The 71694-nt window shown below is 43.2% G+C and overlaps 2 protein-coding genes and 1 long non-coding RNA gene across 7 annotated transcripts; all 3 read left to right on the top strand.

Moving 5' to 3' along the window:
• Positions 1–13536: 13536 nt before the first annotated feature.
• Positions 13537–36156, top strand: LOC139550333 (nuclear receptor ROR-beta-like). Of its 2 annotated transcripts, XM_071361169.1 has the most exons (10): positions 13538–13956; positions 14680–14778; positions 23665–23750; positions 23953–24094; positions 25770–26285; positions 31690–31817; positions 31918–32050; positions 32650–32757; positions 32898–33121; positions 33895–36156. In XM_071361169.1, the coding sequence occupies exons 4-10, from the start codon at positions 23986–23988 to the stop codon at positions 34057–34059; spliced, it is 1383 nt and encodes a 460-aa protein (XP_071217270.1). In that variant the 5' UTR covers positions 13538–13956; positions 14680–14778; positions 23665–23750; positions 23953–23985; the 3' UTR covers positions 34060–36156. The 2 variants fall into 2 exon arrangements, with proteins under 2 accessions (XP_071217269.1, XP_071217270.1); XM_071361168.1 differs by lacking the exon at positions 14680–14778 and having other exon boundaries at positions 13537–13956.
• A 1837-nt stretch (positions 36157–37993) lies between these two features.
• On the top strand, positions 37994–60174 carry LOC139550331 (endophilin-A2-like). 4 transcript variants are annotated; one of them, XM_071361166.1, is made up of 10 exons: positions 38023–38400; positions 45564–45705; positions 51519–51587; positions 51715–51931; positions 52109–52242; positions 52357–52515; positions 53906–54009; positions 54171–54301; positions 54428–54481; positions 55597–60174. In XM_071361166.1, the coding sequence occupies exons 3-10, from the start codon at positions 51519–51521 to the stop codon at positions 55779–55781; spliced, it is 1053 nt and encodes a 350-aa protein (XP_071217267.1). In that variant the 5' UTR covers positions 38023–38400; positions 45564–45705; the 3' UTR covers positions 55782–60174. The 4 variants fall into 4 exon arrangements, with proteins under 4 accessions (XP_071217266.1, XP_071217265.1, XP_071217268.1 ...); XM_071361165.1 differs by lacking the exon at positions 45564–45705 and having other exon boundaries at positions 37994–38400; positions 54428–54475; XM_071361164.1 differs by lacking the exon at positions 45564–45705 and having other exon boundaries at positions 37994–38400.
• A 385-nt stretch (positions 60175–60559) lies between these two features.
• LOC139550332 (uncharacterized) lies at positions 60560–68391 on the top strand. Its single transcript, XR_011670005.1, has 4 exons — positions 60560–63907; positions 64049–64164; positions 65795–65851; positions 65946–68391. It is a non-coding gene; the product is annotated as an uncharacterized lncRNA (long non-coding RNA).
• Positions 68392–71694: the final 3303 nt, after the last annotated feature.

Below are 71694 nucleotides of genomic sequence, written 5' to 3'. Positions count from 1 at the left end.
GAGAGAGTGGTGCATTTAGGAAGTGAGGGGAAGAGTGGATTTAGTTAGAAAGGGATGAGAGGAGTGCAGTAGAGGATTGAGATTATTGGATGATGGTGTGCCTTGGCTAGTACAATACAGTGGAGATTAGGATTATTACAGGGTTATTATGACAGGGTGTGTTGCTGCAGGATTTTAGGAGTTTATAATGACGTAACAACAATCACAATAGGCATCATCACACTGTAGCAGATGGCAGTTTGTTGTTACTTAATCTCTAAACCAAAGATTCTCTCTTTCCCCAACAGCATAAGAACAAACGTATCAATGGCATTCAGTAAGACTTTCAAATCAAATGTTGTTTTATTTTTCACATGCTTGGTAAACAACAGGTGTAGACTAACAGTGAAATGCTTACTTACGGGCCCTTTTCCAAATATGCAGAGTTAAAGATAAATATAAGAGACAAATTAAAGTAAAGATAAAAAATATCAAATTAAAGTAAAGATAAAAAATCAATTGGAAATAGAAATAGCGACATGAGGAATACAAATAACATGGCTATATACAGGAAGTAGAACAAAACATGGCTATATACAGCAAGTAGAACATAAAATGGCTATTGACAGGGAGTAGAAAATAACATGGCTATATACAGGAAGAAAAAAGAAGCAAAAACATTTGGTGTTCGCCAAAAGGCATGTGGTAGACTCCCCAAACATATGGAAGAAGGTACTCTGGTCAGATGAGATTAAAATGGAGCTTTTTGGCCATCAAAACGCTATGTTTTCAACGCTACCTGTTTCAGTCTGTTTCAGTCTTCCAGAGATCCACCTTTTGCAGCAATTACAGCTGCACGTCTCTTGGGGTATAAGCTTGGCACATCTAGCCACTGGGATTTTTGCCCATTCTTCAAGGCAAAACTGCTCCAGCTCCTTCAAATTGGATGGGTTCCGCTGGTGTACAGCAATCTTTAAGTCATACCACAGATTCTCAATTGGATTGAGGTCTGGGCTTTGACTAGGTGAACCTCCGCCCCAGTCTCAAATCTCTGGAAGACTGAAACAGGTTTCCCTCAAGAATTTCCCTGTATTTAGCGCCATCCATCATTCCTTAAATTCTGATCAGTTTCCCAGTCCCTGCCAATGAAAAGCATCTCCACAGCATGATGCTGCCACCACCATGCTTCACTGTGGGGATGGTGTTCTCGGCGTGATGAGAGGTGTTGGGTTTGCGCCAGACATAGCGTTTTCCTTGATGGCCAAAACGCTCAATTTTAGTCTCATCTGACCAGAGTACCTTCTTCTATATGTTTGGGAAGTCTTCCACATGCCTTTTGGCGAACACAAAATGTGTTTGCTTATTTTTTACTATAAGGAATGGCTTTTTTTCTGGCCACTCCCATAAAGCCCAGCTCTGTGGGGTGTACAGCTTAACGTGGTCTCATGGACAGATACTCCAATCCTGCTGTGGAGCTTTGCAGCTCCTTCAGGGATTTCTTTGGTCTCTTTGTTGCCTCTGATTAATGCCCTCCTTGCCTGGTCCATGAGTTTTGGTGGGCGTCCTTCTCTTGGCAGGTTTGTTGTAATACCATATTCTTTCCATTTTTTAATAATGGATTTAATGGTGCTCCGTGGGATGTTCAAAGTTTCAGATATGTTTTATAATCCAACCATGATCTGTACTTCTCCACAACTTTGTCCCTGACCTGTTTGGAGAGCTCCTTGGTCTTCATGGTGCCGCTTGCTTTGTGGTGCCCCTTGCTTAGTGGTGTTGCAGACTCTGGGGTGTATATATACTGAGAACATTTGACAGATCATGTGACACTTAGATTGCACACAGGTGGACTTGATTTAACTAATTACGTGACTTCTGAAGGTAATTGGTTGCACCAGATCTTATTTAGGGGCTTCATAGCAAAGGGGGTGTATTCATATGTTTTTTATTTTTAGAATTCTTTTAAACAACTTATTTTTTTCATTCCACTTAACCAATTTGGACTATTTTGTGTATGTCCATTACATGAAATCCACATAAAAATCTATTTAAATTACAGGTTGTAATGCAACAAAATAGGAAAAACGCCAAGGGGGATGAATACTTTTGCAAGGCACTGTATAGAGTGAGCAATCAACAACTTGAAGGTGTCCAGGTGAGTCCAATGAGTGCAGATGTGCGTAATGATGGTGACAGGTGTGTGTAATGAAGGGCAGGCATGAATAGTACCCCCCCACCCCAGGGGCGCGACCCGGCGTCCCACCTGGGCGAGCCTGGTGGGCCTTCCGAAGCATGGGCGCTGGACTAGCCAGCTGAGGCATGGGAGCCCGAAAAGCCAGCTGAGGCTTGGGAGCCCGACAATCCGACTGAGGCGTGAAAGTCTGATTATCCCTCTGAAGCGTGGGAGTCTGACGATCCGGCTGAGGCGTGGGAGTCTGATGAGTCGGCTGAGGCATGACGTGGGATGGGAGCCTGCCGAGCCAACCGAGGCAAAGAAACCTCTCGAGCCAGCTAAGGTGTGGAAGCCGGATGAGGCAGCTGAGGCACCCCCGGTTCCATCGGCGGCGGAACCCAGACCTGACGTCACCACCAAAAAACAAATACAAGAACTCCTTGATACTTCAAATAGTGGTGTCAGCATTCTGTGAGGACCGACGCTGGAGACGATAAGCAAGTACAGGGAGTGACATTTAATGGAACAACGGACATATAACAAAACAAGAACAGCGTCTGGACACACGGGGAACAAAACTGAGGAACAGACAGATATAGAGGGAGCAATCAACATCGTAAAGGAGTCCAGGTGAGTCCAATGAGCGCAGATGGGCGTAATGATGGTGACAGGTGTAATGAAGGGCAGCCTGGCACCCTGGAGCGCCAAAGGGGGGGAGTGGGAGCAGGCGTGACATATAGGTTGCATTTACAATGGTGTTTGTTCTTCACTGGTTGCCATTTTCTTGAGGCAACAGGTCACAAATCTTGCTGCTGTGATTGCACACGGTGGTATTTCACCCAATCGACATGGGAGCTTATCAAAATTGGATTTGTTTTCAAATTCTTTGTGGGTCTGTGTAATCTGAGGGAAATATGTGTCTCTAATATGGTCATACATTTGGCAGTTAGGAAGTGCAGCTCGGTTTCCGCCCATTTTGTGGGCAGTGTGCACATAGCCTGTCTTCTCTTGAGAGCCAGGTCTGTCTTCGGCGGCCTTTCTCAATAGCAAGGCTATGTTCACTGAGTCTGTACATAGTCAAGGACTTCCTTAATTGTGTGTCAGTGACAGTGCTCTGTTTTTTTGTTAATTCCTTCCAATGTGTCAAGTAATTATCTTTTGTTTTCTCATGATTTGGTTGGGTCTAATTGTGTTGCTGTCCTGGAACCCTGTGGGATCTGTTTGTGTTTGTGAACAGAGCCCCAGGACCAGCTTGCTTAGGGGACTCTTCTCCAGGTTCATCTCTCTGTAGGTGATGGGTTTGTTATGGAAGGTTTGGAAATTGCTTCCTTATACAGTATGTGGTTGTAGAATTTAACGGCTCTTTTCTGGATGTTGATAATTAGCTGGTATCGGCCTAATTTTGCTCTGCATGCATTATTTTGTGTTTTACGTTATACACAGAGGATATTTTTGCAGAATTCTGCATGCAGAATCTCAATTTGGTGTTTGTCCCACCTCACAACCATAAAGGATAATGGGTTCTATAACTGATTAGAGTATTTTTCGGAAAATCCTAATTGGTATGTCAAATTTTATGTTCCTTTTGATGGCATAGAAGGCCATTCCTGCCTTGTCTCTCAGATCATTCATAGCTTTGTGGAAGTTACCTGTGGGCGCTGATATTTAGGCCGAGGTATGTATATTTTTTTGTGTGGTCTAGGGAAACGGTGTCTAGATGGAATTTGTATTTGTGGTCCTTGCAACTGGACCTTTTTTGGAACACCATTATTTTTGTCTTACTGAGATTTGTTGTCAGGGCCCAGGTTTGACAAAATCTGTGCAGAAGATCTAGGTGCTGCTGTAGGCCCTCCTTGATTGGTGACAGAAGCACCAGATCATCAGCAAACAGTAGACGTTCAGATTCGAGTAAGGGTGAGGCCGGGTGCGGCAGACTGTTCTAGTGCCCCTGCCAATTCGTTGATATATATGTTGAACAGGGTAGGGCTTAAGCTGCATCCTTGTCTCATCCCCCGGCCCTGTGGAAAGAAATGTGTGTGTTTTTTGCCAATTTTAACCGCACACTTGTTGTTTGTGTACATGGATTTAATAATGTTGTATGTTCTTTTTTCTCTCTCTCTCTCGCTCTCCTCCTCCTCACTCTCGCTCCCCTCTCGCTCTCCTCATGTCTCTCTCCCCTCTCCCCTCTCTCTCTCCTCCTCTTTCTTTCTCCCCTCTCTATCTCTCTTCCTCCCCTCTCTCTCTCTCCTCCTCTTTCTCTCTCCCCTCTCTATCTCTCCTCCTCCTCTCTCTCCCCCCTCTCTCTATCTCCTCCTTCTCTTTCTCACTCCTCTTTCCCTCTCCCGCACTCTCTCCCTTTTCACTCGCTCTCCCCCCTCTCTCTCCCCCCTCACTCTCTCTCTCTCTGGCTGTTTGATTGTCTGTCTTACCGTCAGTCTCTCCCTGTGGCTTTGATTTTCTCTCTCTACAGTATCGACCTGTGTAACTATCTATTAATAGGACTGTTTTTTTTGTTGTCAATATACATTTTATTTCATCAATATATTTGTCACTCAGTGGAGGGTGGCGTCAACTGAGACACACCGCTGTATCTAGGTCAGTTGAGACACAGCCCACTCTCCCCTTTCTGTGCCTCTTACCCTCCCTTTCCTTTTCCCCTTCTTTCCCCTCTTTCTCTCCCTCTCTCCCCATTTTCTCAGTTCGCTGACTCTGACACAATGCAGACCTGCTGCAGAGTCACGATTCTTCATTTTCCTCTCTTTCTTTACTTGCTCAATCACAATAATGTAAACTAATATTTTATTTAGTTCAGTTAACCATGCTGCAACTGACGACGTAGACTTTTCAAAACAATCTTCTATAAAATGCACATTTAGAACCCTTTCGAAAAGCGTTAGTCATTTACATCCAAACTTCTCCTGTATTTCCAGTCTATTTTTGTAAAGTAAAAAAATTACATCATCTCCTCCCATCATCCATATTACATAATGGTGTGTTGGGGTTTGCTGTTTCTGGACAGATTCAGAGAGCGAGAGGGGAGAGAGAGAGAGAGGGGGGAGAGAGAGAGAGAGACAGGGGGAGAGAGAGAGCAAAAAGAGAGAGAGTCGAAGGGAAGGTCAAATGCAAACCTCAGAAAGTTTGTCAATCACTCCTATTGTGTTTGGCCCATATTCCTTTAGGAGACTCCTTGTGTGTTGTGGCCGCATACCCTTGAAATTCACCACTCAAAGGCCATAATGGCAGATATTGAGAAAACAGTTGGAAGCGCATCTAAAACAATACTGCTTATTGACACATGTAGATGTTGGTGTAATCGATTGAACGTACTCAGTTATCTAACAGATAAATATTGATCATAACATATTACGTAAGCACTGGGTGTCATTTCCTCTCACGACCACTAGGTGTCTCTATTTCCCCCCCTGTTACAGCCAAACGAGCTGCACTGTCAATCAGTCTATATATCCATCTAAATAAGATTCCAAGCAGAAATAAAAGGGGCCTTTATCAATAATCTGTGAATATACAATGTATGCAAGCATACAGAGTATATAGTGAACATGTGGTATATTCTGATTGTGAATGTGATGTTTGGAGAGAAATAGAATATCCGTCACACTGTCACACAGATTTAAACGTGGTATTGGAGGGATTGATGAAAGATAATAGTGAATGGATTAGACTGTGGACACACAACTGAAAAATTGAAAGTGAAGCTTCAGCAAGTTGAAAGTTTCAGCAAAGAAGATGGAGCGATTTAAAGAGCTGTGAGGGACGAGGAGTCCATTTTCTGTCTCTGTGACAAAAAAAAGACAAAATGGCATACAGAAAACTACTGCAGGAGAGCAGATTAAAGAGGGAAAGATGGAGAGATGAGAATATAAAATAATAGAGTCTGTATGTTGTGTTTTGTGATACTCTGAGGGGGTGGAATGGGGGAAACATCAGATGTCGGTCATCACTCAGCAGGAGAGAGAGAGAGAGAGAGAGAGAGAGAGAGAGAGAGAGAGAGAGAGAGAGAGAGAGAGATATGAAGTGGATAGAAGGATGCCCATTCTGTTGATGGTGGCAGGTAGCCTAGCAGTTAAGAGCATTGGGCCAGTAACCGAAAGGTTACCCCTGAGCTGACTAAGTTGCTGTTGAGCAAGGCACTTAACCCTAAGTCGAACTGGAAAGAGCGTCTGCTAAAATGACAACATTTCACTAAACAATCCTACCACCCACTTCCTCTGAACAGAACAGAGGTGTGTGTTATGTATCTGTATGTGTTACGTGTGTGTTACGTGTGTGTGTATCAATGCCTATCTGTAGGTGGGTCAGGAGAATCACATGGCAGAGCATGCTGACTCCCAGCAGATAAACACACTGTCTAGTCTCCATGGTGAGCTCGCTATATCTTTCCTATGAATTCACGATTGTCTTTCATCCATCCATTTGTCATGTAATTTATAAGTTAGCACTATCAGCTTTTCCAACTCCCATCTACTGTATTCAATATTAATCGACACATCATACATTCGACTTATATTATGTGGGGGTGTGACTGTGAATGTTTTTTCCATATGTTCCTCTCAATGTGGTGTTTGCCTTTGCATGTACCCACACACCAGCTTTATTCAATAACAATGTAGAAGGGAGAGTGAGAGAGACAGAGGGAGGAGACAGACAGACAGACAGACAGACAGACAGACAGACAGACAGAGAGAGAGAGAGAGAGAGAGAGAGAGAGAGAGAGAGAGAGAGAGAGAGAGAGAGAGAGAGAGAGAGTGAGAGTGTGAGTGTGAGAGTGAGAGTGAGAGAGTGAGCACAGTGAGCAGTCTGGCTATAGAGACCGGTCATCACAGGCAAACCTGGCTGCCCAGAGAGGACAGGCTGTGCTCACTCTGCTCCAAGGGAGAGGTAGAGACAGGGCTGCATTTCCTATTACACTGTGACAAATACTCAGAATCTTTCTTTCCCAAAATTATCATTCAGTACAAAGAATTTGAAACGGTAAAAGATGAAGAAAAAATCACATATTTAATGGGTGAAAATCCAAAATGTGCAGTTTTGGCAGCCAAATATATGTCCTCCTGCCACAACCTGAGGGACAGCCAGTGAAAACTGTTTTGGCTTCCCTACCATGTCATGTGGCTTCTCAGTCAGGTTGAGCCTGGTCTACAACTATTGCTTTCATGTATTATTATTATTATTAATATTGTTGGAGCTGCTGTTAATGGTAATCCCATTTCCACTAAACTATTATTATTGCTGTTGGTCCCACCATTTTTGTTGTATGTATACTTTGACAACGGAAGTAATTTAACTTGCCATGTTAAAAAAAGTATATTGAATTAAAATTGAATTGAGAGATAGACAGAGAGAGAGCTGGAGAAGGAGAGAGACAGAAAGAGAAAGAGAGAGAAATGGGAGAGAGAGGGGGAGAGAGAGAGAAAGAGAGAGAAAGGGGGAGAGAGAGAGAGGAGAGAGAGAGAGACTTTTTACCAAATTATCGTACGACAGACCACGTATTCACCCTGCACACCCTAATTGACAAACAAACAAACCAAAACAAAGGCAGTCTTCTCGTGCTTTGTTGATTTCAAAAAAGCTTTTGACTCAATTTGGCATGAGGGTCACTATACAAATTGATGGAAAGTGGTGTTGGGATAAAAAACATACAACATTATGAAATCCATGTACACAAACAACAAGTGTGCGGTTAAAATTGGCAAAAAACACACACATTTCTTTCCACAGGGCTGTGGGGTGAGACAGGGATGCAGCTTAAGCCCCACCCTCTACAGCAGCACCTAGATCTTCTGCACAGATTTTGTCAGACCTGGGCCCTGACAGTAAATCTCAATAAGACAAAAATAATGGTGTTCAAAAAAGGTCCAGTTGCCAGGACCACAAATACAAATTCCATCTAGAGAAAACAAAAAGATAATTACTTGTCACATTGGAAATAATTAACACAAAATCAGAGCAAACTAGAATGCTATTTGGCCCTAAACAGAGATTACACAGTGGCAGAATACCTGAGCATAGCCTTGCTATTGAGAAAGGCCGCTGTAGGCATACATGGCTCTCAAGAGAAGACAGGCTATGTGTATACTGCCCACAAAATGAGGTGGAATCTGAGCTGCACTTCCTAACCTCCTTCCAAATGTATGACCATATTAGAGACACATATTTCCCTCAGATTACACAGATCCACAAAGAATTCGAAAACAAACTAAATTTTGATCTACTGGGTGAAATACCACCGTGTGCCATCACAGCAGCATGATTTGTGAAAAGGGCAACCAGTGAAGAACAAACACCATTGTAAATACAACCCATATTTATGTTTAAATATGTTTATTTATTTTCCCTTTTGTACTTTAACTATTTGCACATCATTACAACACTGTATATAGACATAATACGACATGAAATGTCTTTATTCTTTTGGAACTTCTATGAGTGTAATGTTTACTGTTAATTTTAATTGTTTATTTCACTTTTGTTTATTATCTTCTTCACTTGCTTTGGTAATGTAAACATTTGTTTCCCATGCCAATGAAGCCCTTAAATTGAAATTGAATTGAGAGATAGAGATAGAGAGAGGGCGAGAGAGAGGGAGACGGAGCGACGGAGAGAGAGAGAGAGCGGGGGAAAGGCAGAGAGACAGAGAGAAACTGTCTCCATGTTATCGTTTCAAGGTAGTCTGGACAGAGGGGAGAAAATAAGGGTGTGTTGTTCTATATGGTGTTGCCTTGTTCACGTCTGACTAGAGGGCTGTAGGTTACCTGCTTGAAGGGGGTTCATTACCATATAAATGCTGTAAAACTATAGAATACATTGGTTACCACAATCTAGGGACTAGATTGGGCTCCCGAGTGACACTGCGTTCTAAGGCACTGCATCTCAGTGCAAGGGGCGTCACTACAGACCCTGGTTCGTATCCAGGCTGTATCACATCCGGCCGTGATTGGGAGTCCCATAGGGTGGTGCACAATTGGCCCAGCGTCGTCCAGGTTTGGCTGGGGTAGGCCGTCATTGTAAATAAGAATTTGTCTTTGAAAGACTTGCCTAGTTAAATAAAGGTTAAAGAAAAAGTAAAAATGATAGGCCTACTTACTCCGTTGTACACTATAACTAGTTGTACAATGTGTTGTTATGGATATTTACTGTGTAGTTAGTTACATGTTAGTTACAATTTAATCTAACTGCATGGTATCTGTGCAATTTGGAGACAGAAAGCAACCATAACAGTAGTTATTTGTGTGAAATAATAATGAAGCAATCACTGCAAGGCCTTAGTTTGGATAGGTAAGCACAGTACCAACTCTCGAGTCCAATGATCAAAACCTTGTCGTTTGTCATATAATGTTTGTAATAAAAAAAAATATTTTCAGGAGAGTAGCAGTGTGGGGACATTGTGTTCTCTAGCTGTGTGTGTGTGTGTGTGTGTGTGTGTGTGTGTGTGTGTGTGTGTGTGTGTGTGTGTGTGTGTGTGTGTGTGTGTGTGTGTGTGTGTGTGTGTGTGTGTGTGTGTGTGTGTGTGTGTGTGTGTGTGTGTGTGTGTGTGTGTGTGTGTTATATTGAGGAGAGTTTGTGTTCCTACTGAACTCAACCACATCCATCTGATAAATCTTTACAATGGAACACTGAGTCACTGAGGAAAGAGAGAGGAAAAGAGGAAAGAGAGGAGGGATATATGAAAGAGAAGGAGGACAAGAGGAGAAGGACTGCAGAGTAAGAGCAGCTGAGGAAAGGAAGGAGGAGTGGAGTGCGTAAATTAGAGATGAAGAAGAGAAAAAATGGGAGAGGGATTAACAGAATGAGAAAGAACTGGGAGAGGGATTAACAGAATGAAAGAGAAGTGGGAGAGGGATTAACAGAATGAGAGAGAAGTGGGAGAGGGATTAACAGAATTAGAGAGAAGTGGGAGAGGGATTAACAGAATTAGAGAGAAGTGGGAGAGGGATTAACAGAATGAGAGAGAAGTGGGAGAGGGATTAACAGAATGAGAGAGAAGTGGGAGAGGGATTAACAGAATGAGAGAGAAGTGGGAGAGGGATTAACAGAATGAGAGAGAAGTGGGAGAGGGATTAACAGAATGAAAGAGAAGTGGGAGAGGGATTAACAGAATGAGAGAGAAGTGGGAGAGGGATTAACAGAATTAGAGAGAAGTGGGAGAGGGATTAACAGAATTAGAGAGAAGTGGGAGAGGGATTAACAGAATGAAAGAGAAGTGGGAGAGAGATTAACAGAATGAGAGAGAAGTGGGAGAGAGATTAACAGAATGAGAGAGAAGTGGGAGAGAGATTAACAGAATGAGAGAGAAGTGGGAGAGAGATTAACAGAATGAGAGAGAAGTGGGAGAGAGATTAACAGAATGAGAGAGAAGTGGGAGAGAGATTAACAGACTGAGAGAGAAGTGGGAGAGAGATTAACAGAATGAGAGAGAAGTGGGAGAGATGGATGGGATGGCAGGATCCTGACATAATCTCTGTGCAATATACAGTTCTGTTTGTGTGCGCGTGTGTGCGTGTGTGCTCAAACCAGTTCAAAACATTGCACCTTCCATTCCTTAAAGAATGTTCACCTACTTTTCACCACCCAATTCAAAACTCTTTCCCATTTGTCTAATGCAGCATCAGTGAAATTTCAATAAAATTGTTTGTCTCCTGGGATATGGAGAGGTCACTAAAAAAGAGAATATGAAAAACTCCAGACCCCTAAAATGGGATGTGATCATGAGCCCTTAGCAGTTCTATCGCTGTTATTCATTCATTCTCTATAGATATAGTTCTGATATAGGCCATTGTCTACACATGATTTCATTCCTGATTTAAACTGATGGACAGACAGACAGAGCGACAAACAGACAGACAGAGCGACAGACAGAGCGACCGAGCTCTCTCTTCTCTGTCTCCATACAGTATCAAGCTATGCATCACTCAGTACTGGCATCACTAAGTACTGGCATCACTCAGTACTGGCATCACTCATCTGTTTATGTGATATCTGTTTTCCCTGTGACTGTCTGTCTGTCTGTTTGTCGGTCGCTCTGTCTGTCTGTTTGTCGCTCTGTCTGTCTGTCGCTCTGTCTATTTGTCTGTCTGTCTGTCGCAATGTCCATCTGTCTATCTGTCGCTCTGTCCATCTGTTTCTCTGTCGCTCTGCCTGTCTGTTTGTCACTCTGCGTGTCGGTCTGTCTCTCTGTCTGTCGCTATGTCCATCTGTCTGTCTGTCTCCCTGTCTATCGCTCTGTCCCTATGTATGTCTGTTTGTTTGTCTGTTGCTCTGTCCGTCTGTTTATCTGTCTGTCTGTTGCTCTGTCTGTTTGTCGGTCTGTCACTCTGTCTGTCTGTCTGTTTATCAGTCTGTCTGTCGCTCTGTCTGTCAAATACGTCAGTGTCTGTTCTGTTTGGGTTATTTTGCAGCTGCTGATAATCTTCAAATAACACTCCCCCCCTCTCTCTCTCCCTCCCCCTCTCTCTCTCTGTCCTTCTGGTTCACTCTCTCTATCTCTCTCTCTCTCTGTATCTCTCTCTCTCTCTGTCCTTCTGGTTCACTCTCTCTATCTCTCTCTCTCTCTGTCCTTCTGGTTCACTCTCTCTATCTCTCTGTCCTTCTGGTTCACTCTCTCTCTCTCTGTCCTTCTGGTTCACTCTCCCTCTCTCTCTGTCCTTCTGGTTCACTCTCTCTATCTCTCTGTCCTTCTGGTTCACTCTCTCTCTCTCTGTCCTTCTGGTTCACTCTCCCTCTCTCTCTGTCCTTCTGGTTCACTCTCTCTATCTCTCTGTCCTTCTGGTTCACTCTCTCTCTCTCTCTGTCCTTCTGGTTCACTCTCCCTCTCTCTCTGTCCTTCTGGTTCACTCTCTCTCTCTCTCTGTCCTTCTGGTTCACTCTCCCTCTCTCTGTCCTTCTGGTTCACTCTCTCTCTCTCTGTCCTTCTGGTTCACTCTCTCTCTCTCTGTCCTTCTGGTTCACTCTCTCTATCTCTCTGTCCTTCTGGTTCACTCTCTCTCTCTGTCCTTCTGGTTCACTCTCTCTATCTCTCTCTCTCTCTGTCCTTCTGGTTCACTCTCCCTCTCTCTCTTTCTGTCCTTCTGGTTCCCCCCCCTCTCTCTCTCTCTGTCCTTCTGGTTCTCTCTCTCTCTCTCTCTCTCTCTCTCTCTCTCTCTCTCTCTCTCTCTCTCTCTCTCTCTCTCTCTCTCTCTCTCTCTCTCTCTTGCTCTCTCTCTCTCTCTCTCTCTCTCTGTCCTTCTGGTTCACTCTCTCTCATTTTCTATATTTTCTCTCTCTTTGCATATTTCTCCCTGTTTATTTCACTCTCTTTCTCTCCTTTTCAACAGACTAGAAAAACCTGTCTGCTTGCATGCCTCCCAGCCATGTTGGAGACATCTCCCTCCCTCCCGCCCTCCCCCTCTAACTGAGTTGTTATGTGGTTATGTAAGTCTTCAGAACAGTGTGTCACCACGGTTGTCAAGGGAGACAGAGAACAGAGGGGCTATGGAAGAGGGTCAGGAGAGAAGGGAGAGAGAGAGAATGAGAGCTGGAGGATAGAGAGAAACGAATTAAAGATACAGATGAGTGAAGTGAAAGAGAGATGTATGATTATGCTATAAAAGTTGGAACAATACACATGATGTAATATCAGTAACTGAAATGAAACATCTAAAGGAGATAGAAGACAGAAAGAGGAGATAAGGACAAGAGTTGCATAGAAAAGAAGACCAGAGATATTAAATAAACATGAAACAATCATTTTTTTAAACACAGAAGGGGTACATAGAGGAAGGAAATAAAGGGATGAAGCTGGAGGAAGGAAATAGAGGGGAGGTGGAAATGAACTAACTGTGGGTGTAGGGAAAACAGAGAGAGTGGAGGAGAGAGTCACATATAGAGAGAGTGGGAAAAGGAGGAGAGAAAGACACAGGTATAGATAGGGCTGAGTGGTGTGGCTGCAGGCTCCACGCACTCCAGTGTTGCTCCTCTAACCTACTTTGATTTATCTGCCTTCTCCCTGTTTCATAACTAAGCTGCCAGAACCTTGCATCACATAGCACAACCCACACTCAGCTCTAACACTGTGAATGGCACCGAATCAGAAGGAATCATCACAACATAATGTTTTTCTTATCATAACGCTGCCCATTTTACCGTAACACAACATGTGATACAAGTGCAGAACAAACTGGTTAGCCTACATACTGTGTCGTCCGTGCCTTGCAAAAACAAATGCTGATTTATGAAAAACGAGGGCAAAAAAACTGTTTTTAAAACCCACATGACTAAATGAGAGTTAAAGTGTTAATTGTTGTTGTTGTTTACAGTGGGTCATAGATACATCGTTATGTTCGCTCCATTCTGAACAGTTCCCAATCCTCCTTAAAACTCGATCCCGCGTGCGCGCGGCCACGAGAACTACGAGTGGACCTCGGGAGTGAGTTCGTCCACGCTTCGAGAAGTAGGTTAGCAGGGTAGACTGAGAACCTTGCAAGAACCTTGGAACCTTGCAAGCCAAGCTAAACCACCGTGGGAGTATTCTGTCAAGAAGTTACCGAAATAGTGCATCGAGACAAACAGGAAAACATGCAACTTGAACTGTCGAGTTTCTTTGCATTTAATTAACTGTCGCAAGACTCTCCTCGCTGATTTTTGCCTTATTTTCTGAAAAAGTCGTTTCTAGTTCATTAGGCTAAATACGTTTTTTTTTGCGTGCCAGCAAATGCTGGTCTTTCAACAGTTTTACAGATATTTGTATTCAGTTACAACCCACATGAAGTCAAATTCATTGATCCAGAAACGATAAATATTCAACATGAGAGGTAAATGAATTATTATCATTCATATTCAAATGACCATACTTTGTAGACTTTTCAATGTCTCATATATCCTATGTTCATTTAGCCGAGAAACAATGTATCGAAAGCTATTGAAATGTAAATTACTTTAGCTAAAAGTGCAACCGCTTTCCTTTTCAAGTGCGTAGGCTATCACCTTAATCGCTCCTTCTGCTTTAGCCTGCCTGGATTATCTGGTTTCTCTTGCCAGGTGCGCCACTGCCTCGGAATATTATAGGAATTCCTTGGCTGTAGGCTGGAGAGTTTTCTGTAACTAGTGAAAATGCTTATAATATATATATTTTATTCATAATAAAATAATGTTTAAGTTAAATGTGTGAACAATGTTGTAAAGGGTTGTAAAGTCTGGTTCATTAGGCTGTTATACACAATTTATTGGTATACAGCCTGAAACATGTTTGTGCAAAATCGTTTAAATGTTCCTTACAAGCCTGAATGTTGAATAAAATTACATTTGAACTTACATCTCATGCTTAATACGGGCAAAACTAAATACATGTTGTTTTCAAATTCTCATAAAATTGTCTCAAATTGATTACAATTTCACTCATTGGATAGTTATATAATCGAACCGGCCCTGCATACAAATACCTTGGTATTTGGATTGACGATGATTTAACATTTAAAACATATGAATGAGCTTGTTAAGAAGCTAAGATTTAAATTGGGCTTTTTTTTCTTTTACAGAAACAAAGCTTACCTCACTATTCAACAGGAAGCAGATTTACAAATGAACCCTGCACAAAGAGACTTTAGTCTCAATATGACTTCTCTGTTGAAATAAAGGTAAATCAACTCTACCTGTTGTCTGTGCAGGCTGTCTGTCAGCTGCTCGAAATTTGAGACAAAATATCCACAGGAAAGTATTGTTTACTTGACTTTTTGGGGGATATTTGTTTTTCTTTCATCAATAGCAAATGAACCAAGCATCCCATGACAGTGAAAATGGAATATTCTGAATCAGGGAAGGATAGATTGTTTTTTTTAAATGTAACTTTTTTTTGAAGATTGAAATCTGAATAGATTTTTTTTTTTTACACCAACAAATGTTTTTCTCCATCCTCCCCCTGATTCAGAATATACCATTATCATAGAATGCTTGATTCAATAGCTTTTAACAAGAGAAAACCGAATACCCAATAAAAAACTAACTTTACCTTAGTGCCTAACCAACCAAATACCTACCAGCTCTCTAAAAAGTCAGGTTAACAATACTTTTCTGTCGATATTTTGTCTCAAATTTTGAGCAGCTGAAGGACAAGCCGCACATACAACTGGTAGAGTAAGTTCAATGTAATTTTATTCTTCACGTGCTTTGTAAACAACAGGTGTGGACTAACAATGAAATGCTTGCATAGGGGCCCTTCCCAAAAATGCAAAAAGAGAAATAAATAATAGAAAAGTGAAACACGTAATAATAGATACACAATGAGTAACGATAACTTGGCTATACACAAGGGGTACCATTTATATAACTAGAAATAAAGTGACAGATAGTAAACGGCGGCAGCAGCAGCGTATGTGATGAGTTAAAAACTTTATTGCAAAAAGGGTCAATGCAGATAGTCCAGGTAGCTATTTGGTTAACTATTTAACTAACTAGCAGTCTTATGGCTTGGGGCAGAAGCTGTTCAGGGTCCTGTTGGTTCTAGACTTGGTGCATCGGTACCACTTGCAAAGCTGTCATCAAGGCAAAGGGTGGCTACTTTGAAGAATCTGAAATATAAAGTATATTTTGATTTGTTTAACACTTTTTTGGTTACTACATGATTCCGTATGTGTTATTTCATAGTTTTGATGTCTTCACTATTATTGTACAATGTAGAAAATAGTAAAAATTATGAAAAACCTGGAATGAGTAGGTGTGTCCGAACTTTTGACTGATACTGTATATATCGTGAATCACCCATAGACCATATTGCCCTCCTCCCTATTGGCTGTCTCATTGTCATCAGTGATTTTTTACATTTTTTGTATTAAACTTTATTGAACTAGGCAAGTCAGTTAAGAACAAATAACTTATTTACAATGATGGCCTAGGAACAGTGGGTTAACTGCCTTGTTCAGGGGCAGAACGAAAGATTTTTACCTTGTCAGCTCGGGGATTCGATCTAGCAACTGGCCCAATGCTCTAACCACTAGGCTACCTGCCGCCCCAAATCAGATCAGGCCTACCACCGTCATGTCGTTGGCAAAATTTATGATAGTGTTGGAGTCGTGGGTGAACAGGGAGTACACAGGAGTGGACTAAACGCACACCCCTGAGGGGCCACTGTGTTAAGGGTCAGTGTGACGGATGTGTTGTTGCCTACCCTCACCACCTGGGAAGTCAAGGATCCAGTTGCAGAGGGAGGTGTTCAGTCCCAGGGCCCGTAGCTTAGTGATGAGCTTGGAGTGCACCATGGTGTTGAACGCTGAGATGCAGTCAATGGACAGCATTCTCACGTACAGTGAGGGAAAAAAGTATTTGATCCCCTGCTGATTTTGTACGTTTGCCCACTGACAAAGAAATTATCAGTCTGTAATTTTAATGGTAGGTTTATTTGAACAGTGAGAGACAGAATATCAACAAAAAAATCCAGAAAAACGCATGTCAAAAATTTTATAAATTGATTTGCATTTTAATGAGGGAAATAAGTATTTGACCCCTCTGCAAAACATGACTTAGTACTTGGTGGCAAAACCCTTGTTGGCAATCACAGAGGTCAGATGTTTCTTGTAGTTGGCCACCAGGTTTGCACACATCTCAGGAGAGATTTTGTCCCACTCCTCTTTGCAGATCTTCTTCAAGTCATTAAGGTTTCGAGACTGACGTTTGGCAACTCGAACCTTCAGCTCCCTCCACAGATTTTCTATGGGATTAAGGTCTGGAGACTGGCTAGGCCACTCCAGGACCTTAATGTGCTTTTTCTTGAGCCACTCCTTTGTTGCCTTGGCCGTGTGTTTTGGGTCATTGTCATGCTGGAATACCCATCCACGACCCATTTTCAATACCCTGGCTGAGGGAAGGAGGTTTTCACCCAAGATTTGACGGTACATGGCCCCGTCCATCGTCCCTTTGATGCGGTGAAGTTGTCCTGTCCCCTTAGCAGAAAAACACCCCCAAAGCATAATGTTTCCACCGCCATGTTTGACGGTGGGGATGGTTTCTTGGGGTCATAGGCAGCATTCCTCCTCCTCCAAACACGGCAAGTTGAGTTGATGCCAAAGAACTCCATTTTGGTCTCATCTGACCACAACATGTTCACCCAGTTGTCCTCTGAATCATTCAGATGTTCATTGGCAAACTTCAGACGGGCATGTATATGTGCTTTCTTGAGCAGGGGGACCTTGCGGGCGCTGCAGGATTTCAGTCCTTCACGGCGTAGTGTGTTACCAATTGTTTTCTTGGTGACTATGGTCCCAGCTGCCTTGAGATCATTGACAAGATCCTCCTGTGTAGTTCTGGGCTGATTCCTCACCATTCTCATGATCATTGCAACTCCACGAGGTGAGATCTTGCATGGAGCCCTAGGCCAAGGGAGTTTGACAGTTCTTTTGTGTTTCTTCCATTTGCGAATAATCGCACCAACTGTTGTCACCTTCTCACCAAGCTGCTTGGCAATGGTCTTGTAGCCCATTCCAGCCTTGTGTTGATCTACAATCTTGTCCCTGACATCCTTGGAGAGCTCTTTGGTCTTGGCCATGGTGGAGAGTTTGGAATCTGATTGATTGATTGCTTCTGTGGACAGGTGTCTTTTATACAGGTAAGAAACTGAGATTAGGAGCACTCCCTTTAAGAGTGTGCTCCTAATCTCAGCTCGTTACCTGTATGAAAGACACCTGGGAGCCAGAAATCTTTCTGATTGAGAGGGGGTCAAATACTTATTTCCCTCATTAAAATGCAAATCAATTTATAACGTTTTTGACATGCGTTTTTCTGGATTTTTTTGTTGTTATTCTGTCTCTCACTGTTCAAATAAACCTACCATTAAAATTATAGACTGATCATTTCTTTGTCAGTGGGCAAACGTACAAAATCAGCAGGGGATCAAATACTTTTTTCCCTCACTGTAGGTGTTCCTTTTGTCCACATCATCTGTGGATCTATTGGGGCGGTAAAGGAATTCAAGTGGGTCCAGGGTGTCTGGGATGATGGTGTTGATGTGAGCCATGACTATCCTTTTAAAGCATTTCTTGGCTACATATGTGAGTGCTACAGAGTGATAGTCATTTAGACAGGTTACATTGGCGTTCTTGGGCACAGGGACTATGGTGGTTTGCTTGAAACATGTTGGCATTACAGACTGGGTTAGGGAGAGGTTGAAAATGTCAGTGAAGACACTTGTCGGCTGGTCAGTGTATGCTCTGAGTATGCATCCTGGTAATCTGTCTGGCTCTGCGGCCTTGTGAATGTTAACCTGTTTAAAGGTCTTACTCACAGTGGCTAGGGAGAGCGTGATCACACAGTCTTCCAGAACAGCTGATGCTCTTACGCATGGTTCAGTGTTTCTTGGCTCCGCGGTATTTAGCTTGTCCGGTAGGATCGTGTCACTGGGTAGCTCGGGTGTGGGGGGAGGGGAGGGAGAGAGGGAGGGAGGGAAAGAAGGAGGGCCGGAGAGCGAGAGGGAAGGAGGCAGAGAGAGAGAGACTTGAAAAAAATTCACAAACAGAAAGATTGTGATTAAAAAGTTCTGATTTGCAGCAATGTTCAGCTGTTGCTACTTTTGTTGCTGATTGTCTTCTCAAGATGCTGCCTCTAAAATTGCAACAATGTTACTGCAATCAAAAGGCATACCAAGACATGTTACAATTACAGTCTGCGGCTGTCTCAACAATGTAACAACATAGTAACTGATAGACATATATTGCTATTGTAGCATATAAAATGTATATTTACTTTTATGAATTATAGTATTTAGTGTTTGTTTGGATTGAGGGCTTTTGGCATAGCGAGGGTACTCTGTTCCTAATCTGTTTGTAGAGGGGGGGGGGGGAGGGAGGGAAGAAGGGAGATTTTCTGGGCCTATAGAGGGTAGTTCCACTGGCTGGCAGGATATCGAAATGTAAACAACCCCAGTTCTTTGGCTCACTGGACTGAAAATACAATTTTAAGAAGTCTCTCGTTTGCTGAGACCTAAAGAGAATTCCTTTTGTTTTTTGTTTGTATAGTTTTTTTTTAACCTTTTGTTTGTCTATGGAATCATTTTGGCAAAGTATTTATTTTGCACCTTTTTTTTTATTGTTAATATTTTTATTGTGTGTTGTTATTCCTCTTTTTGTGATTACAGTGACTAGTTTTTCACTCTTTTACATGTCATTAACAATCTTATCACCAGCACAGCTTCACACAGCTTCACACCTGTGCAGTAATCCCCCTCTAATGGATTTTAGTACTACTTGGTAATATTTGCATTCCATGTCAGATCAGAGTTGATTTAAATACTTATTGCACAGCCAAAGTGCAAATAATCATTTGTTTTGTGAGTGGAGAGTGAGTGGTAAACTGACCTCCATTAGGAAATGATCTGTTACACTGTCCTTCACCTTGTGTGACACAACAGGCAACAACCTCCTAGGGACTTGACTAGAGGGGCCTTGTATGCAGCAATAACTGCTCATTATGTTTCATGTAATGTGATACTGTTTGGTTAGCCTACAGAGGGGTGGCCTAGAAGGCAACACCATCTCTGTTTTCTATGGCCTCCTGCACTGATTTGAAAACACAGGAAATATGCAAGCAATATGAATACCTACTGGGAGTTGGCTTTCACAAGTCCAGTTCTTTCCCATCAGTGTTGGTTGAGGGAAATGGAGAGGAGAAAAGGAAGGAAGCCACTTCAGACAATTGGGACACACCCTAATGTTGAATGATTCATTTGCAATAGAGTTCCACTTCCCTCGGATCAAAGCTTTTCACAGGCATTACATAACATTTACTGTAACATGCCCTGCCCAGAACTGTAAAAAAAAAGTAAAAGCACAAAAGTGGTTCAAGTTTGTTACTGGAGTTGAAAAGGTTTATTGAGCGCACTGTTGCCTGTGTGTTGCCTGTGTGTATTGTACTCATAAGCCTAAGTTTAATGTGTGAGTGTTAAGAGTCAATTAAAACGTCATCTTCTCAAAGTAGACCTTTGGTCGACATAGATTGTATTATCTCCCTCGCTCTATATCTCTGTGTGTGCACTTGCGTGTTACTATGAAAAACGAAATGAAATGTGGCTGGCTGGGTCGGTCAGGAGGATCGGTCACCGGTGAAAGGGAATTGATCTGGCAGCCAAAGCTGAGTGATGATGTCCCCAGTCTGTCGGCCCCTGACGACACCCAACTCTCACCAGTCCTCCAGCTCCGCGTTCAACACCATAGTGCCCACAAAGCTCATCACTAATCTAAGGACCCTGGGACTAAACACCTCCCTCTGCAACTGGATCCTGGACTTCCTGACGGGTCGGCCCCAGGTGGTAAGGGTAGGCAACCACACGTCTGCCATGCTGATCCTCAACACTGGGGCCCCTCAGGGGTGAGGTGCTTAGTCCCCTCCTGTACTCCCTGTTCACACACGACTGTGTGGCCAAGTACGACTCCAACAACACCATTAAGTTAGCTGACGACACAACAGTGGTAGGCCTGATTACCGACAACGATGAGAAAGCCTATAGGGAGGACATCAGAGACCTGGCACTGTGGTGCCAAGACAACAACCTCTCCCTCAATGTGATCAAGACAAAGGAGCTGATCGTGGACTACAGGAAAAGGTGGGCCGAACAGGCCCCCATTAACATCGACGGGGCTGTAGTGGAGCGAGTCGAGAGTTTCAAGTTCCTTCACCAACGAACTATAATGGTAAGAACACACCAAGACAGTCGTGAAGAGGGCACGACAACACCTTATCCCTCTCAGGAGACTGAAAAGATTTGTCATGGGTCCCCAGATCCTATAAAAGTTCTACAGCTGCACCATCAAGATAATCCTGACCGGTTGCATCACCGCCTGGTATGACAACTGCTCTGCATCTGACCGTAACACGCTATGGAGGGTAGTGTGTACGGGACCTATATACCAGGCGGTGTCAGAGGAAGGCCCAACATATTCTCAAAGACTCCAGTCACCCAAGTCATAGACTGTTCTCTCTGCAACCGCACAGCAAGCGGTACCGGAGCGACAAGTCTCGGACCAAAAGGCCATAAGACTGCTGAACAATTAATCAAATGGCCACCCGGACTATTTACATTGACACCCACCCCCCATTTGTTTTTACTCTGCTGCTACTCTCTGTTTATTATCTATGCATAGTAATTTTACCCCTACCTACATGTACAAATTACCTCGACTAACCTGTACCCTCCCGCACATTGACTCGGTACCGGTACCCCCTGTATATAGCCTCATTATTGTTATTTTATTGTATTATTTTTTATAATTGTTTACTTTAGTTTATTTGGTAAATATTTTCTTAACTCTTTCTTGAACTGCGTTGTTGGTTAAGGGCTTGGAAGTAAGTATTTCACAGTAAGGTCTACATATTGGGTGCATGTGACAAATACATTTGATTTGATCTTGTAGTGGTTACCACAGCATTTCTCAGTGCTTTATAATGCAAAATGGATTATTAATTATTTTGCAGAACATGTCATGCTTTAAAACAAGATGCAGTTCTGTAGATAAGGCTTCAGATGTCTCTCTTATTGTATCTCTCGCTTTAGCAAAGCAGAAGAGTCTGAATACATATGCTAATATTTGTTATGGCAGAACTGTTACAAATGGAGGTCTGTGTTATTCTGATCTTCTGACTTGCCTTAAACTGGGGACAAGAACCTAATTAGTTGAAGCAGAAGCTCAATTTCAGAGAGAGTAGTCAGATTAGATAGCAGATATGATACTGCCATACAGCTGATAGTTCATAGTCCTACTGGCACCAAGCCAGCTACAGTACAGTACCTAGTGGCTTTATGGATGTGTCCTTCGGTTGTCTTTCATTTCATCCATTACGTAGTGTTTATCAAGTCTTCCCTCTCACTCACGCTTATCGAGCTGAAGAATATCAGAGTAGCAGCAGTGTAAAAATGGGAGGGGGGTGATACAATGCAAATAACCCGGGTGGCCATTTGATGAGCTGTTCAGGAGTCTTATGGCTTGGGGGTAGAAGCTGTTAAGAAGCCTTTTGGACCTAGACTTGGCACTCCTGTACCGCTTGCCGTGCGGTAGCAGAGAGAACAGTCTATGACAATAACGTTGATAATTGTGTTTTAAAACCTGGATTCTTGCAATACAGGTATTTGGAATATCGCGCAAAAACATACATTCTAATTCATTAAATATATCGCCCAGCCCTACATGCAGCTGGCCCAGTTGCTCTGTGTATTTTCGTCATTACTTAGAGGAGAGAACAGCATACTTTCCCCCTTTTTTTCATAGAGAGAGTGGGAAAAACAAACAAATTTAAAGTGATGTAATGCCACAACAACAATGCATTAAATCTCTGAGAGGTAAATCAGTTTCCATATGTCTGTCTCTCAAAGGACTATAGCTCCCTTGCGGGACTACATATCCCATACTTCATAAATTACACAGATTCGTTATCTCTGTCTGTGGCACAAACATGAAAGAGACTGGCAGATTGAGCAGCGATAGCGTATCACATGAATGAGTTGGTTGTTTCTGTTTCTGTGTAGTACTATGGCTGCTGGGAAGTAAAATAGCCAACCGGCTCCGTCTGTTTAAACTAAAACATGTTTTTCTTCACATACGACTGCCCTCCATTTTAGGCCCTTATATGGGCCCTTTGTATGTGAGAGGGAAAGATAGTGTGTGAGGGGACTGGGTTTCTGACACATGACTCTGTCTATTTCTGTCTTTCACCTCACTGGGTCCACAGACAGACCGACAGCATGAGAGACACACGGCCAGGTTTAGTTTCAAAGTCACTTCAATCAAATAATTTCCCCACTCTTTTTTTATTGCATACTATGTTTACTTGTATTATTCTCTGTGCTGGGGCAATCTGTGTTAGTATGAAATATGGCACATAGATAAGGCGTGATTAAAGTCAATATTTGTCCATTTGAATACCTTTCGGTCTGCTGCTATGACACTCAGAGCATGCAGGGCAGAGCCAACCTGACAGCCTGCCTCTCACTTCACAAGATGTTGATCATTGCCACATGCCAGGTGGAAACCTGTAAACCTGTTGCAAATGCCAATATTCAATCAATCAAACTCTATTTATAGAGCACATTTCTTACAGGGGATGCATTTTAAAGTGCTTAAAAAATAAAATAGAGAAGGTGAGAAAGATAACGCAAAAGGTTTTCTAAATGAGACATGTTAAAATAGTCCTCCCTCCGTCGTATCAGAATCTTCCAGTGCTAGCCCTGCAGTGTGTCTATATAATGTATGTGTGAACGTTGCAACACATTATGCAATGAAATCTGGTCATGATCTGAGCTCTTGGCCGTGCCCCAAGAGAGATTGGCCTCAGCCGGGGTGTTACTCAATAGTGAGAGTTGTTTGTGTGTGGCCATATTAGTCCCAACCCATATCCTTATTTTGAGATCTACTAGCTGTAGACTTGGCAGGGCAGTAATATTTTTATGGATTCTCATTAGTTTTTAATACAGGTTTAATAACTCACTTGATGGGTTGAGCTTCACAGCTTTTGTAATATACCCCCCCCCCCTCTCTCTCTCTCTACAGCTCAAATAGAAGTAATACCCTGCAAGATATGTGGGGACAAATCCTCAGGTATCCACTATGGGGTCATTACCTGCGAAGGTTGCAAGGTGAGCTAGTAGTAGTTGGGTTTCTTCTTTACCTTCTTCATGTGTTCTTTAACAATATGAAACAAAGACAAGCTGCAATTGAAAATATCCTTAGTTGTGATCAATGAAATAATTATTCAATTTTGTAACATCTAGGTTTATGATACTGGAATTCTATACATTATGTAATCATTTGACTCATCCTTTGCGTTACTTTGTGTAGGGATTCTTCCGCCGCAGCCAGCAGAACAATGCCATGTACTCGTGTTCCCGCCAGAGAAACTGTCTTATTGACCGAACCAACCGCAATCGCTGCCAACACTGCAGACTGCAGAAGTGTCTGGCTTTGGGCATGAGCCGGGACGGTGAGTCACACACACAGACGTGCGTGGAGCCCAGAAGAAAACTCATGACAAGTAGTCAACACTTGTTTCCACACCGATTTACTGTATATACAGTGCATTTGACTTTTCCCACATTTTGTTACGTTACAGCCTTACTCTAAAATGGATTAAATAAAAATAAAATGTCCTCTTCAATCTACACACAATAATCCATAATGACAAAGCGAAAACAGGTTTTTTAAATTTTTTATTCAGACCCTTTGCTATGAGACTCGAAATTTTGCTCAGGTGCATCCAGTTTCCGTTGATTATCTTTGAGATGTTTCGACAACTTGATTGGAGTCCACCTGTGGTAAATTCAATTGATTAGACATGATTTGAAAAGGTACACACCTGTCTATATAAGGTCCCACAGTTGACAGTGCATGTCAGAGCGAAAACCAAGCCATGAGGTCGAAGGAATTGTCCGTAGAGCGCCGAGACAGGATTGTGTCGAGGCACAGATCTGGGGAAGGGTACCAACAAATGTCTACAGCATTCAAGGTCTTCAAGAACATAGTGGCCTCCAGCATTCTTAAATGGAAGAAGTTTGTAACAACCAAGACTCTTCTTCGAGCTGGCCAAACTGAGAAATCAGGGGAGAAGGGCCTTGGTCAGGCAGGTGACCAAGAACCTGATGGTCACTCTGACAGAGCTCCAGAGTTCCTCTGTGGAGATGGGAGAACCTTCCAGAAGGACAACCATCTCTGCAGCACTTCACCAATCAGGCCTTTATGGTATAGTGGCCAGACGGAAGCCACTCCTCAGTAAAAGGCACATGACAGCCCACTTGGAATTTGCCAAAAGGCACCTAAAGGGCTCTCAGACCATTTTTTTTATTTTTATTTATTTAAACAAGATTCTCTGGTCTGATGAAACCAAGATTGAACTCTTTGGCCTGAATGCCAAGCGCCACGTCTTGAGGAATCCAGGCACGCTCATCACCTGGCCGATACCATCCCTACGCTGAAGCATGGTGGTGGCAGCATCATGCTGTGGAGATGTTTTTCATCAGCAGGAACTGGGAGACTAGTCAGGGTCGAGGCAAAGATGAACGGAGGAAAGTACAGAGATCCTTGATGAAAACCTGCTCCAGTGCACTCAGGACATCAGACTGGGGCGAAGGTTAACCTTCCAACAGGACAACAACCCTAAGCACACAGCCAAGTCAATGCAGGAGTGGCTTCGAGACAAGTATCTGAATGTTCTTGAGTGGCCCAGCCAGAGCCCGGACTTGAGCCCGATTGAACATCTCTGAAGAGACCTGAAAATAGCTGTGCAGCGACGCTCCCCATCCAACCTGACAGCGCTTGAGAGGATCTGCAGAGATGAATGGGAGAAACTCCCAAAATACAGGTGTGCCAAGCTTGTAGCATCATATCCAAGAAGACGTGTGTCTGTAATCTCTGCCAAAGGTGCTTCAACAAAGTACTGAGTAAAGGGTCTGAATACTTATGTAAATGTGATATTTAGCAAAAATGTTTAAAAACCAGTTTTTGCTTTGTCATTATGGAGTATTGCGTGTAGATTGCTAAGGGGAAAAAAAAAATAAGGCTGTAATGTAACAAAATGTGGGAAAAGTGAAGGGGTCTGAATACTTTCCGAATGCACTGTATATAGATACTTACATTCTGATTCTTCTCTTGTCTCCCTCCAGCGGTGAAGTTTGGCCGTATGTCTAAGAAGCAGCGAGACAGCCTGTACTCTGAGGTTCAGAAGCACCAGAAGAACCAGGAGGTTCTGAACCAGGAGGTTGTGAACCAGGGGTGTCTGAACCAGGGTTTGTCCCTGACCGGGGAAGATGTGGCAGGGGGAGACAGCGAGGGGGACAGGCACAGGGAGCTCAGTCACTCCTACAGCAGCGGCGGCTCCAGCTCCACCCTGAGTGACCTGGATGACATCCCCGACCTGTTTGACCTGCCCTTGACCCCGGAGGAGGCCCACAAGTACTGCAGCCTGGAGCTGCTGGGAGGCCACGGCGGAAGCACCGGGAACACCTCAAACTCTTCATCGTCATCATCCTCTAACAATTCGTCCAATCAGAACTCGCCGCAGCAGAATCTGCTGGATGTCACCGACGCCAATGGAATCAAACATGAGTACCAGATGTTGTCGCACACACAAGCCGCGCTGCTGGAGCCACTGGCCGATGACTGCACTCTTATGGATATAGGTACGAAATCTATTACTATAACTAACATCACCATCAAAATTTCCCAATATCAAGTAAACATGTTATCTGTAGTGGTCTTGTATTCATATGGTCCTGTGTTTTGTTTCAGAGCGTATCACCCAGAGTGTGTTTCTGTTTCAGGGCATATCACCCAGAGTGTGTTTCTGTTTCAGGGCGTATCACCCAGAGTGTGTTTCTGTTTCAGAGCGTATCACCCAGAGTGTTTCTGTTTCAGAGCGTATCACCCAGAGTGTGTTTCTGTTTCAGAGCGTATCACCCAGAGTGTGTTTCTGTTTCAGGGCGTATCACCCAGAGTGTGTTTCTGTTTCAGAGCGTATCACCCAGAGTGTTTCTGTTTCAGAGCGTATCACCCAGAGTGTGTTTCTGTTTCAGGGCGTATCACCCAGAGTGTGTATCTGTTTCAGAGCGTATCACCTAGAGTGTGTATCTGTTTCAGAGCGTATCACCTAGAGTGTGTATCTGTTTCAGAGCGTATCACCCAGAGTGTGTTTCTGTTTCAGGGCGTATCACCCAGAGTGTGTTTCTGTTTCAGAGCGTATCACCCAGAGTGTTTCTGTTTCAGAGCGTATCACCCAGAGTGTTTCTGTTTCAGAGCGTATCACCCAGAGTGTTTCTGTTTCAGAGCGTATCACCCAGAGTGTTTCTGTTTCAGAGCGTATCACCCAGAGTGTTTCTGTTTCAGAGCGTATCACCCAGAGTGTTTCTGTTTCAGAGCGTATCACCCAGAGTGTTTCTGTTTCAGAGCGTATCACCCAGAGTGTTTCTGTTTCAGAGCGTATCACCCAGAGTGCGTTTCTGTTTCAGAGCGTATCACCCAGAGTGTTTCTGTTTCAGAGCGTATCACCCAGAGTGTTTCTGTTTCAGAGCGTATCACCCAGAGTGTTTCTGTTTCAGAGCGTATCACCCAGAGTGTTTCTGTTTCAGAGCGTATCACCCAGAGAGTTTCTGTTTCAGAGCGTATCACCCAGAGTGTTTCTGTTTCAGAGCGTATCACCCAGAGTGTTTCTGTTTCAGAGCGTATCACCCAGAGTGTTTCTGTTTCAGAGCGTATCACCCAGAGTGTTTCTGTTTCAGAGCGTATCACCCATAGTGTGTTTCTGTTTCAGAGCGTATCACCAAATCAAATCAAATCTTATTAGTCACATACACATGGTTAGCAGATGTTAATGCGAGTGTAGCGAAATGCTTGTGCTTCTAGTTCCGACAATGCAGTAATAACCAACAAGTAATCTAACCTAACAATTCCACAACTACTACCTTATACACACACAAGTGTAAAGGGATAAAGAATATGTACATAAAGATATATGAATGAGTGGTGGTACAGAACGGCATAGGCAAGATGCAGTAGATGGTATAGAGTACGGTATATACATATGAGATGAGTACTGTAGGGTATGTAAACATAAAGTGGCATAGTTTAAAGTGGCTAGTGGTACATGTATTACATAAAGATGGCAAGATGCAGTAGATGATATAGAGTACAGTATATACATATGAGATGGGTAATGTAGGGTATGTAAACATTATATTAAGTGGCATTGTTTAAAGTGGCTAGTGGTACATTTTTACATAATTTCCATCAATTCCCATTTTTAAAGTGGCTGGAGTTGAGTCAGTATGTTGGCAGCGGCCGCTAAATGTTAGTGGTGGCTGTTTAACAGTCTGATGGCCTTGAGATAGAAGCTGTTTTTCAGTCTCTCGGTCCCTGCTTTGATGCACCTGTACTGACCTCGCCTTCTGGATGATAGCGGGGTGAACAGGCAGTGGCTTGGGTGGTTGTTGTCCTTGATGATCTTTATGGCCTTCCTGTGACATCGGGTGGTGTAGGTGTCCTGGAGGGCAGGTAGTTTGCCCCCGGTGATGCGTTCTGCAGACCTCACTACCCTCTGGAGAGCCTTACGGTTGTGGGCGGAGCAGTTGCCGTACCAGGCGGTGATACAGCCCGACAGGATGCTCTCGATTGTGCATCTGTAGAAGTTTGTGAGTGCTTTTGGTGACAAGCCGAGTTTCTTCAGCCTCCTGAGGTTGAAGAGGCGCTGCTGCGCCTTCTTCACGACGCTGTCTGTGTGGGTGGACCAATTCAGTTTGTCCGTGATGTGTACACCGAGGAACTTAAAACTTTCCACCTTCTCCACTACTGACCCGTCGATGTGGATAGGGGGGTGCTCCCTCTGCTGTTTCCTGAAGTCCACAATCATCTCCTTTGTTTTGTTGACGTTGAGTGTGAGGTTATTTTCCTGACACCACACTCCGAGGGCCCTCACCTCCTCCCTGTAGGCCGTCTCGTCGTTGTTGGTAATCAAGCCTACCACTGTAGTGTCATCCGCAAACTTGATGATTGAGTTGGAGGCGTGCATGGCCACGCAGTCGTGGGTGAACAGGGAGTACAGGAGAGGGCTCAGAACGCACCCTTGTGGGGCCCCAGTGTTGAGGATCAGCGGGGTGGAGATGTTGTTACCTACCCTCACCACCTGGGGGCGGCCCGTCAGGAAGTCCAGGACCCAGTTGCACAGGGCGGGGTCGAGACCCAGGGTCTCGAGCTTGATGACGAGTTTGGAGGGTACTATGGTGTTAAATGCTGAGCTGTAATCGATGAACAGCATTCTCACATGGGTATTCCTCTTGTCCAGATGGGTTAGGGCAGTGTGCAGTGTGGTTGCGATTGCGTCGTCTGTGGACCTATTGGGTCGGTAAGCAAATTGGAGTGGGTCTAGGGTGTCCGGTAGGGTGGAGGTGATATGGTCCTTGACTAGTCTCTCAAAGCACTTCATGATGACGGAAGTGAGTGCTACGGGGCGGTAGTCGTTTAGCTCAGTTACCTTAGCTTTCTTGGGAACAGGAACAATGGTGGCCCTCTTGAAGCATGTGGGAACAGCAGACTGGGATAAGGATTGATTGAATATGTCCGTAAACACACCAGCCAGCTGGTCTGCGCATGCTCTGAGGACGCGGCTGGGAATGCCGTCTGGGCCTGCAGCCTTGCGAGGGTTAACACGTTTAAATGTTTTACTCACCTCGGCTGCAGTGAAGGAGAGCCCGCAGGTTTTGGTAGGGGGCCGTGTCAGTGGCACTGTATTGTCCTCAAAGCGGGCAAAAAAGTTGTTTAGCCTGTCTGGGAGCAAGACATCCTGGTCCGCGACGGGGCTGGTTTTCTTTTTGTAATCCGTGATTGACTGTAGACCCTGCCACATACCTCTTGTGTCTGAGCTGTTGAATTGCGACTCGATTTTGTCTCTGTACTGGGACTTAGCCTGTTTGATTGCCTTGCGGAGAGAATAGCTACACTGTTTGTATTCGGTCATGCTTCCGGTCACCTTGCCCTGGTTAAAAGCAGTGGTTCGCGCTTTCAGTTTCACGCGAATGCTGCCGTCAATCCACGGTTTCTGGTTTGGGAATGTTTTAATCGTTGCTGTGGGTACGACATCGTCAATGCACTTCCTAATGAACTCGCTCACCGAATCAGCATATTCGTCCATATTGTTGTTGGACGCAATGCGGAACATATTCCAATCCGCGTGATCGAAGCAGTCTTGAAGAGTGGAATCAGATTGGTCGGACCAGCGTTGAACAGACCTGAGCGCGGGAGCTTGTTGTTTTAGTTTCTGTTTGTAGGCTAGAATCAACAAAATGGAGTCGTGGTCAGCTTTTCCGAAAGGGGGGCGGGGGAGGGCCTTATATGCGTCTCGGAAATTAGTATAACAATGATCTAGGGTTTTTCCAGCCCTGGTAGCACAATCGATATGCTGATAGAATTTAGGGAGTTTTGTTTTTAGATTAGCCTTGTTAAAATCCCCAGCTACGATGAATGCAGCCTCAGGGTGTGTGGTTTCCAGTTTACAAAGAGTCAGATAAAGTTCGTTCAGGGCCATCGATGTGTCTGCTTGGGGGGGAATATATACGGCTGTGATTATGATTGAAGAGAATTCCCTTGGTAGATAATGCGGTCGACATTTTATAGTGAGGAGTTCTAGATCAGGTGAACAGAATGACTTGAGTTCCTGTGTGTTGTTATGATGATCACACCACGTCTCGTTAATCATAAGGCATACCCCCCCGCCCCTCTTCTTACCAGAAAGATGTTTGTTTCTGTCGGCGCGATGCATGAAGAAACCAGCTGGCTGCACCGACTCCGTTAGCGTCTCTTGAGTTAGCCATGTTTCTGTGAAGCAGAGCACGTTGCAATCCCTGATGTCTCTCTGGAATGCTACCCGTGCTCGGATTTCATCAACCTTATTGTCAAGAGACTGGACATTGGCGAGTAGTATGCTAGGGAGTGGAGCGCGATGTGCCCGTCTCCGAAGCCTGGCCAGGAGACCGCCTCGTTTGCCCCTTTTACGGCGTCGCACAGGGTCGCCGGCTGGGATCAGATCCATTGTATTGGGTGGAAGGCAAAACACTGGATCCGTTTCGGGAAAGTCATATTCCTGGTAGGAACGATGATGAGTTGACGTTAATCGTATATTCAGTAGTTCCTCCCGACTGTATGTAATGAAACCTAAGATTACCTGGGGTACCGATGTAAGAAATAACACATAAAAAAACAAAATACTGCATATTTTCCAAGGAACGCGAAGCGAGGCGGCCATCTCGTTTCGGCGCCGGATGTTACAACACCCAGAGTGTGTTTCTGTTTCAGAGCGTATCACCCAGAGTGTGTTTCTGTTTCAGAGCGTATCACCCAGAGTGCGTTTCTGTTTCAGAGCGTATCACCCAGAGTGTTTCTGTTTCAGAGCGTATCACCCAGAGTGCGTTTCTGTTTCAGAGCGTATCACCCAGAGTGCGTTTCTGTTTCAGAGCGTATCACCCAGAGTGCGTTTCTGTTTCAGAGCGTATCACCCAGAGTGTTTCTGTTTCAGAGCGTATCACCCAGAGTGTGTTTCTGTTTCAGGGCGTATCACCCAGAGTGTGTTTCTGTTTCAGGGCGTATCACCCAGAGTGTTTCTGTTTCAGAGCGTATCACCCAGAGTGTTTCTGTTTCAGAGCGTATCACCCAGAGAGTTTCTGTTTCAGAGCGTATCACCCAGAGTGTTTCTGTTTCAGAGCGTATCACCCAGAGTGCGTTTCTGTTTCAGAGCGTATCACCCAGAGTGCGTTTCTGTTTCAGAGCGTATCACCCAGAGTGTTTCTGTTTCAGAGCGTATCACCCAGTGTGTTTCTGTTTCAGAGCGTATCACCCAGAGTGTTTCTGTTTCAGAGCGTATCAGCCAGAGTGTGTTTCTGTTTCAGAGCGTATCACCCAGTGTGTTTCTGTTTCAGAGCGTATCACCCAGAGTGTTTCTGTTTCAGAGCGTATCACCCAGAGTGTGTTTCTGTTTCAGAGCGTATCACCCAGAGAGTTTCTGTTTCAGAGCGTATCACCCAGAGTGTGTTTCTGTTTCAGAGCGTATCACCCAGAGTGTGGTCAAGTCCCACTTGGAGACGAGTCAGTACAGTTCTGACGACCTGAAGAGGCTGACAAACAGTGGGATTCATTACTCACCTGAGGAGACCCGCAACTTCCAGTGCAAGGTGAAGACACACACACACACACACACACACACACACACACTGCTACTCACTAATGTCTTGCATTATTGTTGTATTAAATTATAATTTCTCTTTCTCCCAGTCTGAAGAGTTTATGTGGCAGCAGTGTGCCCACCACATCACCAATGCCATCCAGTACGTGGTGGAGTTTGCCAAACGCATCACTGGCTTCATGGACCTGTGTCAGAACGACCAGATCATTCTGCTCAAAGCAGGTTCGTACCTTTATACATGCACACATCCAGATTACACGTACCGCTCAAACCACTTTAGGACATGCACACACTGATTGTTATGTGAACGCTCTTTCTTACACACACATATACAAACAAACATGGATCAAACCCTATAACATTGAAGCACATTCCTGTAATGAGTGAAGAAATGGCAGAAGTCCTTTATCTTGTTCTTTTTTCCAACCTTTGTGCTCTTTTTGTTTTTTACAAACCACACATCACTGCTCCGACCATTTCACTAAACCGTCTCTGAAACATCCATTTAACTAAACCGTCTCTGAAACATATTTATACCATTCAACAACCATTATATCTGCACACACACACACGTTGATTTGACGATAACTCAATTAATGTTTGAAACCCCCTTTTGATAAATTCTTGATAATCCTTATTACCCTGCTGACTTTCAAATTGTTCAAATGACTTACATCTGCGATCCTCCAATCGGAAATGTTTAACTTTCCATTGGGTGTTTTTTCTTCTGCATGTTGTAACATCTTCTGTGCTCTCGGTATCCCCCCTTCCACTCACTTCTCTTTCTCCATTTCTGTGGCTCTCGATGGTTGCCTTTGCAGGCTGTCTGGAGGTGCTGTTGATCAGGATGTGCAGAGCGTTTAACGCTAACACCAACACCATGTTCTTTGATGGCAAGTTTGCTTCCGCCCAGCTCTTCAAAGCCCTCGGTAAGCGTCTCAGATAGGTTAGCCTACCCCTTGTCTGATACAGTATTTAGAATGTATAGAGCTGATACTGTTAACTACTCCAAATGCACACATCATGTTCCACTGAATTGTATATCTAATATTATGATTTTTCTCTGCAGGTTGCGATGACCTGGTCAGTGCCGTGTTTGACCTGGCTAAAGGGCTCTCCCGCCTGCAGCTGACCGATGAGGAGATGGCTCTGTTCAGCGCCGCTGTCCTTCTGTCCCCAGAGCGACCATGGCTGACCGACAGCCAGAAGGTCCGGAAGCTGCAGGAGAAGCTCTTCCTGGCTCTGCAACACAGTCTGCACATGAGCGGGGCCGCCGACGACAAACTAGACCAGGTAGAAGGGATCCAGATTTGTCAGATTTGACTTTGTTGCAGGTTTGGAGAACATATTTAGCAGGTTAAGAGAATTGGGTTAAGTTTAGGAAAATGGTTAGGGTTAGCCAAAATGCCCCAAAATTCTACTATTGAGGTTAGTTTGATAAAAACTAGATCTCTTCTAGCCATGAGCGGGAATACTCAGCACACGGCACGATGACAGAACACAGCCCACAGCCTCTAGCCATGACCCAGTTGTCATTGGCTGAGATCCACCATATGGGAATCACTGGTGTAGCAGACGTCTCCTCTCCAAGAACTTTATGATACGGTCCTCTACAGAATATTCCAAACAGCTGCATAAGCATATTTTATGGGGCCTTAAGGCCTTGTGCTGTAGACTAAACCAGTGGTTCCCCAACTCCAGTCCTCCAGTAACCCCAACAGTGCACATTTTTGTTGTAGAGCCGTACAAGCACACCTGATTCAACTTGTCAACTAATCATCGAGCCCTCGACAAGTTGAATCAGGTGTTTGTCCAGGGCTGCAACTAAAATGTGTACTGTTGGGGGTTCTGGAGGACTGGAGCTGGGAAACGCTGCTGTAGACATTCTTTAAATCAAACTAAGACAAACAGTTAAACAGTCTAGTGTTGTAAGCCGGATCTATCCCATGCAACTTAGCTTAAGTCCATACACATTTCATGTGTTCTCTGGATTTCTTCCATCCCACCATGTCCATAAATATTGAGTGTATTTTCCTGACTTATCCCGATGTCCTCTTCTCCTGTAGATGGTGTCCAAGCTGCTGATGATGAAGTCCATCTGTAATCTCCACGTCAACAAGCTGGAGTTCTTCCGTCTGGTTCACCCTGAGACTGCATGCAGCTTCCCACCACTCTATCGGGAAGTGTTCGGGAGTGAGATCTCTCTACCCGACTCTACAAACAGCTCCTAGAGAGAAATATGGAGTGAATGTGTTAGAGGCAGGTTAAGAAAAGTGTGGAGATATGAAAGCGAAAGGGGAGATTGAGCGAGGGATATAAATATTGAACTCAGAAATAACCAGCAGTTAACTAGACAATCCAGGACTTAAAATACTCAGTTTCCCAGCATGCTGTGGCGTTATTCCTCCACTATCCTAGCAGGCCATGCACCTTACACTACAGACTTCACCTTCAGGGTCCTTTTGTACCGTAGCACTTTGGACAAACTAATGGGCAATATGCATATTCTACAGTATGAACATAGATCTTTTAACATTAGAACATCGATGCTCCCCAACCCCGTCATGAATGTACCTCACTGACAACCACCAATGCACCAGCCAGAACCACACACCGAATGTACGTATTAACACTCTGGGACAGTTTGACTGGTTGAATTAGAATCATTGTAATGCTATGGTTCTACTCAACAGACCCAGGGTTCTTTAATTTATAGTCCCAAAGACACAGTTATCAGTGGTACACATATGTAGACTGCATGTATGTTGGATATGTATGTACTCACCAGCCCCAAGAAACCAAGATTATCATTCAGTTATTTCTCTGTTACAAATGAGGATATAAACATGTATGACATGCCACACTACTTGGTCATGGCCTTATTGGTCAATTATTCTTTATTGATCGTCTGCCTACAGGTTTATAGCAAACTCACAGGATGGTCACACACTCAGACGTAGGCACTTGTTCTGACAGTGTTTGGTGCTGCCCTTTGTAGACTTAAAAAATGCAATGAGAAACCTCAGTCGCTCACCTACTTCCCTTGAGAGAGAGAGTCAGGTTTCCATGGCAACACCCACCCCCATAGCAACCCAATGGGGTTACGCAATGTATGTCATTTGACCATTCGGGAGGCTGAACACTCTTTGCATAGTGAACACTGCCAAGGTAGGCAGCCCAATCACACGAAGGCAAAGGAGGGTCGCTAGTAGAATAGCCCAACATTGTCAATGAAACGGACTCTTGCCTCATGAGACCGCGCTGGGTGAAAGAAACAGCAGAAGACAGAACATAAGAAGAGACGAGGACACTTTATGAACTCTGAATAACAAAGAGACTTGAGGAGAACAGCTCCTCTGTGAGAGTCCCTAACCAGCAACATCCAGCCAATAGGAATAGTCTCCCATTCACTAATGCCTTGTCTTTGGGTTACAGTTAAATTGTCTGTGTGTAAACTCTCTTTGCTGGTTGGATCAACTGTATTATTTTTGTACATTGCTGTTTCCGTGTCATCTACACCTCACCAAATGTCAAAGATCTTTCCTATCCACTATCCCACTGGGCGAGCACAAATCTAAGGATGGCCCGAGCTACCAGCTACCCCCCTGAGTTAGACATCATTTGTATAAGGTTTATGAGTCAGACAGGGCATCTCTTAACCCTTTGAGGAGCATGGACAGACAACATATCCTGATTCTACTTGTTCTTATTGAACTGTAAAGTTCCACAACAGAATACTGAGAATAAGGTTCTATGAACTCACTCCACAAAGGGCTAAAAGTGACTCGTAGCCACTCAGGGAGCTAGCTATGTTCTGTCAGTCTCGACTAGCAGTGTCTTCTGCTAGCAGTGTTTTCCTCTCACCTTGCAGCTAAGACAAGACCCATAACCTTGATCACTGTGTACGTAATCTTTGTTTGTGAATGTTACTCACACAGTGTCAGAGACCTTTCCTCTTTCTCAATATTATAACACAATCTGAATTTTACAAGACACAATCTAAAAAATATACATATTTTTAGAACATGTTATTCTTGGGATTTAATGTTGCTTTTGTTGTGAGTGTTATTTCTGTTGGTCTTTGATCTTTTTCTTTTCCTCCTGTTATGTCATCACATTTTTGTCTTGTAAAATAAGTGATCTATTTTTTTAAAGAAAACCTTTAAAAAAAGAAACTTTTTTCCCTCTATTCCCCGTAAGACAAAATGTACAATAGGTATATTGTCAGTCAAAGAGTAAACAAGTTACTCAGCTCAATGTATATTCTTGTATGTTGGGATACTTTACATGTGCTTTAAAGAATATAATAAAAGTATTTCTTTTGAATATGTGAAGTGTCTGTCTTAAGTGTGTCTGTCTTAAGTGTGTCTGTCTTCTTTTGAATATGTGAAGTGTCTGTCATCTCATGGATCCAGTCCATCCAGATCTGTGAACACTGAAGTGGTAGGAGCTGGATGATAGGGCTAGGGACCAAATGGAACCGGGCCTAAAATCAAATCTATTTGTCACATACACAGTTTACAGCAAGTATAAAAAGTGCAGCCAAATGGTTATGTGCTAGCTCCCTCAACAATGCAGTACGCTAATCAATAATCAACAATAATAACAATGAAAAGAGTTGAGAGTCTTATGTATAAGACATTAGCCTGGTCCCAGATCTGTTTGTGCTTTTACAAACTCCATTGTCATTGTTTTGGCATGCCATTTCCATAAGGAGTTGGCTAGAGAGCAGAGTCAGACTGGTACACGGTTAAGAACACGTCACACTCCTAACTGCAGACGGGGACCTGGATCATTCAGGATGGCACCACATTGTAAAGCGTATCGCGCTGAACAGACATGATTCTCTGCAATAAGAAAAGGTATAACATCAGCACCATACATTTTTGTATATATTCTGCAGCATTGTAAATATTGTACCTCTCTGAATAAGGCTCAAATGTTGCCAAAAGCATTCACGCCTTGGGAAAGGAAAAGGAGCCGACTGGGAAAAATCCATTGTCGTCAGCGGAGCTGTCACTGACTGCCACCCCTGTGGCCCACAGCTAGTCCCTTCACCGATGCCTCCTTTCCTTCTCCGGCAATGCTGTAGGGGGAGGGGATTGGGTAAAGGTGAAAGAAGATTCCCGGTGGCATCCACCTTTTATTCGAAAATACCGGTCATTTCACAGATCTGCAGATAAAGAAGATGAGATTAGGAGAGGAATTGAATGCTTCTGAAATACAATAAGGGCCAGTTTCCTGGACACAGATAATTTCAATAGAGATTTTCAGTCCATGACTAGGTTTAGCCTAATCCGTGTCTGGGAAACTGTCCAGATGTCTTCAAAAATAAATGGCCTGTCATCACATGGGGACATCACTGAAAATCAATCAGAGCAAATAAATTAGGATAGAATATCTTATCCCCTGAGTGTCTATAGGCAAGCAAGCAGGCAGGCAGGCAGGCCTACATAATCTGTGTCCAATCTATTACTTGTTTTCCCCGTTATGCCTCACTTAATCTGCTTGAAAAATAGCAGGAACTGCAAATCCAGTTTATATACACTGAACAATAATATAAACGCAACATGTAAAGTGTTGGTCACATGTTTCATGAGCTGAAATAAAAAATAGCAGAAACTTTCCATACGTACAAAAGGTTTCTTTCTCTCAACAATTGTGCACAAAATTGTTTATATCCCTGTTAGTGAGCATTTCTCCTTAGCTAAGATAATACATCCACCCGACAGGTGTTGCATATCAATAAGCTGATTAAACAGCATGATCATTACACAGGTGCATCTTGTGCTGGGGACAATAAAAGGCCACTTTAAAATGTGCAGTTTTGTAGCACAACACAATGTCACAGGTGTCGCAAGTTTTGAGGGAGCGTGCAGTTGGCATGCTGACTGCAGGAATGTCCACCAGAGCTGTTGCCAGTGAATTGAATGTTAATTTCTCTACAATAAACTGCTTCCAACATCGTTTTAGAGAATTTGGCGGTACCTCCAACAGGCCTCACAACCACAGACCACGTGTAACCACGCCAGTTCATGGGGGGGTGCTGAGAAGTATTTTTGTCTATAATAAAGCCCTTTTGTGGGGAAAAACTCTATCTGATTGGCTGTGCCTGGCCCCCCCCCCCCCAGGCCAATTTATGGTTGCACCCCTGCCCAGCCATGTGAATTCGATAAATTAGGGCCTTATGAATTTATTTCAATTGACTGATTCCTTATGTGAACTGTAACTCAGTAAAATATTTGAAATTGTTGCGTTTATATTTTTGTTCAGTATAGCAGAAGCTACTATGCCTTGCAGGAAGTAGACTGGTTGCCAGGCAAGTTCCACTCGCAAAGGAAAACTAGCTTGAAGGAGAGTATGATCCACTGTTGAGGACTAAACTCCACCGTGAAGGAAGTTTAGTCCGCTGCGGAGAAAACGACGCAGAAGAGAAATTTAAGCGAGCTATTCCTATAATCAAACGTTCAGCAATTATTTAAAAGCAACTTGCACGTAAAGAAAGAAGCTTATATCCTGCATCAAAAATGTCAGTCGCAGGCTTCAAGAAACAATTTTACAAAGCAAGCCAGGTCAGTGAACAACTTTTTACTTCGGCTAAAGTTATATTGTATGTTAGCTAGCTAAGTTAGCTGGATAGCTAGCGACGTTGGCTATATTGCACAAGTAATGCTAACTAGTTAAATGTGCCTTTTGACAAGGAAATATCTGACCCAAATGTTTTATTTATTGGCTAAATGATTTAACTTTTACATTTGTTTAATGGCTAACTTCAGTGGCCTGAAAAGTCCTTGCAAAGTTAAATCTGCATAGCTCCAGTGAGTTGGCTATGTTAGTAGCTGGCTAGCTGTCAGTTCAGCACATAACGTAATTTGTCGTGTCGTAATGAGATTGACACATTGTTTCAATTTACTATAAAAACAGTGTTTGAAAACAGCGCCATTGTTTCGGTGTGTCATAACAAATGTTTCTATGCAAACATAAACAAACTAACGTTAGTGAGTTTCGTATCAGAACGTTAAATGACTCACTTTAAATACTCCCCCCCCTCTCTCTCTTTCTCTGAGTTTAGCAAAACAATTTCTTCCTTGGAGGAATGGATAAAGCGGGGAAGACTAGAGGGGAATTAATCTAGCTGTATGTGATAAACCCTTTTAATTTGAGCTCAACCAATCAGTTATTTTTTGTCAGGATGATCTCATTTCATGGACATTGTATTACGATAACACATAGTACCAGTCAAAAGTTTGGACAACTACTCATTCCAGGGTTTTTCTTCTTTAAAATAAAAATATATGTTTTTTTACATTGTAGAATAACTGTGACGACATCAAAACTATGAAAAAACACACATGTTTCATACTTTTCTGGTTACATAGTAACCAGAAAAGTATGAAACAAATCAAAATATATTTCTGATTCTTCAAAATAGCCACCCTTTTCCTTGACAGCTCTGCACAGCTCTGCACACTCTTGGCATTCTCTCAACCAGCTTCATGAGGTAGTCACCTGGAATGCATGTCAATTAACATGTGTGCCTTGTTAAAAAAAAATATTTGTGGAATTTCTTTCCTTAATGTGTTTGAGCCAATCAGTTGTGTTTTTTTTCATTGAATGAGCAGGTGTGTCAACTTGACTGGTACTGTATATAAGTATCTGTAGTTTGACCTATCTGTACCGCCTTCATTGTCATAGCAATGGATCAATGTCATGAATAACAACACAGAATGCACCTCTGAAGTTACTCTCACTTGTCCGTTTGTTAGGAGGGACGCAGGGAAGGTTTGGTGCTTCTGGGAGGGAGATGGACATTCCATTCCCTCCAGTGCCACCACACTGGTCTCTTCCTTTCCCCCTCTCCCATTCCCTTCACCTGTCCATCTTCATGAAGTGATATGTGTTTGGAGTGATTGTGCCAATTTGCAGATGAGTCCATGATTGATGGTTCCATGGCTAGGCCTACCAGCCATGGCAGGTGTATTCCTCACTCACACACTGATTAGCACCTACTCGCCGGATACAAACATGCTTATTACCTTTATGTGGAATGTATCTCCTGTTTAGGAGGTACTTAACTTAACAGGTGTAAAATAAATGTTTGAAACTATATTCCTTACATACTGGTCTTGGGGGAAAGACTGTTGGGAGGTTCTCTTCTGCAATGTTCAACCAATCCAGTAAATGTTCTTATTTCCAATGACGACTTATTTCCAATGACGACCAAACCCAGATGACACTGGGCCAATTGTGCGCCGCCTTATGAGACTCCCAATCACGGCCGGATGTGATACCGCCTGGATTCAAACCAGGGACTGTAGTGATGCCTCTTGGAACAAACTCCCTCACGACGCCAGGTCAGCGGAGTCAATCACCACCTTCCGGAGACACCTGAAACCCCACCTCTTTAAGGAATACCTAGGATAGGATAAAGTAATCCTTCTAACTCCCCCCCCCCCCCCCCCCTTAAAAGAGTTAGATGCACTATTGTAAAGTGGTTGTTCCACTGGATATCATAAGGTGAATGCACCAATTTGTAAGTCGCTCTGGATAAGAGCGTCTGCTAAATGACTTAAATGTAAATGTGAAGGAGGAGTTGAGATAAGTGTCGCCTTGTTAACGTCCAAAAGCGGATGTCGCTTCACAGGCTATATTTTTTTAATATCCCCTGAAAACCGGAGGCTAGGAAGTACTAGTGGTGTAACACAAATAAAAGGGTTGTTATTGCATTGGATGGATCTGAGATACATTATAGCCTTTGCAGATACTAATACAATCTGCATTTGGCCACAAGTGAAGTAGTTACAGAACAGGTTGTAAGTAGTCCTAAGGAAGTCATCTGACAGCTTTGAGAGGCCAATTTTTAACAGTTTCTATTTGATCTTTAGTAGTAAATGCTCTCGAGGCCTCCATAATTAGTGATGTAACACAGTGTGTTGTGTGTGAACTGAAATGGCCTGACTGTCCCACTCACCTCACTACTATAGAATAGTCTGACTGGTTTTTGGGTAAATGGGCACGAAGGCACCTAGTAGGCAAGGCCTAGTCACTCTCAAACCCCTGTCATTAAATATCTCTGGGAGAAATGAGTGTGGGTGTCTGAGTGTACTGACCCTTTTTATGAGGCCATCTGCTATGTTATAGGGGCCTGTTTTGGAAATAGGTCAGTCTGTTGGTGTGTTGTTCACACAGCTGTGAGTGATTGTTGGGTGAGTTGTTCTCCTGGCTCTGGTGTGCTTTGGAATCCTGGCAATGTTGCAGTAGTGCCCAAACCGGATTCCTGGGTTGTTATTAAGCCAGGAGAACAGACTCGGTCAACAGCCTGCAGGTAAACACACACTCACTTCCTCACATGGGATCATCTAATGGGTTGTTCCACTAATTTGGGGCCTTTTTTGAGAAGTGTTAAAAAAAGAGCACATGTTCAACTTCATAAACACATTTTCCCATCTCGAGGTTAAATAAATAAATAAAATAGGGATGCACGATATATCGGTGAACATATCGGAATCGGCCGATATTAGCTTAAAAATGCCTACATCGGTATCGGCCCGATGTATAGTTTAACGCCGATTTGCAAAATCGATGTCAAAGCTGACATGCATACCTGTAGGTACAATACGCAACGTAAAATTTTGCGCTACACTTGCAACACAGTATTCCTAACCTACCCCACAATGTCTGCTGTGTGGATCGAGCAGTCATTTAAAAGAGTAAGAACAATTTTCCTCGGGAATAGTGTTCAATACACACAGGTTGACAATAAATGTGGCTCAATTCACAGTTGTTTCAGAGTCCCGCAATAAGAGCTACAATGCTAATGTTCTCTGGGTGTCACTGAGTAGACTGATACCCTGTGTCATTGATCCACAATCCATAGGTAAGGCTGTACAGTGAAATATGTATGCCCCCAATGCAATTCTAAAGTATAATACATCCAGTGTGATTGTCTTTTGTTGATTTTATATAACATTCCAACCTTGTTTAGCATAATCTATTCAATTATGCCATAATTCTACTATTTGTATTCATTTGCATCACTGTCAATTACATACTTTTATTTTGAAGGCTAACTGCAAAGTCTGCTATTGTGGCTAATCCTTATTGTGGTTAGCTTCACATAGATGGTTCTGACCAGCATTAATCAAATAAGAACTGTCTTATAAATGAGGGTTATTTTAGATGATGACACCTAGCTATATAGTTAGCTAGCTAACTATAGCTACTGAAACAGATTGTTTTGCTATTTTTTTGGGGAAGAACATTGTTTGCATCCATGAAACTCGCCAGCTTTTTTTTATGACCAGGACTGTAGGTACGTGGGAAAACTTTACCAGCATCATAGAATACGTATCAATGAATCATTGTGACATATGAAATAAGAGTGATAGTGTAATCAATGTGTAATAACTACGTAAAAAATCGATGAACTCGTTAAATTGTGATGTGCAGTCATATTCAGGTCCTGATTGGTCAACAAGCTTATTTCACACGCAAAGACCCAAACTGCGTTCCATAGAAATCCTGGTTGAGAATGAAACGACTTAACAAATTAACAACGAAATAGCACAGCAAGTAAGTGAAAGAAATAGGTTTTGATAATGTTTTACTGGTAATGGGGACATGCATAAATGCCAACAAAATAACTTTTTGGTCAGGTGTGTGTGTGTGTAACCTTAACTAGGCAAGTCAGTTAAGAACAAATTCTTATTTCCAATGACGACCAAACCCAGATGACACTGGGCCAATTGTGCGCCACCTTATGAGACTCCCAATCACGGCTGGATGTGATACCGCCTGGATTCAAACCAGGGACCGTAGTGATGCCTCTTACGCTGAGATGCAGTACCTTAGACCTGCGCCCGCGTGTGTGTGTGTGTTAACACTTTAACTGTTCTAGAATGCTTAAAAGGCAGCTCAAATTTTAAATATCGGTATTGTTTTTTTGGGGCAAGGAAAATATTGGTATCTGCTAAAAATGTAATATCGGTGCATCACAAAAAAAATGACTATAGTAATTGCCAACTAAAGAGGGTTGAAGATTTATTCTTAAAGCAGCCATGAATCCCCTTGTAACAGGGGGAATGGAAGCATGTTGTGTGCAACAGGGAGTGGCAATTGAATGCAAGCTTCACCCTAAAAATGAAATGAACATTTCTAGCCTGTCTGAGTAACAGGTTGACGTGTTAACACAGTTTTCCACCAGAAAATTGCCAAAAAGAGTAGAACCATCTGAACTGCTTTTACTCTGATTTGTCTTTTCTATTTTTATTTTTCAAATGTTTCAAAAAAAATCTAATCATAAGGAATGGTTTTAACATATTGAAACCAAAGTTCAGTTTACGTAACAGGGTTGACCTTAAAATGAGGGACAGATGTAAAATGAATCACTAATCACATTAAATAAAAGAGAAATCTTCAGAAATCACTGTCAAAGCAACAAAATAACTAGGACTTTACAGTAACCAGGTTTCCATCCAACCTTTTTATGTGATTAAAATACATGACAGCCCTGATGGAAACAGCAAATTTGTCGGTAAACTTTCCAAATGTTGACAACTTTACGCTCGACAAGGTGGGATCTTTTTATTTGTAAAATTAAGGATGCAAGAAATTATGGTAAAAATGCCTTTTATGAGTAAATATTGTTATAATAACCATATGTTGTGTGGTCCTCCCACTATGACTCGGTAAAGCATGCAGTTTATTAGGCTACAGATGAAATGTTATGATGAACTTCACAGCGTGCTGAAAGTGCACGGTGACGAGCTTGATGCTGCTTTACATTAAATATTGAGGGTCTTATTCTGCTGACATAATGATCGATGCTTGGCTGCCGTTTGACAAATAAAAAGGATCTTGCTCTTTTGTCTGAAATAGGAATCTCATCATGTAGCCTAGGTAGCCAGCACTGTATCTGCCAGCTGTTGGTTAGAGCGCACGCGCAAAGACCAGAGTGGGCTCATTCGCTATACATACAATGAATAATTTGTATATAACAAGTTGAAAACGCGATGAAAACCCATTTAACTTGTATTCAATGATTCGGTACATGGGAATTTAACCGCAAAACTTATTTTTATGTGCACCACGTCATCAAGCTCAGCGTTTTATCCACAAATAAGTCAATTTGATAAACTCATCTCTGGTGGGAAAAGGAGGCATGAGGACTGCAACACGTGTTGTTCATCTTGCTACTCGGGCAATAAAATCAGTGGCCTTTTCAATTGCTACATCTTGAACCGCTGATGGGATACTGCCACATTTTAATGAACCGCTGATGGGATACTGCCACATTTTAATGCACAGAAAGGAAAAACTCGTATGAACACACACACCAGAGAGACATGTTGATTACATGAACACAAACGCCACAAATATATTCCCACTCCCAGGCAGGCCCACCTCCTAGTTATGTCATGTAGCATAATGAGGACTACAGCTGTCAGTAGCTGGTCCTCATCATGTACCTCTTTTATAGAATATTAGCTCCTGCACCTAAAATATAAACAGTACCAGCACCCAAAATGAGTACCGGAACTTATTTCAGTCCAAGTCGAGCACTGACAAGAAGTAATCAGGTAGGCCTATTTTATGTTTCCACAAGATCAGAACATGACATTTCTCCCTTTTCACGTGAGTGGTTTTTGAAAGGGAGAGAGCTGGAAAGATTTTTCAAATACATTGAGGAACTATTGTCTTTCTTAATGGATGTAAAAACAGACTTTGTTTTGAGGTGAAGATAACAACATTATTTTGAGAAGCTCCACAGGTCATTAGTGGTGGTGCGTTAAGCCAATCAGAAATACTATCAGATCCACAAATGGGCACATTTACATGCCTACATTAGCGTGCAGACCAGGTAGCCTATAGGCTTACTTTTAAGCTTAATCAACATTGACAGGAGCGCTCCAAACAAAAGACAATGACTAAATTGAATTGAAGAAACTCCTGAATGGTATGAAATAAACCAAAACTTGTTTCTCACAAGTGTTGCATTTGGTTGTGCGCTATGCAAACAATTTGTCCACTCCACAATGAGAACGGTAAAAGGAATAATAATATATTGAAGGCATTAACAGAAATTACCGTAACCAAACAAACATTGAAGATTACAAATTATAGGAATTAACGGTAAATGTACTACTGGTGATATATGTAATGGGGAGTTGATATACACTTAACAATCAAATGCAAACAATTCACACAATGAAGTTATGAAAACAATAAATGTGCACCAATTGGCGGGAGAGAAGGCATTCTGGAGAGAGAAGTGCATTGTGAATCTGGGCGCTGCATGGTCAATCCGACATCTGCATTGGCCATGCAGCATTTATGGTGATACGGCCTCTGCAGAAGTCAGGGCATTCATACTTCTTGCGCTCCACGGAGCAGCGCAAAGCTGTTGTGAAGGAAGTTTTCAAGGAAATTAATGTGTTTATACAGGATGATTTGGCCTCTGCATGCCTCCGGAGGCTTCACAATTGGTCATACCCTCCATATGGATCCACTGGCCACATTTTCACATCAAGCATAAATTGGCTTTTAGTCTAGGCCTCCGCAATGGATTAGTTCACTGAGATAGGCGTATGTGTGTATGTATGTGTGTATATATATATATTATATCTCACACACACACACTACCGTTCAAAAGTTTGGGGTCACTTAGAAATGTCCTTGTTTTTGAAAGAAAGGGTTCTTTTTTTGTCAATTTAAAATAACATCACTCCCTTCACAGAACAGTGCAAACTGGCTCTAACGAGAATGGACAGAGGAGTGGGAGGCCCTGGTGCACAACTGAGCAAAGGGACAAGTACATTAGAAGGCCAGCATCCCAGAGTCGCCTCTTCACTGTTGACATTGAGACTGGTGTTTTGCAGGTACTATTTAATGAAGCTGCCAGTTGAGGACTTGTGAGGTGTCTGTTTCTCAAACTAGATACTAATGTACTTGTCCTCTTGCTCAGTTGTGCACCGGGGCCTCCCACTCTTTCTTTTCTGGTTAGAGCCAGTTTGCACAGTTCAGTGAAGGGAGTAGTACACAGCGTTGTACGAGATCTTCAGTTTCTTGGCAATTTCTCGCATGGAATAGCCTTAATTTCTCAGAAGAAGAATAGACTGACGAGTTTCAGTAGACATTTCTTTGTTTTTGGCCATTTTGAGCCTGTAATCGAACCCACAAAATCTGATGCTCCAGAAACTCAACTAGTCTAAAGAATGCCAGTTTTATTGCTTTAAACAGCACAACCGTTTTCAGCTGTGCTAACATAATTGCAAAAGGGTTTTCTAATGATCAATTAGCATTTTTAAAGTAATTAACTTGGATTAGCTAACACAACGTGCCCTTGGAACACAGGAGTGACGGTTGCTGATAATGGGCCTCTGTACGCCTATGTAGATATTCCATTAAAAATCTGCCGTTTCCAGCTGCAATAGTCATTTACAACATTAACAATGTCTACACTGTATTTCTGATCAATTTGATGTTAATGGTAAAAAAATAGATTTTTCTTTAAAAAACAATGACATTTCTAAGTGACCCCAAACGTTTGAACGGTAATAAATATTAACACTGCAAAAAAAAAGAAACGTCCACTCACTGTCAACTGCGTTTATTTTCAGCAAACGTAACGTGTAAATATTTGTATGAACATAACAAGATTAATCAACTGAGACATAAACTGAACAAGTTCCACAGACTAACAGAAATGTAATGTGTCCCTGAACAAAGGGGGGGGGGGGTCAAAATCAAAAGTAAGTCAGTATCTGGTGTGGCCATCAGCTGCATTTAAGTTCTGCAGTACATCTCCTCCTCATGGACTGCACCAGATTTGCCAGTTCTTGCTGTGAGATGTTACCCCACTCTTCCACCAAGGCACCTGCAAGTTCCCGGACATTTCTGGGGGGAATGGCCCTAGCCCTCATCCTCCAATCCAACAGGTCCCAGACGTGCTCAATGGGATTGAGATCCGGTCTCTTCGCTGGCCATGGCAGAACACTAACATTCCTGTATTGCAGAAAATCATGCACAGAATGAGCAGTATGGCTGGTGGCAGTGTTGTGCTGGAGGGTCATGTCAGGATGAGCCTGCAGGAAGGGTACCACATGAGGGAGGAAGATTTCTTCCCTGTAACGCACAACGTTGAGATTGCCTGCAATGACATCAAGCTCAGTCCGATGATGCTGTGACACACCGCCCCAGACCATGACGGACCTCCCACCTCCAAGAGTGCTCCAGAGTACAGCCCTCGGTGTAACGCTCATTCCTTCTACGATAAACGCGAATCCGACCATCACCCCTGGTGAGACAAAACCGCGACTCGTCAGTGAAGAGCACTTTTTGCCAGTCCTGTCTGGTCCAGCGACGGTGGGTTTGTGCCCATAGGCAACGTCGTTGCCGGTGATGTCTGATGAGGACCTGCTTTACAACAGGCCTACAAGCCCTCAGTCCAGCCTCTCTCAGCCTATTGTGGACAGTCTGAGCACTGATGGAGGGATTGTGCGTTCCAGGTGTAACTCGGGCAGTTGTTGTTGCTATCCTGTACCTGTCCCGCAGGTGTGATGTTCAGATGTACCGATCCTGTGCAGATGTTGTTACACGTGGTCTGCCACTGCGAGGATGATCAGCTGTCCGTCCTGTCTCCCTGTAGTGCGGTCTTATGTGTCTCACAGTACGGACATTGCAATTTATTGCCCTGGCCACATCTGCAGTCCTCATGCCTCCTTTCAGCATGCCTAAGGCACGTTCACACAGATGAGCAGGGACCCTGGGCATCTCGACGTTTTGGTGTTTTTCATAGTCAGTAGAAAGGCCTCTTTAGTGTCCTAAGTTTTCATAACTGTGACCTTAATTGCCTACCTTCTGTAAGCTGTTAGTGTCTTAACGACCGTTAAGCAGGTACATGTTCATTAATGTTTAATGGATCATTGAACAAGCATGGGAAACAGTGTTTAAACCCTTTACAATGAAGATCTGTGAAGTTATTTGGATTTGTATGAGTTATCTTTGAAAGACAGGGTCCTGAAAAAGGGACGTTTATTTATTTTTGCTGAGTTTATTCTACTGCTCAACAAAAAAAATAATCTTGGTCGACCAAAGTCCTATCGACCGAACAATCGACCTGTCGACTAATTGGGGTCAGCCCTAACAAAATCGCAATAAAATTAGTATTGAATCGCAATACATATTGTATCGGCACAGTATCGTGATAATATCGTATCGTGAGGTGCCTGGCAATTCCCAGCCATAATGGTAACTTGTAGTTTCACATCAAAAATATTGTTGCCCCAGTAGGACTGAGGGGGTGGGTATTACACACAATATAGCCTATTGCGCACTGATCAGTTTAAATTTAATTGGTATGGTTGGCAACGGGCTTGATGTGTAGTTGAATCAGGTGTGTAAAACTGCTGGTATGGAGCAAAAGCCTGCACACACTGTGGGTCTCCATGACTGGCTGCAATCCCGCTAACGGGATGATATGACAACAGCCAGTGAAAGTGCAGGGCGTCAAATTCAAAAAACAGAAATCTCATAATTAAAATTCCTCAGACATACATGTGTTTTATACCATTTTAAAGGTAATCTTGTTGTTAATCCCACCAAAGTGTCCGATTTCAAATATGTTTTTCAGCGTAAGCACTACAAACGATTGTTAGGTCACACCAAACCACAATAAGCACAGCCATTTTTCCAGCGAAAGATAGCAGTCACAAAAAGCACAAATATAGCTAAAATTAATCACTAACCTTTGATGATCTTCATCAGATGACACTCATAGGACTTCATGTTACACAATGCATGCATGTTTTGTTTGATAAAGTTCATATTTATATAAAAAAATCTGAGTTTACATTGGCGCGTTACATTCACTAGTTCCAAAATCATCCAGTGATAGTGCATAGCCACATCGTTTCAACAGAAATACTCATCATAAATGTAGATGATAATACAAGTTATACACATGGAATTATAGATATACCTCCCCTTAATGCAACCGCTGTGTCAGATTTAAAAAAAACTTTACGGAAAAAGCAAACCATGCAATAATCTGAGACGGAGCTCAGAACAATAGTAAAATTAGCCGCCATGTTGGAGTCAACAGAAACCAGAAAATACATGATAAATGTTTCCTTAACTTTGATGAACTTCATCAGAATGCAGTCCTAGGAATCCCAGGTCCACAATAAATGCTTGATTTGTTCGATAATGTCCGTTATTTATGTCCAATTAGCTACTTTGGTTAGCGCGTTTGGTAAACAATTCCAAAGTCACAAAGCGCGTACACTATAACGTGACGAAATGTCCAAAAGTTCCGTAACAGGCAGTAGAAACGATGTATTGAATACATTTTTAGAATGTTGTTAACATACATCTTGAATAACGTTCCAACCGGAGAATTACATTGACTTCAGTTGAGCGATGGAACGGAGCTGCCTCTCACGTGAACGCGCGTGGTCACCTCATGGTAGTGGTGAATCATTCCTGTCTCCTTCGGCCCCCCTTCACATTAGTCATCAGACAAAGTTCTATTGACTGTTGACATCCAGTGGAAGCCGTAGGAAGTGAAAACTCATCCATATCTCGCTGTAATTTCAATGGGAGCTTGGTTGAAAATCTACCAGCCTCAGAAAAAATCCAAACAGGAAGTGGAACTTCTCAGGTTTTTGCCTGCCATATGAGTTCTGTTATACTCACAGACATAATTCAAACAGTTTTAGAAACTTCTGAGTGTTTTCTATCCAATACTAATAATATGCATATATTAGCAACTATGACTGAGGAGCAGGCCATTTACTCTGGGCACCTCTGTGCACCTTTCATCCAAGCTACTCAATACTGCCCCTGCAGCCATAAGAAGTTAAAGAACACTGTTATAAAGATGGCTAACCCATCTGCTGTGTTCATGTAGTGACATACAGTGCATTCGGAAGGTATTCAGACCACTTGCCTTTTTCCACGTTACGTTACGGCCTTATTCTAAAATGAATTAAATATACACAATACACCATAATGACAAATTTTGCAAATATATTAAAAATAAAAAAACATACCTTATTTACGTAAGTATTCAGACACTTTGCTATGAGACTCGAAATTGAGTTCAGGTGCACCCTGTTTCCATTGATCATTCTTGATGTTTCTAGAACTTCATTGGAGTCCGCCTGTGGAAAAATTCAATTGATTGAACATGATTTGGAAAAGAACACACCTGTCTATATAAGGTCCCACAGTTGACAGTGCATGTCAGAGAAAAAAACCAAGCCATGAGGTTGAAGGAATTGTCCATCGAACTCAGAGACAGGATTGTGTCAAGGAACAGATCTGGAGAAGGATACCAATTTTTTTTTTTTGCAGCATTGAAGGTCCCCAAGAACATAGTGGCCTCCATCAGTCTTAAATGGAAGAAGTTTGGAACCACCAAGACTCTTTCTAGAGCTGGCCGCCCGGCCAAACTGAGCAATGGGGGTTGAATGGCCTTGGTCAGGGGTGTGATCATGAACCCAATGGTCATTCTGACAGAGCTCCAGGGTTTGTCTGTGGAGATGGGAGAACCTTCTAGAAGGACAACCATCTCTGCAGCACTCCAACAATCAGGCCTTCATGGTAGTGGCCAGACGGAAGCCACTCCTTAGTAAAAGGCACATGACGGCCCGCTTGGAGTTTGCCAAAAGGTGCCTTAAGAACTGTTAGACCATGATAAACAAGATTCTCTGGTCTGATGAAACCAAGGTTAAACTCTTTGGCCTGAATGTCAAGCGTCACGTCTCGAGGAAACCTGGCACCATCCCTAAGGTGAAGCATTGTGGTGGCAACATCATGCAGTGGGGATGTTTTTCTGCGGCAGGGACTGGGAGACCAATGCAGGATCGAGGGGAAAGATGTACGGAGCAAAGTACAGAGATCCTTGATGAAAACCTGCTCAGGACCTCCTACTGGGGCAAAGGTTCACCTTCCAACAGGACAACGACCCTAAGCACACAAACAACACAACACAGGAGTGTCTTCGGGACAAGTCTCTGAATGCCCTTGGCCCAGCCAGAGCCCGGACTTGAACCCGATCTAACATCCCTGGAGAGACCTGAAAAAAGCTGTGCAGTGACACTCCCCATCCAACCTGACAGAGTTTGAGAGGATCTGCAGAGAAGAATGGGAGAAACTCCCCAAATAACTCCCCAAATCGCAAAAAAATTCTCAATCCTGTTTTTGCTTTGTCATTAGGGGGTATTGAGGGGGGGAAACAATTTTTTTATCGATTTTAGAATAAGGCTGTAACGTAACAAAATGTGGAAAAAGTCAAGGAGTCTGAATTCTTTCCGAATGCACTGTATAGCCTAGGCCCTGAAGATAGCTGCACTGAGTCACATGTTGAACAAATAGGCTCTACAATGAGTCTGTTTTGATGACCTGCCAATAAACCCAATGCTTCTGGTTCTTGTTTGCGTGCGAGTCTCTCTCTGTGAAAAAGTGTTCCTGTCTGTGACTGCGTTTGTAACTGTATAAAAGGAAACTGTCTGTGGTTAGGTCTTCTCTGCTGATACAGGGCTAACCAGAGTAGAGCTGCTACAGAGGAAGTGCTACTGTTCTGTCTGAATTAGGAACGGCTTTGCTGTGATGGAAAAGTCATGTCCTGTGCAGAATACATGTAAAAGACTTGAACTTATTATTCTCCTTCTGCCTGGTCCTTTTGTAGATGGTCAGTGAGAAGGTCGGAGGTGCAGAGGGAACCAAGCTGGATGAAGACTTCAAAGATCTGGAGAAGGTAAGTGATCTCTCCCCAACGCAAAAAAACATACACTCCTATTAACCTAAGATTGGATTTTCCTATCGATCCATTTTGTCAGAGTAGATTATACATTCGCTGTCTCTCCTTCTTCACTTCCCCACAGAGGGCAGATGTGACCAGTAAAGCGGTGGTGGATGTCATCTCTAAAACATCGGAGTACCTGCAGCCCAACCCAGCGTCCAGGGCCAAGCTGACCATGCTGAACACGGTGTCTAAGATGCGGGGCCAGGTGAAGAGCCCTGGCTACCCCCAGGCTGAAGGGCTTCTGGGGGAGAGCATGGCCAAGTTCGGACGAGAGATTGGAGAGGACACCAACTTTGGTAAGAAAGAGATTGATTTCATAAACTACCATAAGTTTTATTTTACCAGAATACTGAATTCCAGGTGCGTTTGTGTGTGAAGTAGGGACCACGTACTCGACAGAAGAACCTTGTTCTTTATTGTGGCCGGTGAGGGGATTGTGTGCCCATTCTCATGTAACAGTCTTTGTCCTGTAGGTGGCGCCCTGGTGGACGTGGGCGAGTCCATGAAGAGGCTGGCTGAGGTCAAAGATTCCCTGGACATCGATGTCAAACAGAACTTTATCGATCCACTGCAGGCCGTTGTCGACAAGGACATCAAAGACATCCAGGTAGAGACCTAGAATGAGATGAATAAGGGATTCTCAACTCTCCCTCAACGTTACACATTTTATTTTCTAACCCTTCACAATCAACTAATGGAGGACTCTCTCCTCCCTCCTCAGCACCATCTGAAGAAGTTGGAAGGCAGGCGTCTGGACTACGATTATAAGAAGAAACGCCAGGGGAAGATCCCAGACGAGGAGCTGAGATCAGCCCTGGAGAAGTTCCACGAGTCCAAAGAGATGGCAGAGAGCTCCATGCACAACCTGCTGGAGACTGATGTGAGACATACCTCAGGGGTCAAGGGTTAGAGTTGAGGGATCTGGGGAATAATGCCAGAGATGGACAGCAACAATCAATCTCATTTTATTTGTATGGTGCTTCTTACAAATGAATTAGTCGCAAAGTGCTTACTTTCACAGCAACAAATGGGCTTAAACTCATCGAAAGCAAGTAGAAACAACAGTAGCAAGGAAAATCTCTTTAGTTAAGAAGGAAGAGGCTTTTTTCCATTGGTTGGCTGGGTAGAAATTCAGGCTTCATACTCCCAAACCATAATACCCAGTAGGGGCTTCAACATCTGTTATCATTGGCATTGGCATTAGTAGTAGCACTGGCGCTAGCATTGGCAACAACGTTATCATTAGCGTTGATGAGTATTTCAGGACCAGTATGCAGTCAGCTTGCCACGACTCCATAGCTAGTGAGTGGAACAGTTATGTAATGTCACAATGTGTAATAGGTGACGATTCTAGTTTTCCACTATGACTCTGCAACCTAAGAACGTGCCAAACCAGTCTTAGTTGGCCTGTCTCTGGTAATTACCTTTTATTTCATCAGATGAGGGGACTGAGTACAACATGTGTTAGTGCCATGTTAATCAGAAACAAAGCAGTTTCGAGAGTCGTTAAATTGACCTCGGGGTGGTAAGGGGGGGAAGAGAGAACAGAAGTGTAAATTAACCATAGTAATGGCGTTTCTAGTCCAGTCCCCCTGGTAATGGCGTTTCTAGTCCAGTCCCCCTGGTAATGGCGTTTCTAGTCCAGTCCCCCTGGTAATGGCGTTTCTAGTCCAGTCCCCCTGGTAATGGCGTTTCTAGTCCAGTCCCCCTGGTAATGGCGTTTCTAGTCCAGTCCCCCTGGTAATGGCGTTTCTAGTCCAGTCCCCCTGGTAATGGCGTTTCTAGTCCAGTCCCCCTGGTAATGGCGTTTCTAGTCCAGTCCCCCTGGTAATGGCGTTTCTAGTCCAGTCCCCCTGGTAATGGCGTTTCTAGTCCAGTCCCCCTGGTAATGGCGTTTCTAGTCCAGTCCCCCTGGTAATGGCGTTTCTAGTCCAGTCCCCCTGGTAATGGCGTTTCTAGTCCAGTCCCCCTGGTAATGGCGTTTCTAGTCCAGTCCCCCTGGTAATGGCGTTTCTAGTCCAGTCCCCCTGGTAATGGCGTTTCTAGTCCAGTCCCCCTGGTAATGGCGTTTCTAGTCCAGCCTCCCTGGTAATGGCGTTTCTAGTCCAGCCCCCCTGGTAATGGCGTTTCTAGTCCAGTCCCCCTGGTAATGGCGTTTCTAGTCCAGCCCCCCTGGTAATGGCGTTTCTAGTCCAGCCCCCCTGGTAATGGCGTTTCTAGTCCAGTCCCCTGTATTGATGAATCTGACTGGTCACTGTGCTTGTCTCTAGGTAGAGCAGGTGAGTCAGATGGCTTCTCTGGTCGAGTCACAACTGCAGTATCACAAACAGGCTGTGCAGATTCTGGAGGAGCTGACGGACAAACTCCGAGACAGGTAGGTCAGGTGTGTGTGTGTGTGTGTGTGTGTGTGTGTGTGTGTGTGTGTGTGTGTGTGTGTGTGTGTGGACTTCTACAATTCAGTTGAAGCTGTTTGTGTTGGTTGTCGTTGTGTGTATTTACGTGTGACTGATTCATCCCCTCTGCTGTGTGTATCAGGGTGAACGAGGCCCAGTCTCGCCCCAGGCGTGAGTACACTCCTAAACCCAAAGCCTCCTTTGACTACGAAGAGCAGGAGCATTCAAATGGAGAGTACTCCCCCTCTGCCAACCCCCCTTCATACTCCTCAGGTAAGACTGGCCCTTAGCTGTGTGTGTGCCTCTGTGTGTTTCTGTATGTATCTATCTATTGTAGTCTTGTCTCACCAGCCCAAAACTGATCTTTCTCTATGTATAAATCCCCCCCCCCCCCCGTAGACGTCACGTCCTTCCACAGAACACGGTCCATGAAGAACAGTCGACACTGTGAGTGTGAGTCTGTGATTGAGGGTGAAAGAGTGGCAATTAACATGGTACTTAATCGACTCACTTCATTCCAGGAGAGTTTTACTAACATGGAATGGTGTGTGTGGGAAGCTTTAACCCCTTACTCACTTCACTTCATCGTTGCAGCAATTCTGGCATTTTTTCTCTGCAATTTCATGGTATCTAATTGGTAGTTAGTCTTGTCCCATCGCTGCAACTCCCATACGACTCGGGAGAGGCGACGATCGAGATCCATGCGTCCTCCGAAACACGACCCTGCCAAGCCGCACTGCTTCTTGACACAATGCCCGCTTAACCCGGAAGCCAGCCGCACCAATTTGTCGGAGGAAACACCATACACCTGGCGACCGTGTCAACATGCATGCGCCCGGCCTGCTACAGGAGTTGCTAGAGCGCGATGGGACAAGGACATCCCGGCCGGCCAAACCCTCCCCTAACCTGGACGACACTGGGCCAATTGTGCTCCGCCGCATGAGTCTCCCGGTTGCAGCCGGCTGCGACTCAGCCATGAGATCAAACTTGGGTCTGTAGTGACGCTTCTAGCACTGCGATGCAGTACCTTAGACCGCTGCGCCCCACGGGAGTCAATTCTGACATTTTGCATGGCAAAATTAGAGAAAAAAATCTAATTACTTGCGAAAATATGCTGACGAGCGAAAAAGTTTGTTGACGTGTGGCTTGATTGAACCATATTATGCGGTAAATGTGCAGTAATTGGTTGATTTTGCTGTGATTTGACTGTTTAATTGCGGAACTAGTGCAGTGATTGGTCAAATTTGCAAGCCCTCGCATAATATGCGAGAATTGTTGATTTCTCCCCAAAAAATTGCGATAACAGAATCCTGGAATCCTGGGGGGACTAAACTAACCCCGCACACTGGATCTGGTAACAGGTAACGTCTCCCTTCAACCCTGTGAGCCCAGCGGTTTGGACGTTTATGAAGTGTTCTGGTCCCTTTCCTGCCTCTCACTTATCTAAACTCTGGAAGTGGTTCTGGTTTGAAAAGCAAAGCTGCTGAATCCGTTTCAGAAGAATGTCAAATGAAAGTTTATTTTCTCTTTCCCTCTTCAACACATTCCTCCCCCTTCCTTCTCCCCAGCCTCTGAGCCGTGTGCTAAGGCCCTGTATGACTTCGAGCCGGAGAACGAGGGTGAGCTGGGCTTCTGCGAGGGCGACATCATCATGCTGACCAACCGCATCGACGAGAACTGGTTGGAGGGCATTATCCGCGGCCAATCAGGATTCTTCCCCAACAACTATGTGGAAGTGGTGGTGCCCCTGTAACACTGACAGAACAAGAGGAGCGGGAGGGAGGGATGAGGAGCGGGAGGGAGGGATGAGGAGCGGAAGGGAGAGATGAGGAGAGGAGGGAGGACAGCGGTAGGTGACGGGGGGCATCTCAAAAGTCTAAAATGACTTCCTCCTGTTGATGATCACTGATCTAAATAAAGCAGGACAAGGAAATATCAGTGTATGAAAATAAAATGAGGTCACCTTAGATAGATTGAGATTCACCTAAAGATGGATGGATAGAAAAAGTGGGAGGAAGATGTTGATGGAAAGGTTAGTACAAGGAAGGTGTATCTTCGTTTTCATTCTCTTTACACTTTCTACACTACACCTCCCTTACCGGGACGTATGGAGATGGGGTTACTAGAGGAGATGTTTGTCATTATGGGTGACCTGTACCCATGAACACTACCAGATGTGTGCTTTAAGCAGACCTAGAAAAAGAACTGCAACAAATTGCCTTGAAATTGTTACCTTTAATCACCTATTTACCTTATTGCCCTTAATTCTAGGGAAAATGGTTAAATATGTTTTGTTCTTCCACAATTGGGAATCTTTGCATGAAATTCTGGTTAATTTTAATGCACACTCTTTTTCTTATATAAAAACACAAAATCCATACACACCAATTATTTTCCTCCCTGGTATGGAGAGTTAGATAGATCTTGGCTTTAGCTGTCCTATGCTGCCCTCTGGTGGTTTAAGCCTGTTATACCTTCAGGTGTAGGATGAAATTGCCCTTAGACTGATCTAAGATAAGTTTAGTATGTTTCCCACTTATGGTTAAGGTTAGGTAAGCTGATCCTAGAACTGTGCCTAGGCGCTTGTCCTGCATGGACATCAGTACTGATTTTTGTTTATTTTATGGTCCTTTTTCTAATCCATCCCATACCTGGTAAATGTGATTGTTCAGCTTTTCTCTGGGTCTAAACTTACGTGAAGAGTTGGCCTGTTTGCTTACCTGTTTCTACTAAAGCCAACGTTGCCATTTCCTTGGCAAGGCAAATATATGTTGTTGGAAACAGTTGGCCACCTAGGCTAGTAAATAACTGTAGTGAATGGTTTTGTCTGTTGGCATACACACAGCTCTGCAGACCAATTATACTATGTCTCTAAACACTATAACACTATCTATAACACTATCTCTGTTTAGTACTGTTACAGCTGCAAGGCTGCCTTTCATTGACTGGGAAGATCTCAATTGCTTTCTCCTCGTCTCCTACTCAAACCCATTGGATGAGAAATCCAGCCGGTCTGTCCCCTCTGACCTTTTCTTGAGATCTTCCTTTTGTCTGCTATACCCCTTTGCCTTCCTCTTCTCTGTCTCTCTCTTATTTTTGCTAACTCTTATATGGTCAAAAGATCAAAAAGGAAAACTTTCCATTGCCCACCCAAGTGCTTTGTTCTGTTTGTGTTGTGTTCTAACTTAGATTTGAAGCCATCTGCTCCTTCTGGCTTAACCCCGTGTGCCTGAGGGCTGAAGCCAAAGTAACAGTGTAGAGTGACCTCCTATTATTCACTTGCTACAGTCAGTTTGCATACAGTGTGTTAGTGGTGCTTGGATCAGCTGTTTTAACACCCGCAATTGCTAATAACCCATCCGCCTGACTATGTCATAAAGTGAACGTCCGAGGCCCAACCCTAAACCGCAAATATAGAAAATGCACTATAGGCTAGTCAAAGACTGCAGGAATATTGTTTGGGACAGAGAGTGCGGGGATTTTTTTTGCCTTATTTAGACATGTTTCTGCTTATGATTTCTGACATTTTGGTAGGCTATTTGTTAGTCAACTTGTCTATAATTATATACATACAGCTTCTCTTCTGTCATATGTTGCCCTAGAAGACTAACTAAACCCTTGCATTCTAGAATGTCATAAATCAATAGAATGAATGCTTCAATCTAGTTGACATCGATAAAGTTTCACAGAGCAAAAACGTTTAGCGATTGGGGAGAAAATGCAATAACAGAACATATATATTTTTTACGGTTTTATGTGCAAGATTCCCAAATTACATCAGTTTGACTAGGAAATAGAAAGCTGTGAACGACCTAACATGTTTTTGATAAGGTTTCAGTTCGGCTTGGATGCAAATTTTGTGGTTTGAAATTGTTTTTTCTAAAAAAAAATCTACATTTAGTGTATAATTTTACTGCAAGACATGCTTAATTCTGCAGGAGTTCATATTAAGTATGAGAGGTTATAGACCTGCATACAGTCAGTGTCCAGATTTCAGTTTCAATTTAACCCATCTAAACAGTAGGCTACAGTTCCCTTGACGTGCCATAGGCCTATTTGAAGGCCGTCTTGGCTGACAATTTTTTTTTCGTGCCTCACAATCATCACATGTATAAACTCTCAGCAATTTAATGGGTATTTACCAACGTTTTCGGAATCACTGTGCCTTCCTCCTACCCTTAGGTGATGGCAAAACGTTGGTAAATACCCATTAAATTGCTGAGAGTTTATACATGTGATGATTGTGAGGCACGAAAAAAAAATTGTCAGCCAAGTTTATACATGGAGTGTGCAACTTTATTTTGATAGTTTATAGTTTATTCGCCGTTAGTCAGTTTTTTAATTCCCAATCATCACATAACATAGCTGCCACTATCCTCTTTTACTGCTTCACCACATCTTTCCCAAACAGGACTTTTCTGGCCCTCTCTTCTCTTTATTTTCAACTCTCCTTTCGTAGCTTTTCTCTTATTGAAACTCCAACATTGTCCTTTTTGCCTCCATGGATTGACTTTTTTTCTGCCTGTTCCTAAAAGTGATTGGTGTGTAGGCTATTTGCCGCGCGTACAGGTAGGCCCTAAAGTTTAGGCTTATGCACTAATGCCAGATAGCCTAAGATAATGAAAGAAATACCTCAATGTAGCCTAAAGATAAAAATTGCACAAGAATGATACATTTATGGATTTTTTTAAGGTATTATTTTCTCTTTATTCAACCCACCTGCCTACAACCTGCCCTTCATCCACACAATATTTAATGGCCCCAAACCCATCCCTTCAGAGGATATAACCACAGGGACTGTGTGTTCGATCCAACCCGCTGCCAAAAGGGGATTTGAAAGAAGGGTCGTTTTTGTATTTACGTGTCACCCCATGGTGTGGGTGGGAGAGAGAGGAAATAGTACTGTATATGACCATGGATTTTATTAGTCTTTCTGGGTGTTTCAATTCCAGCTACGCCTTTTTACCCAGAGCCTCAGAACTGTGATGAGCCCTACTCACAGCCGATAACTGTCTATCCTCGTTATCTAGTTGCTACACTCCTTCACGGCACCCGTGGAATTGTATCCGGAACAGACGCATTTTTTTTATGTCGAAATAGGCACAGGACAGCTTTACCCTACCCCCACTCACTGGCTATCTGCCCCAATTCCGCTGCCCCCTCGCCTCCTACCCCTCTCACACCTGCCCCTGTTCTCCTCCCATTTTCATCCCTAAACCCCCTTCCGACATCTCTTAATCCACCCCCTCAAACACTGTCTCTCAAAGATCACTACATAACCCCCCCCCCATCTCCCTCTCCACTACTACCCTCCACTCCTTCCCTAGAACATGCAGCTCTACCAAAAAAAACTAATATCCTATGTGCATAAACTAAACGCGTTCCTCCTAACTTAATGTTTACATGTCTCTTGGGCTATATTTGTTGTGTTAACATGGTTTGGGTTTTAGTGCCTCTGTAGGTGATTAATGTTTAGGTTCAGGTGTGGGTTACCACGTCCCATTAGCCTAAATAAAAGGAACTAGGCAGGCAGGGGGAAAGGAGCTCCAGTTGTCTTAAGTACCTTGTTTACCGGTGTCTATGAGTAATGTAACAAAGGGCTCAGTACCTTGTTTACCGGTGTCTATGAGTAATGTAACAAAGGGCTCAGTACCTTGTTTACCGGTGTCTATGAGTAATGTAACAAAGGGCTCAGATCAAGCATGTCCGTTTTTGCGGACTGGTGTCGTTGTCTTCAACTATTCTAATGCCGTTGGTGACAATCTATTTATGTTTTTCACACTACATTCGAAGATGGGTATTTCTACCAAATCGCACAGGAGTATCATATTATTTTGATATTACGAGTATTATCTTACTTAATAATAGCTTTATTTTAATATACAGAATCATTTTGTGAAGTGTCCATTGTAAATTGCTCGTTGCCTGCATGTGTCTATAGGTTATGCGTCTTGCTTCAGCGATGATGCCTTATTTTGAGGCTCCGTGTTTTTACGCTGTCCGTGGATCGAGGTTTGAACCAAGGCAGGATTATCTTTATGTGGATTCTCTTTTATCTTTGTATTGTCATGTATTGTATATTTTTGCGACGATGTAAATGAGGAATGTTGTCTGATCGCTTCTTAAATAAATGTGAAGTGGCCCTCCGTCTGCTGGATGTGTCTTCAGGGGGGGATGTGAATGATACCTTCATTTACATATAAATTACAATTTCCAGAAAAGTCTCTCGCATATTCATTCTTTCATTGTAGTTGTCTATTGCACACCCATTTTCATTTACATGCTCCTTTAGGTAGCTAAAATTAATAGGACAATCTAATCAGTGGTTTCAAAAACAAGTCAGTTGTCAAAAATACATTGATCTGTCAGGCTTTGAAATACATTTCCAAGCAGGTGTGTTAGAATATTCAAGCAATAGATGTCACATCCAATCACTCACCCTACTGAAGAAGCCTAACTGAATCAATCAACGCAAACTGCACAATAAACCACATGACATCTCCTATACTGACTGACACGTCCATCATAAGGACTTGCACAACAGCCAGTTTTTGGCGGATATCCATGGCAATATCTCATAAAAGGAAGGCGTGCCCTTTTCGGTTTGCCCAGCCAGTCAGCTATACTCATGGCTGCTACACCTAAGAAACAGCGCTAGGGGCCGGAGGGAACCAGGGCGCAGCTCGCGCCCTGCTACTACGAAGGATACTTGGAAAAACGGGACCGAAAGAAAAGGTTGGTGCATTGTATTGCATGCTGTGTTGAAGTGTCGCTCATTAGTGAGGTCAGCACTGATGTTGGGAGATTAGGCCTGGCTAGCAGTTGGTGTTCCAATTCATCCCAAAGGTGTTCAATGGGGTTGAGGTCAGGGGCTCTGTACATGCCAGTCAAGTTCTTCCACACCAATCTCGACAAACCATTCTTTATGGACCTCGCTTTGTGCACGGGGGCATTGTCATGCTGAAACAGGAAAGGGCATTCCTCAAACTGTTGCCACAAAGTTGGAAGCACAGAATCATCTAGAATGCCATTGTATGCTGTAACATCCCTTCACTGGAACTAAGGAGCCCAAACCATGACAAACAGCCCCAGACTATTATTCCTTCTCCGCCAAACTTTACAGTCGGCACTATGCATTGTGGCAGGTAGCGTTCTCCTGGCATACACCAAACCCAGATTCGTCTGTCGGACTGCCAGATGGTGAAGCATGATTCATCACTCCAGAGAAAGCATTTCCAGAGTCCAATGGCGGCGAGCTTTACACCACTCCAGCCGACACTTAGCATTGCGCATGGTGATCTTAGGCTTGTGTGCGGCTGCTCGGCCATGGAAACCCATTTCTTGATGCTACTGACAAAGAGTTATTGTGCTGACGTTGCTTCCAGAGGCAGTTTGGAAATCCGTACTGAGTGTTGCAACTGAGGATGCTTCAGCACTCAGCTGTCCCGTTCACAATAACAGCATTTACAGTTAACCGGGGCAGCTCTAGCGGGGCAGAAATTCAATGAACTGACTTCTCGGAAAGGTGGTATCCTATGAAGGTGCCACGTTGAAAGTTACTGAGCTCTTCAGTAAGGCCATTCTACTGCCAATGTTTGTCTATGGAAATTACATGACTGTGTGCTCAATTTTATACACCTGTCAGCAACTGGTGTGGCTGAAATAGCCGAATCCACTAATTTGAAAGGGTGTCCACATACTGTGGTGTACTTCACTTGCTTCTTGCTCAGAAGTGATTTTTATTAAAGAAGACTGAACTGGAGTCTGAATTAATTAAGCGCCTAAGCATACCACTATTAGCCTAGGGTTGGACCAATGACTGTACGGTTGGACACTGAACTAGATTGGATAACACTGCAGAAATGGCCCAGTGATTGTAGCTGAGTCAAGGCAGGATCTGTCATTATGTCAATAACAACAAAGAATGTACAGGCAGGCCTATTCTATAGACCAGGGATAGGCAACTTTGATGGGGGTGGGGGCCACAAAAAATGTTAACTCATCAGGAGGGGGACATTTGCTCGCCGGTCTGTGTACCCACTTCACATTTTTTTATTTTAGAGTTTATTTCGTACAATTAAAACAATTGCCATGGGGCTAGAGAAAATGTTGCTGTTTTTAAAGCAAATTTGCTGCAATTCAACACATTTTGCCATGGGGCGGCGAGAAGATTTAGTAATTTTGTAACTAATTTCCTGCAATTATACTCATTTTGCTATGGGTCGGAGAGGTTAATGAGCTGTTTTACAGCTAATTTCCTTCAATTGTACACATTTTGCCTTAGGGTGTAGAGAAATGTTAGCAGTTTTGAATATATCTGAGTGAGACTGACTAACAAGATCAATGGGGTTCCCCAGGCTGGTAATTAACCATGATTACTAACTTAGTCTAGCGGCCAGATAACTTACCAATCTAAAAAAAAAATATGACAGCTGTCAATGTTCAGCTCACAATTCTGACTGAATGTCACAAGCATTCCTAACCTTTGAACTGTCATTGAAAAGGCAATGAAAATGTGCCTGTAAGAGGAGGATCTGTCACTTCTTGTTGCCTACGCTTGAATATAACTCCCTTTTGGCATTGTCATTTTTAGTCTATTCATCCTTTTTTCCTAGAATCCAAGAGCCATTTCCTTTACACAGTAGCAAGTCTAAATGACCTTACTAGTGAATTGATTGTAGAAATGCTTTTAATATGGCCATCTCTATCTCTGAGAGATGGTGCCACTGTGCTATGGTGTTTTGGAGATGAGCGAAGCATGGTGTTGTCAGTGGCTGCATTTTAATAACACTGCCTGGCCACAGCTTGGAGGGAGGTAACGCCGGATGTTTGGGACTGGGGTTCAGGTGCACTTTATTGAATGGAGGATCACATGCCCACGGATTGACAACAGCTGTGGTGCAGAATCATTCCCTGGGATCATTATAGAGCCCCAGATTGGAGGTGTCAGAATACCCATAAAACCTAGCGGTCAAACAGCAAATGGTTCAAATCGTTTTTCCGACATTCATTTTTCCAATAGGGGATTAAAGAAACACTTAAAATACGGGCTGTGTTTTGTGTAGGCTTACCCTGGCGTGACGTTTTGATAACGATGTAAATATCTCGCGGACAAGATGGCTTTCATTATTATGTTCAGCTCTATTTATTCTCAGATATGAAAATGCTAATTAGCATCAAAGAAGACATCGTTCAAGACTATAAATCCCTGCAAGCTCCTGCATGTCATCTCTAGCTGGCTCCTTTGCTAACAGTTACATTTAAGAAATGTAGCCTATTTATTAATTACTACATTTAGCTAACATTAGGTAGTTAATCCAGAGATTCTTACCTTTGCCTTGATTCGACATTCTCGTCCAGAAAATCATGGCGTTTGTAGTTCTTTATGATAGCCACATTAGCAGCCAATTAGCATTTCATTTGTTGGGGGTAAATACATGCGAATACATTGATAAGTCACCTTGTCCGAGAGAGATTTACACGGTTATCAAAACGTCACACCAGGATAAGCTTACACGAAGACCGCTCTTATTTGAAGTGCTTCTAAAATCCCCTATGGAGGAAAAATGAATGGTGGAAAAACAAGGTTTTATGGGTGAGAGAGACTGAGTATGAGGTAACAATGTACGATAATGTTAAAAGATTTTCCAGTGAAAATACTGGTATGCAGCTCCAATATGTCTCTGATTTCCTCTGAATCTCTCTGCGTATCTCTGTCTGTGTGTGCGTACAGATCTCTCAGCGTATCTCTGTCTGTGTGTGCGTACAGATCTCTCTGCGGCTGTGGACCTGTCTGTGTGTGCGTACAGATCTCTCAGCGGCTGTGGACCTGTCTGTGTGTGCGTACAGATCTCTCAGCGGCTGTGGACCTGTCTGTGTGTGCGTACAGATCTCTCAGCGGCTGTGGACCTGTCTGTGTGGGAACACTATTCTTCTTCAATAATGCCAAGGACACTCACGTAACTGTTACACACTAAGTCTGATATGTCATTGCGTTTGTATGGTTGCTATATGTTGCAGTATGTGGAGAAGATGGACCTCAGTGGCTTTGTCTCACTGAAAGACGACTGCAGCCGAGACAGAAACCTGGAAGCAGCTAGAATCATCCTACGCATGACGGATGGAGAGAACTCACAGTGAGAAAACACGGGCATGCACAAACAGTGCCTTCAGAAAGTATTCAGACCCCTTGACTTTTTCCACATTTTGTTACGTTACAGCCTTATTCTAAAATGTATTAAATAGTTTTTTTCCCTCAATCAAAACACAATACCCCACAATCACCCCCCCCAAAAAGGTAAATCACATTTACATAAGTACTTAGACCCTTTACTCACTACTTTGTTGAAGCACCTTTGGCAGCAACTACAGCCTTCTTGGGTATGACGCTACAAGCTTGGCACACCTGTATTTGGGGAGTTTCTCCCATTTTTCTCTGAAGATCCTATCAAACTCTGTCAGGTTGGATGGGGAGCGTTGCTGCACAGCTATTTTCAGGTCTCTCCAGAAATGTTAGATCGGGTTCAAGTCCGGGCTCTGGCTGGGCAACTTAAGGACTTTCAGAGACTTGTCACGAAGCCACTCCTGCATTGTCTTGGCTGTGTGCTTAGGGTTGTTGTCCTGTTAGAAGGTGAACCTTCGCCCCAGTCTGAGGTCCTGAGCGCTCTGGAGCAGGTTTTCATCAAGGATCTCTCTATACTTTGCTCCGTTCATAGTTCCCTTGATACTGGCTAATCTCACAGTCCCTGCTGCTGAAAAGCATCCCCACAGCATGATGCTGCCACCACCATGCTTCACCGTAGGGATGGTGCCAGGTTTCCTCCAGACGTGACGCTTGGCATTCAGGTCAAATAATTCAATCTTGCTTTCATCAGACCAGAGAATCTTGTTTCTTATGTTCTGAGAGTCCTTCAGGTGCATTTTGGCAAACTCCAAGTGGGCTGTCATGTGCCTTTTACTGAGGAGTGGCTTCCGTCTGGCCACTCCACCATAAAGGCCTGATTGGTGGAGTGCTGCAGAGATGGTTGTCCTTCTGGAAGGATCTCCAATCTCAACAGAGGAACTCTAGAGCTCTGTCAGAGTGACCATCGGGTTCTTGGTCACCTCCCTGACCAAGGCCCTTCTTCCCCGATTGTTCAGTTTGGCTGGGTGGCCAGCTCTAGGAAGAGTCTTGGTGGTTCCAAACTTCTTCCATTTAAGAATGATGGAGGGCACTGTGTTCTTGGGGACCTTCAATGCTGCAGAAATGTTTTGGTACTCTTCCCCAGATCTGTTCTTTGACACAATTCTGCCTCAAGGCTCTACAGACAATTCCTTCGATCTCATGGCTTGGTTTTTGCTCTGACATGCACTGTCAACTGTGGGATCTTATATAGACAAGTGTGTGCCTTTCCAAATCATGTCCAATGAATTTAATTTACCACAGGTGGACTCCAACCACGTTGTAGAAACATCTCAAGGATGATCATTGGAAACAGGATGCACCTGAGCTCAATTTTGAGTTTCATAGCAAAGGGTCTGAAAACTTATGTAAATAAGGTATTTCTGCTTTTTATTTTGTATAAGTTAGCAAACATTTCTACAACTGTTTTCACTTTGTCATTATGGGGTATTGTGTGTAGATTGCTGAGGATTTAAAAAAATGTAATACATTTTGGAATAAGGCTGTAACGTAACATTTGGAAAAAGTCAAGGGATCTGAATACTTTCCGTAGGCACTGTCCAGACGTCCAGACGTAACCTCTCCTCTGTTCTCCTCTTATCCAGGTTACCAATCTGGAGGCTCGAGAGCTTTGAAAAGGTTTCATCTACTCTGTCATAGATGTAAGTCAGACACCCTACATCACAGTATAACCCTGTCTGATTGGCAGTTGCTCCCTGACCTCACAGTAACCCTCTGCGTGATTGGTTATTGTAGCTGAGTGTGCCCAGCTGTCTGACTTTGCTGCCGGGGCAGGTCCAGATGCTGAGAGAGGTGGTGGACAGAGAGCGGAACAGACGCAGAGTAACATGTGCCCCCCACCATGAGAACATTTACATTTACATTTAGGTCATTTAGCAGACGCTCTTATCCAGAGAAAACACGAGGGTCTCTGAACCTTCAGTAGACCTATAAACAGCAGGAAAATAGTCTAAAACAGTCAATTGAAAGCCTTGCGACTTCTCTGTTTTTTCCACAGAGTTGTTCACAGTGAAGAGTGTTGGTTAAAGTCTGGGCTGAGGAAATGTATCTCACATATACAGTGCCTTCAGAAACAATTCACACCCCTTGACTTTTTCCAAATGTTGTTGTGTTACAGCTTGAATGTAAAATGGATAAAAAATTGATTTGTCACTGGCCTACACATATTGTCAAAGTGGACTTGTGTTTTTAGACATTTTTACAAATTCATTAAAAAGCTGAAATGTCTTGAGTCAATAAGTATTTAACCCCTTTGTTATGGCAAGCCTAAATAAGTTCAACATTAAAATGTTGCTTATCAAGTCACAATAAGTTTCATGGACTCACTCTGTGTGCAATAATAGTGTTTAGCCAGATTTTTAAATGACTACCTCATCTCTGGACCCTACACATACAATTATCTGTAATGTCTCTCAGTCAAGCAGTGAATTTAAAACACAGATTCAGTACAGGGAGGTTTTCCAATGCCTCACAAAGAAGGGCACATATTTGTAGATGGGTAAACATTTTTAAAAAGCAGACATTCCTTTAAACATGGTGAAGTTATTAGTTACACTTTGGATGGTGTATCAATACACCCAGTCAATACAAAGATACAGGCGTCCTTCCTAACACAGTTGCCGGAGAGGAAGGAAACCGTTCAGGGATTTCACCATGAGGCCAATGGTGACTTTAAAACAGTTACAGGGTTTAATGCCTGTGATAGGTGCAAACTGAGGATGAACCAACAAAATTGTAGTTACTCCAAAATACTAACCTAATTGACAGAGTGAAATGGAAGTATGCACATAACTCAAATATTCCAAAACCTGCATCCTGTTTACAACAAGGCACTAAAGTAATACTGGCAAAAAACTGGGCAAAACAATTCACTTTTTGTCCTGAATATAAAGTTTTTGTTTGGGGCAAATCCAATACAACACATTAATGAGTACCACTTTTCATATTTTCAAGCATAGTGGGTGGCTGCATCATGTTATGGGTATGCTTGTAATCGGTAAGGATTGTGTGAATACTTATGTAAATGAGATATTTCTGTATTTCATGTTTAATACATTTGTAAAAATGTCTAAAAACATATTTGAACTTTGTCATTATGGGGTATTGTGTGTAGATGGGTGAGAGAATGTAATGAATTTTGAAAATAGGCTGTAACACAACAAAATGTGGAATAAGTGGTATGAATACTTACTGGAGGGAGAGATTATCATTTTTTAAGGTAAACATTTGCTATAATTATATAAAACATACGATCAAACATCTGGAGATTGTGCTACACTACAATCAATACACTCAACGTGAATGTGAAAGTTAATTTATTTTATTTTATAATGACATTCTTATTCATTTCTCTCATGTAACCAGATGCCTGTGAGCTCACATTGGATCCAATCACAGCAAGCAGAGAGCTGTGTCTGTCTGAAGGCAACAGGAAAGTAACAATTATGAGAGAGAAGCAGCCTCATCCTGATCACCCAGAGAGATTTGAAGACTGGTGTCAGGTGCTGTGTAAAGAGGGCCTAACTGGGCAGTGTTACTAGGAGACAGAGTATAGTGCTTGGGCTGGTATAGGAGTGGCATATAAAGGAATCAGCAGGAGAGGAAGTTTTATTGACTGTTTGCTTGGATACAATACCAAGTCCTAAGTGCTTTGATAAGTTACACTGCATGGCACAATAATGAGTACTGCCATGTCTGCTCCCTCCCTTCAGTCCCACAGAATTAAAACACTCCTACATTGGCCAGCTGGTAATGTGTCCTTTTACAGTGTCTCATCAGACACACTGACCCACCTGCACACATTCCACACCACATTCGTCTATCCAGAGTTTTGGGTTTGGTGGTTTGACACATCAGCATCCCTGTGTAACCTGGAATAACCTAAAAAATAACTGTACTACACTAATGATAAGTACACAAACATGATTGATACTGTAGTCACATTGCTCACTCTGTTAGAGGTGAAAGCATATACTGAACAAAAATAGAAACGTGACACACACACATAGGTCACATTTTTCATGAGCTGGAATAAAAGATCACAGAAATGTTTCATACACACAAAAAGTGTATTTCTCTCTTTACATCCCTGTTAGTGAGCATGTTAGGCCTAATTTATTTACACTCAGTAAAATCTTTTAAATTGTTGCATGTTGCGTTTTATATTTTTGTTCAGTGTTAATATAACTAACTATATGGGATAACTGTCTTAAGAATTTGACAAAAAGTAATTCTGATATGCTCCCACCGTGGTATATTGAGATACACACAACGTAGACAATGTGATCATCCCACTGGAAGCTTTGTCTGGTCGTGAAAACCTGCAGTGTTTTTATAGCAATTACATACTTTATGTAGGGTTAAATATTATATATGGTCAAACTCATTTATTTAGACATTTTCCCTTACTACATGCCAGACGTATTGTAATGCATCACTGTAGGACAAAGTACAATTTGACAAATATGCATTCATTTTTTTTGTTGTACTAGTCCTGGCGTGTAAAGGCATAATGTACAGACAAGGGTATGGTAGGATGTGAGTACAGTGGAAGTAAACCTATGCGTTAAGTGACGATGAGAGACGTTTCGTCTCTGGAGGCATCAATCTATTTGAGGTCTCAGCATGTGTGTGGGGTGGGACGAAAGAGCTATCTAAGGGTTTTTGAGTGGGACTGAGGGCTCTACAGTGAAATAAAACATTAAGAACTCGCCAAGACAGCAGTAGACAAAGCATATTGACAGTCATAAAGCAATCACAGGAGTTGATCGGGAGAGCTAAGACAACAACGGGTAAATGGCGATGAATGGGCAGAGCGGGTCAGTTAGGTACATACAGGACCTAAGTTCGAGGCAGGTGCTGACAGGTAAACAAAGTTAGGTACCGTGTTGAAACAGTCCAGGGGGCATCAGCTGTGTAGCCGAGTGATCATAGGGTCAAAAGAGCAACAACAGGTGAGTCAGGATGCTGTTCGGTAGTCACTAGTAGCTGGGCGAACAGGGAACACTAGCTGGGCGAGCAGGGGACACAGCGTTCAGAAAAGCTAGCGGGCCGGGGCTAGTAGATGGTTCTTCGGCGACATCGTAACAGAATAGCCTGTTGAGACCACATCGGGTGATCACGTCGGCAGTCCAGTCGTGATGGATCGGCGGGGCTCCGTGTCGACAATAAAGGGTCCAGGCCAATTGGCAGAGGAGGTATTGTAGCCCTAGAATTAGCTGGTATTTGGGCCTAGCCCGAGGCTAGCTCAAGGCTAGGTGCAGTTGGTGAGTTTAATAATAACGAACATGGACCGATACAAAACAAGCGAAGCATCTGGACATGAAAACAGAACCAATAATGCCTGATTCATGAGACTACAGAGTGCTAGTGTAACGGATGTGAAATGGCTAGCTAGTTAGCGGGTACGCGCTAATAGCGTTTCAATCAGTTACGTCACTTGCTCTGAAACCGAGAAGTAGTGGTTCCCCTTGCTCTGCAAGGGCCGCAGCTTTTGTGGAGCGATGGGTAACGATGCTTCGTGGGTGACTGTTGTTGATGTGTGCAGAGGGTCCCTGGTTCGCGGTCGGGGCGAGGGGACGTACTAAAGTTATACTGTTACACTAGATAAAGGGGAAGTAATGAAGGTAGTGATGAAGTCCTGGTGTGCATAATGATGGGGCGCAGGTGAGCGTAATGATGGGTCACCAGGACAGGTGGTTAGTAAACCTGCAACGTCAAGCACCGGGGTGTAAAGGCATAATGTACAGACAAGCGTATGGTAGGATGTGAGTACAGTGGAAGTAAACCTATGCGTTACGTGACGATGAGAGAGGTCACAAGGGTGAACTCTATTTTCTTAATAAGTCATTGCTTATTGTGATAGTCACATTATGTGAGTTAGAGGTATGTCCTACTGTGAGATCCTATTTCACTGTCATGGGTTTCCTTGCTGGCCTTACTACCCACCACATACAAACGGGTATGAGGAAAATATTTATACACGTAATGTAAAAAAAGCCATGTCTGTCCCATTAGGCCCTTCGCAGGGCTGCGTTCAGTACATTTTCACATTCTGGAACGTTCAATTAAATGGGAAGATTGTGCGTGCATCAAAAAAACATAAAGTCCATCCTTTTGTAAGCTAAAGATTTATCTACAACATCTATATAAACCCTTCAGTGGAAGTGTGTGTTTTAAAAAAACAAACAAACATGTGACCAATTAGGGACATTTAGTTAGTCCCCATGAGGTCAAATGCTATTTCTAGGGGGTTTAGGGTTAAGGTTAGAATTAGAATTAAGTTAAGGGTTAGGGTTAGTTTTAGGGTTAAAGTTAGGTTTTTGGGTTAGGGGTTAGGGAAAATAGGATTTTGAATGGGACTGAATTGTGTCCCCCCACATGGTTAGCTGTACAAGACTGTGTGTGTAAATACTATAGTGGATGGTGATGATGAACATAAAAGTCCTAGACAGAAGTATGCACAATGTTCTTTCCAGACAGCCTGTGGTGAGTCAGACGAGCTCCAGCTAGCAGTTTTCTTCACGTAATAAATGTTACAAATGTTGTACCCTCATCTTGCTTCATTTGTTCTTGTGTGTGGTTATGAAAATAAATGACTTTATTTATTTGCAGTGGCGTGTGTATTCATAGATGCCAAGGGAAGCCAGGCTTCCACAAATATTTGCCCAATAACAATGATATTGTTTATTTGCAATTTATTTTTCGTCTCTGTGTGTAAAAAAAAGGCCGGCCCTCTTAACCTGACTGGCCTTCAATCAGGGTGCATGGGCGCATTCCAGAGCTCAGCCCGCACACCTCAAATCAGAGCATGTTCACCTGCCGCCTCGAGAAGATGCAAGTTGTGTAGTGACGGACTCTCACGTGCTGTTTTCTATCTTGAAGTGTTGTGTGTCCATCATACAGTAACTACAACACCTATATAAACCCTTCAATGGAAGCAGCTGTGTGTGTGTTTGGTAATGGTTACAATTAAGTGTTCCTCTGCATGATGTTCTGACCGGACAGCAGAACCAAAAGCAATCAGCATTAAGTACTAGCGGGTGAGGGCATTCACAACTGACAATCAGCATTAAGTACTAGTGGGTGAGGGCATTCACTACTGACAATCAGCATTAAGTACTAGCGGGTGAGGGCATTCACAACTGACAATCAGCATTAAGTACTAGTGGGTGAGGGCATTCACTACTGACAATCAGCATTAAGTACTAGCGGGTGAGGGCATTCACTACTGACAATCAGCATTAAGTACTAGTGGGTGAGGGCATTCACTACTGACAATCAGCATTAAGTACTAGCGGGTGAGGGCATTCACTACTGACAATCAGCATTAAGTACTAGCGGGTGAGGGCATTCACAACTGACAATCAGCATTAAGTACTAGTGGGTGAGGGCATTCACAACTGACAATCAGCATTAAGTACTAGCGGGTGAGGGCATTCACAACTGACAATCAGCATTAAGTACTAGCGGGTGAGGGCATTCA

The sequence above is a fragment of the Salvelinus alpinus genome, chromosome 23, assembly GCF_045679555.1.
Source record: "Salvelinus alpinus chromosome 23, SLU_Salpinus.1, whole genome shotgun sequence".
In the NCBI taxonomy this organism is placed as follows: Eukaryota; Metazoa; Chordata; class Actinopteri; order Salmoniformes; family Salmonidae; genus Salvelinus; species Salvelinus alpinus.
This window is presented reverse-complemented; position numbering and strand designations above follow the sequence as displayed.

Excerpts from the sequence above, each read along its gene's own strand:
- LOC139550331 (XM_071361164.1), top strand. The coding sequence starts at position 38,356 with ATGTCAGTCGCAGGCTTCAAGAAACAATTTTACAAAGCAAGCCAG. Across the intron at positions 52,243-52,356 it reads AGGACATCAAAGACATCCAG|CACCATCTGAAGAAGTTGGA; the intron begins GTAGAGACCTAG and ends CTCCCTCCTCAG. Across the intron at positions 54,482-55,596 it reads GAACAGTCGACACTGTGAGT|CCTCTGAGCCGTGTGCTAAG; the intron begins GTGAGTCTGTGA and ends CCTTCTCCCCAG.
- LOC139550333 (XM_071361168.1), top strand. Across the intron at positions 31,818-31,917 it reads CCCGCAACTTCCAGTGCAAG|TCTGAAGAGTTTATGTGGCA; the intron begins GTGAAGACACAC and ends TCTTTCTCCCAG. Across the intron at positions 32,758-32,897 it reads CCAGCTCTTCAAAGCCCTCG|GTTGCGATGACCTGGTCAGT; the intron begins GTAAGCGTCTCA and ends TTTTCTCTGCAG.